This window comes from Cryptomeria japonica, chromosome 9, assembly GCF_030272615.1.
Source record: "Cryptomeria japonica chromosome 9, Sugi_1.0, whole genome shotgun sequence".
Classification (NCBI taxonomy): Eukaryota; Viridiplantae; Streptophyta; class Pinopsida; order Cupressales; family Cupressaceae; genus Cryptomeria; species Cryptomeria japonica.
This window is the reverse complement of record NC_081413.1, coordinates 243,365,344-243,437,432: the sequence shown is the minus strand read 5'-3', so window position 1 is coordinate 243,437,432 and position 72,089 is coordinate 243,365,344. Positions and strand designations below refer to the sequence as shown.

The window sequence follows — 72,089 nt, the reverse complement described above, 5'->3', positions numbered from 1 at the left end:
AATTTTAATGATAATGAAAAAGAGGAAGTTGAATAGGAAGTCATCCAATATCTATGTATTAATGACTGGTCACCATTAGAAATTAGATTGGTGACACTGGATTCTTTATAAAATTCTTTAGATAACAAATGGTGCATTGCCATTGAAATAGAACAGGAAATAAGAGAGGAAATCTTTGCACAATATTTTCGTGATGTGTCAAATTCTGAGCTCTATGAAATCATGGATAAGTACAAAGGCCTTTTCTTCATGAGAAGAAGAATACTCTTGTTACTGGAAGGCAAAGTCTCTAAAGTGGTGAAAGATACACACTCCCATGCCAAAGCTGCTCTGAGATTGTACCAAGTGTCTGAGGCCAACAAGAAGGCCAAACAAGAACCAAAAACTAGAAAACTGGATGAGGAATTTGATGATAAAGGAGAAAGAGTAATAGAACAGGTAGACATGATTGATGTTGATGCGTTAGATGTTGAAGATGTCACTCTAGATGCTGAAAAAGAAAAAGCAAACAAGGAGAGACAGGACAAAGAAAATTCTGACAAAGAGGAAGCAAAATAGAAAGAAGAGAAGAGGAAATGGGAAGAGAAGAAGAGGAAATAGGAAGAAGAGAAGAGAAAAGAAGAGGAAAAGAGGAAAGAAGAAGAAAAGAAGAAAGAGGAGGAGAAGAAGAAAGAGGAAGAGAAAAGGAGAGAAGAAGAGAAAAGGAAAGAAGAAGAGAAAAGGAAGGAAGAGGAAAAGAAGAAAGAGGAAGAGAAAAAGAAAGAGGAAGAGAAAAAGAAAGAAGAGGAGAAACAAAAGGAAGAAGAAAGGAAGAAGGGAGAAGAGAAGAAAAAGAAAGAAGAAGAGGAGCAAAAGAAGGAAGAAGAGGAAAAGCAAAGAGCCGAAGAGAAGAAGGAAGCAGCAAAGAGCACACAAGTGGAGACCCTAAAGGCAATTGGTGGTCAAGCCAAACTACCTGACATCACCAGTCCTATTGACCTCCAATCTGCAAATGAATTAGAGCTGCTCCAAAGAATTAAGCTTGCACAAGAGAGACTAGAAGCATTAAGGAGGAAAAAGGAGCAAAATGTTATTCAAACAGTAGTGGACACTCTTACCAATTTGATTCCCGATACTAACCTCCCTAGTACCGATTCCTCTTTGGCCCAGCTAAAACTTCTATGTACAGTTGTAGAGGACCAGGTACAATGTCTAGAAGAGGTTTCTTAAGTAATGCTCAGAAGAAGCATCAAAAGGCACTAAACACTGCCTTGGTGAAAAAACTTAACGAGCTTCGGTCTGGACTTCTGAAACAACAAAAGAACATAAGAGATGCTATGGATGAGGGCAAGCTACTGTTAAGAAAAATCGGCCAACCCCATCTATTTTGTGATGATGTGCTTGCACAGAAGGAAAAATTGCAATCTGATTTGTAGGCATATATAAGCACCTTTAAGATGCCCTATGATTCCTTCACTACATATGGGCAAACTGTTCACTAGTTTTAGCTCCAGTCTGCAAGAATTGAAGTAGAGATTAGCAACTAGACCAGAGATTTGTAGGAACTTCAACTAGTTTTACTACCTAGACTGCAAATTCTTCAGAAGTGATTTCTTAATCTGGATGCCTTAACGGTCACTCAAGAAATGAGCACAACTGATGCCATGGAAGAACAAGTATCCCAGATGCAGATGGAAAGTGAGGTTGCTACCTCATTAATTGAGTCATGGTCTTTAGCCATGAAGACTTTTATGTAGGATTTTAAATCAGTTTTTGATAAGTTTTACTCATTATTGTCATAAACATTTATTATTTTAATGATCATGAGAAACATGGGTTATTCTGCAGTACTTTGTCATTGTTGGCAAAGGGGGAGTACTATTTTTTAATTAAAATTTTGATGAATGTTATGTATACTTTCATGTTATCTCTTTACGGGAGTAGTATACATTGTATTTTCTGCAAAAAGGGATAGTGTATATATGCTTAGGGGGAGTAATTTTGATTATGGCATATTTTTGTTGTAAAACACTTAGATGTCAAATTTTTCCTAAGTGTTGCCATCAATGCCAAAGGGGGAGATTGTTGGCACTTTGATGATGTTGTGATTTTCATTGATGGTCACACACTTGCTTTGAGATCACTTTTTGTATGTATGACTTATGCTCAACTGATATTTGTTCCAACCGGTATTATGTATTATAGTCTTTAGACTATCGGTGTTTTGTAGAAAGTGTTTACTGATCTCAAGCGGAATGAAGACCCAAATGGTATGAAGACCCAAAGTGGTATGAAGACCTCAAGTGGTTCGAGGATCCCAAAGTGATACGAGGGAACAAAGTGGTTGTTATCATTTTTCCCAGTCTTCATTTTGACAACCGGTAATCAATTAAATTTTAATGAACTAGTATTACTTTGCGATGAGTTATCATCCACCGACACTTTGGTGGTGATTTTGTGTCGTATTACCAAATGTGTCTAGATGCACTGAACCTAGGAACTTGCAATGTAATCCTATTGGACTGACATGAAATCAGATTCCTTTATAAGGACATCATGTCTAGGATTTTAGGAGTGGTTAGGGTTTTAGAAGTGTATGAGGTTTTTGTATGTGCGATTACAGAAGAGAAGATTAGGTATGTGTGAAGAAATATAGTGTGGAGATACTAAAGACTAAAGTAATGCTAAATGTGCATTAACAATGAGCTATCAAGGATCTAATCAAGCATACTGTGCTAGTATCTAGATCACTCACTTGTTGATTACTCACATCTTCGACAAGTCTGAAACCCTTAATCGGGTAGGCCTGGCAAAGCCTTTGTAAATCCTTGAACAAGGTGGTTCACAACTATGGATCTGAAATCCTCTCACAAGGTAGTCTTTAATCAGAATTATCTCCTAACAACGATCGAGATTCCTAATAGGATCTGTTCTGGTGATGAACATTGTATGACTTTAATCAGTGTGACCTTACCTGGTCTAGTTTCTATTCTGCAGATAGTTACTTGTGAGTTTCAGCTCACCATGGTTTTTCCCATTTGGGTTTCCACATCAAAACCTCTTGTGTTATGGTGATCATGCTCTTGTTGGTGAATTCTTTATTTGCTATTTGGTTTGCATTTTTCTTAACTGGTTTGTTAGCAAATCTGTTATACTAGTTGACTGCTAAACTAATTAATTGTTTAAGTTCAGTATTTTTTGGTATACTAATTCACCCCCCCCCCCACTTAGTATTCATTAGAGTTAAGTTGTGACTTAACCGACAAGCATTAAAAGTGGTATTTGGAGAAAATAACATTCTAAAGTAAGTGTTTTGGCTCTCTTTTCATTCACCGAGCATTCAAATATTTGAGAGGGCAAAAATTCCCAAGCGAAGGCATCCTTAGCGAAAAAGTGAAGTAGTTCATCAAAGCACTCATCCTTAAGGAAAATTGAGGTATTTATAACTATGGCTTCCTCATCCACACCTAAATTTATTGCAAACCCTATTGTGATTGAAGTAATCAAGTGCCCTAGACCCATATTCAAACTTGTTCCTAAAATTGCGAAGAAAGATGATACCATAGGTGCATTTTCTCAAATTCCTAAGGGACTAGTATATGCTGAAGACCCTAGGATATACATAGATTGTCATATAGAGGAATTAGGAGATGATGAAATCAAGAACATGTATAAGACTGTGATTTGTGATGAATCTAAAAATATTAAACCGGAACATAAGATAGTGGAAACCCTAGGTTTTACTGAAATCCTTAGTGTCCCGGATTTTTCCAAGGATGTTATAAGGATTGTGCTAAGAAGAGTTCATGGCAAATTCTTTTGGTTGGATTCCATTCACAAGATCACCAAAGAAGCAGTTAAGGTAGTAATAGGGTTACCTTCCACTAGTAGTAGGCCTGACAGAACTAAAAAGGTCTCCAATGACATAGTAATGGACCTAACTAGTGCAACATTTCACAAGAGATCACTTAGAGTCAATGATGTGAAGGACATAAATGTCATATTTGTTAGTATGATTTTAGGCTACAAGGCTACACATGCAAATAGGTTAAACTCAGTATCTAGTCTATGTATTAAAAGTGAATATGACATGGTTAATGATAATGCTAGAATAGATGTATGTGAATGGCTTAAAGATGAATTGATAGACAATCTGAAAAAGATCAAAGGAGATAAGAAAGGAACTTTTAGATTTGGAAATTTGCTTGTATGTTTAATGCTATACATTACTAACCAAGTACTTGGTATTGGTAGGAGAGATTTTGGTTTTGATATATCGATAGGAAAGCAACTTTTGGATACATTAAACAAAATAGGAGAAAATAGAGAGAAAAACATAAATGAATATTTTCAAGCACTAAAGGATCGAATGAAGACAAGAATTAGGCTGTCTCAAGCAATTGTGGACAAATATAAAAAGGAAATATGTTTTGTAATTAAGAAAGATGAAATCTAGATGGAGGTAGTTGTTCCTAGGACAATGTGGGTAACTGAAATGAGATTTGTGACCCAATGCATTGTGAAACAATAAAGAAGTACGTGAGACACATTGGTACCCTTTTACCAGCACTAAACAAAACAATAATGGAGTTTAAGAAACTCTATAGAGATACATGCAAGACAAACATTCTGACAACATATATAGACAAGGAAATTAGTAAGGTACAAAAACAGATTGATAATATAGCTGATAACCTCATTGGCTCATCTGAACCATTATTAGTTACAGAGCAGGAGATATACAGTCTTGAAGAAAAACTTGAGAAATTTGAAAAAGAGAAAGATAAAATAAAGGGAAGGCAAAAAACCTTAAATGCAAACTTAGTCCCAAATTGGATTACCTCATCTCTTTGAGAAAAGAGATCTCAAAGGCACTTGTTCAAGGACTAAAGACACTAGAAAAGAAAATGCACATACTCACTGGTACAGTTCAGAGAACACAAGAGGCACTAACATATAGCAAAAGATTTAGCGACAATTTAAATCTGGTTTTGGCAGACCTTTTTCATATTGTAACCCACTGGTTACAAGGATCTAGGCAGGAACCACACTCCACTAATAGCAAATGACAACCTTTGTCATTGATGTCAACGAGGGAGTAGTGAGATGAGAAAAATAATCAGAACAAAGACATCATCAGCTCAGGGGGAGCATATGGAAAATACATTTTTGACAACATAGTTTTGGTAAGATATTCTGGCAGATTCTTTTTGGACATCATTTTGGACACTTTTTGATTTTTTTCATGAGTGTTGCCATCAATGCTAAAGGGGGAGATTGTTGGCAAATACACACTCCAATGAGAAATTGAAGGTGATTTAAGGTATTGTCATTGATGGAAACCTTACAATCATGTGATGTTGGCAGACAGACATAGGCACTGGCACCGATAGACTCTACAATGGCATACAAATCACCGACACCAAAAGGAAGATTACCGACACCCTGGCCGACAATAATTTTGTTTAAATATATTTTGTATTTAATTGTAAAATATTTTGTAAGCCGACTTGGCGGATTGTAATTTGACTCATATAAGTATGAGATCATTGTAGAACATTTTATATATATGGCATATAGAAGATGGAAGGATTAATGCAGACCTAGTATGCAAATTGTAAGGCAGATATTGGATAAGGGTTTATGTATATTGCAGAGCTTAAATTGACACTGAATCTAGCATAGTAGATGTTGACTTGAAGCAATACAAGACATTGGATTTGTATAATCCATTTTGTAAGTCAGTGTGACTTCTTTCTATAATTGAGGAGTGAGCTCTAGGAACTTGGCCTTCTTGCATGTGCAGGCCCCTATTGTAAGCAGTAATATTCTCTTATTGGCTAGTAAGTGAATATTGTGGGTCACAAATCCCACCAAGGTTTTTCCCACACTGGGTTTCCTTGTTAAAAACACTGTGTTATGGTGTGTCTCTTATGTTGTGGTTATTGCTCTTACTTACTACATTATTTTTGGTTTACCGGTACATAGTTTTGATATGCTTTTCATGCTATAAGTTAAGAAAATTATTATACCAGTCAGATACTGATTCACCCCCCCCATCTCAGTATCTTTGGGAATCCTAACATGTTCGTCTCTAGTTGTATTCTTTTTCGGCAGGGTTTTCTTTTTCTATGGCTCTTTTGTTTTTCCCTTTGGTTTTGTTGGTTAGAGGTAGGATGGGGGTTTCCCTCCTCTTCCCTCCATGCTTTTCCTATTGAGGTGGACGACTATTTTTCTATGGGTGAGAGCCACTTTGAGGGTTTGGGTGCTTGTGGCCCTTCGGGGTTCTTTATGGCCCTGCTTCTTTTAGTTACTTTCCTTACTATCTTATACATCATTTCTCCCCTATGGACATGGGGTCTCTGGTGGAGGTTTCTCTCTTGGTGTTTGACAGGATGGTTGTTCTCCTCTTTGGTAAGGTTTTGGGAGCCTTATCAAAACCCAAGGCTCTGGCTTTCTTGTATTTTTTTAGAATCTGTGGTCTTCTTTGGCCGGGTCTATTGAGGTGGCCCTTTCTTTTATAGAGGTGGAGATGACTTGTTTCAAAGATGATCTTTCTTCATTTGAGGTGAAGGTTGATGCTGTGAGTGATGTCAGGAGTTGTTAGGGGTTTTTTGATGGTCAGTTGTTTTTTGGTTGTAAGGCAAAGGAGACTGGTTTGTGTGTTGATCTTCATCCCTCTTCTCCTATTGAGGTAGAGTTCTTGAAAGATTTGGTGATCTTTTTCTTTCTCTTTCTTTTGGTTAAGGTTTTGGGAGCCTTGTTTAAACCCATCTTTTTCATTGAGGGATCTTGGAAAAACCCTTTGTTACTGGTTTGGGAGCCAATTTAAAACCCAAGTTGAAGGCTAGGGAAGCCTTTCAAAACCCTCTGTTTCCAAATTGTGATTGTATGGCTATCAGCTATTATCTGGTGTTTGTGAAGGTTATGGGTGCCTAGCAAAACCCTTGGTATATGATGAAGGTTAAGGGAGCCTTATAAAAACCCTTGTTCTTATATTTGGCTTTGGCCTTCTGTAGTTTCAATTAGTTTCTTTGGTGTTTATCTGTTGCTAGGTTGAGCTGGGGATGCTATTCTTCATTGTTGTATCCTTTGGTAGTTGATTGTTCTATAGTTTGGATCCATGTTGATTCTGAGGGTTTCAGGTCCCTTCAAAACCTGTAGTATGGGGATTTTGGTCCCCTCAAAACCTATTTTCCCCTCAATCAAAACTCTAACCAGTGACAAGGAATATATTAAAAATAAATACATGTAATCATTCTAGAATATCAATAAATGAATTATCAATAAATCAAAGTTAAATCTAACCATTAATAAATATCAGCAACTTAAGCCTATGCATAATGAATAATATCAACTCCTTAATATATCAAATGTGGAGCCCATCTAAAATATTTTCCTACAATAGTCATACGACAACTAAAATTTATGAATGCTTAAGAGTATGGAAATTAAATAATAATCATAATGGATATATGTATCTCAGTATTAAACAAGAAAAGTACTATAAAAACTAATGAGAACATTTCATTTATTATTGCAAGATGCATATCCCAAAGACCCTTTATATAAATATTACAACCTAGATTAAAATAATTTATAAATCCTAATGTATAATCATTAACATTCATATTATTCCATGCACATAAATAACCATTCCTTAATCCAAAATCTTTCTTACCAACTAATAAAATTAATCACTTTACCACTTCCTACTACATGCCTAATTTGATAACATCACCCAACTTTAAAATTAAGAATCATAGTATTCTAACAACAAATTTCCCTCACAACAACAATAACAAAACTACATCATGATAGTGTTCTTGTGAATGTAAACAAATATAAATTTTTGTAACCAAATATAAATTACTATCTAAAGAATCAGTTCTAAATTCGATAAGGTACAAATCATATGTGGAAAGAAGGTAGCTACATAATCTTATTCTAATTAGTGAAAAATAGAAATTTGTGGGATTAGCAAAAATAGAAGGTAGTTACATAGAACTCGATACGTTGAAAAGGCTTCTTTTTAGAACTGTCTAGCCTCTACTCAGAGGAAAAACTTATGATAAACTTATCTAAATTACTTATGATAAACTTATTTTCTAAACCTATCTTATGTCATATATTTGAATAAAATTGTGATATTATATCTTACCATTTCATTCAATTCATTAAATTATATTATATAACTGGAGTCCCTGCCTATTTGCTAAAAGCTAATGAGTTATTATTTTTTGTGAAAAAAATAAAAGGATTGCTTGTTTATTAGATTTCATAAGCAGATTAGTGATTGAGGTTATATGGTTTCTGGCTTGTCTAGTACCTCATTCCAATTGTCTTTTTGTTTGCCACCATTTTTATTTTGATGTTGAAACAAACATAAAGATGTTTCAATAGTGAAAGTGAAAAACAACAATTGATGGAGTAATCTAACATTAGTCTAAAACTAGCAATTGCACCTTGGTGTGCAATATGTATGCCAAAGAGGTGTGGAAGGTTAATTAGGGATTTTTTGGGTCTATTAGTTACATAATCTTGTATATTAAATGAGGCCAATTGGTAGGCCATTTAGCAAGTGATTTTATTTGTTCAACAAAGGTCTTAATGAAGAAATGATATCTTCAAATCAACCTTGGACCCACTTACAAAGATCCAAAAATAGATACAAAAATATATAGAGAGGTAGGAAGATAGAGAAGGAGATATAAAACAAAAGAGATATCAAGATGTAGAGGAAGAGGGAGAAGGAAAGATAGATCTACATGGTGATGTAGAGTGATAAAGAGTATTAAGGTTCCATTTCCAATACACACATGTTATTTTTGTGATACAAAGAGAGAGGGAGAGGAAGACATAAATATATAGGAACATGTATATAATATAACATATAATAATTTATAATATTAAAATATTGCATATAATAGTAAGTATAAATTATATTATATATTTTAAAAATGAAATAAACATAATTGAATAATAATTTTATATATAAATTAAATATGTAGCATTTAACTATATAATATTATATCAATTTTTATTTATTTTTAAATGGAACATGTTTATATCATATTATTCTATTTTATAATATTATATTATGTAAATAAATTATATTTCTTAATCTAAATTTAAATATTAAAAATTAGAAGAATATAAAATATTGATATTACAAACAATAATAACATAAATTGAAAGATAAATTCAATATTAAAAGAGCTTAAAAAAAATATTCAAAATTTTACAAAATTAATTTTGTTTATGCAATTTTTTTTATTATTTTTGATATCATAAATAATTTTACAAATTATTTATTTTTTGAAAAAATTTATAATCAATGTTTTATAAATTTTTTAAATATATAAATTAATAATATTTTTAAAAAACAATATAATAAAACCACCAAGAAAAGTAGCTTAGCTTCAATCCTATCATGAGATATTTGAAAACTATTTTTTTTTTCCATATTTGATTGGGTATTTTTAAAACTATTTAATTTTTTTTTTCATATTTAACTCAACTAAAAAATATAGGGCCAATTAAAAAAATGATATTAATAAATCAATTATGATAAGCTATAAAGTAAACTATAGAACAATAAAGATAAGAATGAAACTCTAGATAAGGATAATGATAAGAATGAATATTAAATGAATATCAATATCATAATTTAGAAGCCATTAGAAAACTATCCCAATATTTTCCTTACATTTGATTAGCCATTTGATTTTTTTTTAAATGATAAAATCAAAACCCATGATCAATAAAAAAAATACAAAATGAAGGAAAAAATGATTTTAATAAAAAATAAAGATAAAACATAGAATAAAATTTTTGATATAATTTTGAAAGCAAATTTATTTAGTGAAATGAAAACATTAGTCTCAACTAATAAACTATTATTGTAAATATAACAATATCCTCTACTTTACTTCCAAATTTTAAAAGTAGCTTATATATATTTAATAATATATATAGAATAAGCCTAGAGATATCCTTCTAGAGGCGCCTATTTTTTATTAATTTATCAACATTAAATGGCAATAGGCGCCTCTAGAAGAATATCTCTCAGCTTATTCTATATATATTATTAAATATATATAAGTTAGTAGCAGTCCCAACATGAATTGAAAGACACGACATAAATTAATTTCAAATTATATATTGTTGTATAGTTGTATATTTTGGATTGGTACAATGTTAGATTTAGGATTCCATTTGGTTCAATTCTAGATTTATAGTTATAGTTAGGATTGGAATCAAAATAGTAGGCCTAATTCAATAAGGATTAAGGTTCATTATGGTTTACTATTAGGGTTAGGATTTGATTTGGTTTAAAATAGTAGGCTTAATTCAATAAGGAATAGGGTTCATTTTGTCTTGCTATTAGGGTTAGGGTTATGGTTGTAGTTAGGGTTTACATCATTCTTGTGATTAGGCTAGGATTTAGGGTTATGGCTAGATTATGTGTAGGATTATGGTTTATATCATAGGGCTATGATTAGGGTTAGGATTATAGTAAGGGTTTACATCATTGTTAGGGTTAGGTTAATGATTAGGGTTTGGATTTACTTCATGATTAGGATTAGGGATAGAGTTAAGATTGTGGTTAGGCTTTGGATTTATCATTGTGGTGAGGATTATGTCTAGGGTTAAGGCTAAAGTTAGGATTATATTTATAGTTAGGGTTTACATCATTGTTATGGTTACGTTAATGGTTAGGGTTTAGATTTACATCATTGTAAGGGTTAAGGTTCTAGTTAGGCTTAATTTTTAGGTATATGGTTAGTATTATCTGTATGATTAGAGTTTATATCATAAGGTTAGGGTTATGATTGTGGTTAGGGTTAGGGTTAAGGATTAGGTTTAGGATTATAGTTAGGGTTTACATCATTTTTATGGTTAGGTTAATGGTTAGGGTTTGGATTTACATCATGTTTAGTGTTACAATTAATGTTAAAATTGTGGTTAGGCTTAGGATTTAGGGTTATGGTTAAGATTATATGTAGGGTTAGGGCCTTTATATTATAGGGCTAGGGTGGTTATGGTTATGGGTTAGGGTTAGGATTATAGGTAGGGTTTACATCATTGTTAGGGTGAGTTTATTGGTTAGGGTTTGGATTTACATCATGATTAAGATTAGGGTTAAGATTGTGGTTAGGATTAGGATTTACATTTATGGTTAGTTTTATGTTTAGGGTTGCAGTTTATACATAACTGTATTAGGGTGAGGGTTAGCACAATGGTTAGGGTTATGATTAAGTTTAAGATTGTGGTTAGGCTTAAGATTGTGGTTAGGCTTAACATTTATAATTATGGTTAGGGTTATGTCTAGGGTTAGGATTTATATCATAGGATTAGGGTTAGGGTTAGGATTATAGATAGATTTTACATCATTGTTAGAGTTAGGTTAATGGTTAGAGTCAGGGTTAGGGTTAGGGTTAAGACTATGTTTAGGCTTAAGATTTATGGTTATGGTTAGGATTATGTGTAGGGTTAGGATGTATATCATTGGGTTATACTCAAGGTTAAGGGTTAGGGTTAGGGTTATAGTTATGGTTTGTATCACTTTTAGGGTTAGGTTAACGGTTAGGGTTATGGTTGCAGTAAGGCTTTATATCATTGTTAGAGTTAGGTTAATGGTTAGGCTTAGGATTTAGTATTATTGTTATGATTATTTCTAGGTTTAGGGTTTATATCATGGGATTAGGATTAGGGTTAGGATTAGGATTTATGATTAGGGTTAGTTTTACATTTAGGGTTAGGGTTTATATCACAACGTTAGGGTTAGGATTAACATTACGGTTAGGGTTATGGTTAAGTTTATGATTATGGTTCTAAGGATTAATATTTAGAATTATGGTTAGGGTTGTGTCTATGGTTAGGGTGTATATCATAGGGTTAAGGGTTAGGGTTAGGACTATAGATAGATATTACATCATTCTTAGGTTTACGATAATGGCTAGAGTTAGGGTTAAAATTGTGGTTATGCTTAGGATTTAGGGTTATGTTTAGCATAATGTCTGAGGTTAGGGTTTATATCATAGGGTTAGGATTAGGATTATGTTTATGGTTTATATCATTGTTAGGGTTAAGTTAATGGGTGCAGTTTGGATTTACAACATGGTTAGGGTAAGGGTTAGGGTTTGACTAATGGTTATGGTTTGCATCACTTTTAGGGTTAGGATTGTAGTAAGGGTTTACATCATTGTTAGGTTTAGGTTTTGGATTTAGGTTTAAGGTTAGAGTTAGGGTTACAGTTACGATTATTGTTAGGGTCAGGATTTAATGTTATTGTTATGATTTTTTCTAGGGTTAGGGTTTATATCATGGGCTTAGGATCAAGGTTGGGATTAGGATTTACAATTATGGCTAATTTTATGTTTAGGGGTATGATTTATATCACAATGCTAGGGTTAGGGTTTATATTAGAGGGTTAGAGTTAGGGTTAAGGGTTAGGGTTAGGATTATAGTTAGGGTTTACATCATTGTTAAGGTTAGGCTAATGGTTAGGGTTTAGATTTATATCACAGTTAGGATTAAGGTTATGAAAAGGATTAAGATTATGGTTAGGCTTAGGATTTAGGGTTACATTTAGGATTCTATCTAGGGTTATGGTTTATATTTATTGTTATGGTTATGGTTTGGATTTATATTTATGGTTTGCATCACTTGTAGGGTTAAGTTAATGGTTAGGATTAGGATTGCAGTATGGGTTCACATCATCATTAGGGTTAGGTTAATGGTTAGGTTTTGGATTTAGGGTTAAGATTAGGGTTAGGTTTACAATTGTTGTTAGGATTAGTATTTAGTGTTATTGTTATGATTATTTCTAGGGTTAGGCTTTATATCATGGGATTCTGACTAGGGTTAGGATTAGGATTTACGATTATGGTTAATTCTGTTTAGGGTTAGGGTTTATATCACAACATTAGGATTGGGGTTAAGGGTTTAAGGTTTATATTAGAGGCTTAGAGTCATGGTTTTAAGGGTTAGGGTTAGGACTGTAGTTAGGGTTTACATCATTGTTAGGGTTAGGTTAATGATTAGGGTTTATATCATAGGGTTAGGGTTAGGATTAGGATTGTGTTTATGATTTATATCATTGTTAGGGTTATGTTAATGGGTACAGTTTGGATTTACAACATGGTTAGGGTTAGGGTTTGGCTAATGGTTATGGTTTGCATTCCTTTTAGGGTTAGGTTAATGGTTAGGGCTAGGATTGTAATAAGGGTTTACATCATTTTTAGGGTCAGGTTAATGGTTAGGTTTTGGATTTATGGTTTAAGGTTAGAGTTAGAGTTAGGGTTAGGGTTACAATTATTGTTAGGGTCAGGATTTAATGTTATTATTATGATTAATTCTAGGGTTAGGGTTCATATCATGGGCTTAGGATTAGGGTTGGGATTAGGATTTATGATTATGGTTTATTTTATGTTTAGGGGTATGGTTTATATCACAATGTTAGGGTTAGGGTTTATATTAGAGGGTTAGAGTTAGGGTTAAGGGTTAGGGTTAGGATTATAGTTATGGTTTACATCATTGTTAAGGTTAGGCTAATGGTTAGGGTTTAGATTTATATCATGGTTAGGATTAAGGTTAGGGAAAGGGTTAAGATTATGGTTAGGCTTAGGATTTAGGGTTACATTTAGTATTGTGTCTATGTTTAGAGTTTATATTTATTGTTATGGTTATGGTTTGGATTTATATTTATGGTTTGCATCACTTTTAGGGTTAGGTTAATGGTTAGGATTAGGATTGCAGTACGAGTTTACATCATCATTAGGGTTAGGTTAATGGTAAGGTTTTGGATTTATGGTTAAGCTTAGGGTTAGGTTTACAATTGTTGTTAGGATTAGTATTTAGTTTTATTGTTATGATATTTCTAGGGTTAGGCTTTATATCATGGGATTATGAATAGGTTTAGGATTAGGATTTACGATTATGGTTAGTTGTCTGTTTAGGGTTAGGGTTTATATAACATAACATTAGGATTGGGGTTAAGGGTTTAAGGTTTATATTAGAGGGTTAGGGTTAGGATTGTAGTTAGGGTTTACATCATTGTTAGGGTTAGGCTAATGGTTAGGATTTGGATTTATATCATGGTTAGGGTTAAGGCTAGGGATAGGGTTAAGATTATGGTTAGGCTTAGGATTTAGGGTTACATTTAGGATTGTGTCCAGGTTTAGGGTTTATATTTATTGTTATGGTTATAGTTTGGATTTATATTTATGGTTTGTATCACTTTTAGGGTTAGGTTAATGGTTAGGATTGGGATTGCAGTATGAGTTTACATCATCATTAGGGTTAGGTTAATGGTTAGGTTTTGGATTTATGGTTAAGGTTAGGGTTAGGTTTACAATTGTTGTTAGGATTACTATTTAGTGTTATTGTTATGATTATTTCTAGGGTTAGGATTTATATCATGGGATTATGAATAGGTTTAGGATTATGGTTAGTTTTGTGTTTAGGGTTAGGGTTTATATCACAACATTAGGATTGGGGTTAAGGGTTTAAGGTTTATATTAGAGGGTTAGGGTTAGGATTGTAGTTAGGGTTTACATCATTGTTAGGGTTAGGCTAATGGTTAGGGTTTGGATTTATATCATTGTTAGGGCTAAGGTTAGGGATAGGGTTAAGATTATGCTTAGGCTTAGGATTAGGGTTATGTTTAGGATTATCTAAAGGGTTAGGGTTAGGGTTAGGATTGTAGTAAGGGTGAAGTTAGGGTTATATTTAAGTTTAGGGTCAAGTTATGGTTTAGAGTTCAATCAGGTCTAGATTAGAGATATTGTCAAGGTTTTCATTATAGTTAGGGTTTGTATTTTTTTAATGTTGTTAAAAGAATCAATAATTAGTTTTAAAATAAATTTAAAACTAAAACTTAGATAACTTTCAATGACTAGAGTATGCTTTTAATGTTTATCAAAGCCTAATGGTAATCAAACCAAAATATTAATTAAGGGTTTAACCTTTATGATATAATTTTAAAAATTTAAGAATTATATGTTAGAGTTAACTTTAAGGTTAGGTTAGAGTTAGCATTCAATTAGAGAGATTAGGTTTAGGGGTTAAGGTTATAGTTAATTAGAGTTTAGTTTGAAGGTAAGGCTAGTAGGTAACTATTGTAGGATAATGCATTCATAACACTTATAATCATTTTTTATAAAATATTTAAAGAATCTTTATTATTATGTACTTTTCTTATGAATATTTTGTTTTGTTATTTATATATTTTAAAATAAAAGTTAAACTTATACTCTATAGGCATTAGTAAAAGTTAATTGATATTAAATTATTAGAGTATGCTTTTAGTTGTGAAATTGAAAAAAGAAAAGAAATTAATCTAAATATATTAACAAAATTTCTATTCTACCCTTTTTGTTTTTGCATGAAAATCAATTCAAATTTAAAAATTAAAATAAATTTATTTTTAATTGTTGTTAAATGAATCAACAATTAGTTTTAGAATAAATTTAAAACTAAAACTTATATAACTTTAAATGATTAGAGTATGATTTTTGAATGTTTATCAAACCCTAATGGTAATCAAACCAAAAAATTAATTAAGGGTTTAAACTTTTATGATATAATTTAAAAAATTTAAAAACTATATGATTAGAGTTAACTTTAAGATCGGGTTAGAGTTTGCATTTATTTAGAGAGATTAGGTTTAGGGGTTAAGGTTATAGTTAATTAGAATTTAGTGTTAAGGTAAGTCTATAAATATGTAACTATTGTAGGATAATGCATTCATAACACTTATTGTCATTTTCTTTGTTCTAATGAAATAAATACATTTAAAAATAGTTCAAAGTTTCTTATAATTAAAATTATCTTACTCATAACCTTTACTTAATTTAGACATATAAGAAACATTTTGAAACATTTTTATTCTACCTTTTCTTTTTGCATGCAAATCATTTCAGATTTTAAAATTGAAATAAATTCATTATTTTTAATTGTTAAATGATGAATCAATAATTAGTTGTAAAATAGATTTACAACTCTCACTGGAATCTTGCATTCCGTCTACAATGCATTGATCTCCTCATTTATGCAATTCAAATGGGTTTATTAAAATTGAAAAGAAGCTATTCATAAAGATAATGAAAACATACCATTCAACCACATATGTTTGTAGTGCAATAAATGAAATATTAACATCTCAACACTCACTTCAATCTAGATCAACCCTTAAAAATCTGCTTTCATATCATTGCAAAAAATTATTAGTTAAAATGACGTATTGAAAATAGGATATCTATTTTTCAATTTTTAATTTCTTACTTTTTCTTTTTATCATTCTTAAGTAGATTAAACTTATTTAAAACTACTCATTATTTTCATTCAATCTTTTTGATCAATTTGGATTCACCATGCATTGCAATATTTTCCAAATCGGCTGACGGAAGGATGGTGATTCCGCAAAATGTCACATCATAGGGTGTTGCCAGTTGGATGCAAGTTCCCACAAAAAAATTGACCTCCTTCAGATCCGAGAGATAACGTACTGAAAGAGGTACCGTCATTACTAAAATACAATTTCCTACCACTTCAAGTTCAGAACACAATCAAATAAGCTCTCGTGGAAGATAAGATTTAATTGTGGAGTCAAATGGCAAATGCAAGATATTCTCCATTTATAGATGATTGGCGGGATCATCAGGCTTGGAACAATGTCTCAGGAAAATGTGCAGCATTACTTGCATATTTGATTGTATGGTTCTATTTAAACAACTTTGACTTCCAGGGAAGATGAAAAAGTGAAACTAATCCGATCTCAACGCAAGCAAGTATAGGGGATTGCACTGATAATTCAAACAAACCCGACATCAAAAGAATTCAAACAAATCCGACATCAAAAGAATTCAAACAAACCCGACATCAAACAATTATAACATGTGGGGAAGCGAAGGATAAAGTTTCAATGAAATCCAATGAAGAATTAATTGAAGTAGCTTTCAAAAGTTGAATATTAATATGTTGATGATTCTGCAAATAAAATAGACTCATTAATTCATATTCAACAAACCTACAATATCAATACAGTATGAAATCTGTAAAACAATATCACATACTTCTATCTCATGTTGAAACTGCACAATTGATCCCTTCTCTTCCTCACATTTGATTGACCATTTGAATTTTTTTAAATGATAAAATCAAAACCATGATCAATAAAAAAAACACAAAATGAAAAAAAAACTGATTTTAATAAAAAAATAAAGATAAAACATAGAATAAAATTTTTGATATAATTTTGAAAGCAAATTTATTTACTGAGATGAAAACATTCATCTCAACTAATAAACTATTATTGTAAATATAACAATATCATCTACTTTACTTCCAAATTTTGAAAAGATGGAATATAAACATAATTAAATACTTAAAAAGTTAATTCATATAAATTCAGCAAAGTCTAGAGTACATATATATATTGAACTTATTTTGAGAAGCCCTCCTGTGCATTTCATGGCATAGATGTGTTGTGGGATCCGTCTATTTTTGCTTTGTATTTATACCAACGAGCGCATATTGTGAAGTAGCAAAAATTCAGCACACCCATTACACATAGAATGCCGTAAAAGCAATCAAGACGGCTATGGTTCAGACCATCATTGAGCCAATCGGTATTTTGATGAATGATACTCACCAACAAACTGCTCAAATAAAACCCAGCCGCCCTACTCGCAGCGACTAAACCAGTGGCCGTGCTGCGTACTGTTTCTGGAAATTCAGAGTAAAAGAAATCAATCTTCCCTGCGCTCAGAAGCCCCTCTCCCACCCCAATTAATACATTCTGAGGAAGAAGCCAAAATGCCGATTCCTCTGCAGATCTATTCAGACGCTTTCTTTCCACTATGGCTGCCACTGCCATCCCCACTATGTTGATAACCATGCCTGTTTCTATTCTCCTCAGCTGTGTTATTTTTATTCCCTTCGCAGCAGCCCACGGGACCACCATATTTTCATACATACCTAACGTTATTGCACAGGTGAGGAAATTGAAGACAATGTAAGAAGGCGCGGGTATTTTGAAATGGGAACCCAGATGCCTGCCCATTGCCAATGCCTGCAACACTGAGAATGTGTTCTGTTGGGAAGACAGAATGGTGGGGATGATTACACCACTCCAAATTGTCAATGTTTTTATAATGGATTTTAGCTCTTCCACTTGTTGAACTGTGCATAACCTCCATGGATTCGGATTTGAATGCCCATCTGCTGAAATGTCTTGTGATGTTTTTATGGCGGCCTTGTTCAGAAAACTGTAAACAGTTTTCAAAGGGTTCCAGTTTTCAATTAGCCAATTTTTCAGTATAACATGAATATGGAATAAATGACATGGTAATTGAAATTGAGGCCTTGGAATAAAATAATAGAATATTTTAGATCAGGATAGGAATGCGGGTTTATTTGTCACTTGTCTGTAACGGTTAGATTATCATTGTAAGATTGGTATGGACTAGACAAATGGAATACTATAAGAGCCTTCTTAATCATTTTGATGTAAAGTTAATAGGATTGAATTCTGCAGTGACAACTGGGAGAACCTGTATTGATAGAGCAAAGGTCGCGTTTCTACATATTTACAAATAACTGTAAATTGCAAGTGAAGTTGAAAATCAAAATAAAAAAGTTTGCATCTGAATATAATTTTAATGTAGGTGGGTGTGTTGGAGTATGTAATCCCAATAACTGTTTACTATTTATGTTCTAATTTTCTTGTGTTTTCTGCAGCACATAATATCTCAGCATGGTATCAACGCTCTATTTAATAATATAAAACAAAGACTTTCAAAAATCTGATTAAGTCTATGCGATAGAGAAGCTGAGTCATCGTGAAGGAGAGGGACCCTACAACATATTGAAGGAAAATGCAGATGGAGTCGAGTGAATGAAGTTTATCTATTAAATGTAAAAATATCACAATAGAGACAATTTGACAAAAATTATACAATGGTGTTTAGGTTATATATTCCAACATTCTTCCGAGATCACAATTATCACTATCTAAGATGCCAAAACAATTGTCTAGAATTTACTTTTTCCAAAAATGTCTACCTTTCTATCTTCAGACCTCCAGAATATTTCATTTGTTGGTTAATTTTTTTTGATAAAATAGTATCTAGCATCGAGAGGCTTACTTCGTTTTTGAAACACTAGATTTTTGAATAGTACAGTTGTTTAGTTGTTGTCATATACAATCAGTAATGCTTCTCGGTTGTGCATCAAATTTGTTAATACGTTTCTCATCCAAATTGCTTGACCTGTTGCTCTTATATATTATGTTTTAGTTGATGAAAGAGTAACTACGAGTTGTTTCTTAAATGCTCATGATGTTGTGTTTGTTCTAAAATACAAAAATATAACTAGATGTACTCTTCTTGTTTGTTCTAAAATACAAAAATATAACTAGATGTACTCTTCTTGTCATCAATGCTTCCAACTCAGTGATTGCCCTTGTATCTTATGAGTTTGGACTCATGCAAGCTTGAATGTACAAATTTATATTATTTTTTGTTCCACTCACATATCTCAAAATTCTTTTTCTTTCTTTCCAATGAGAGACCTTTGGAGAATTTGTCAACCTTGAAATAAAGCTCACAATATACATTTTGTTTGTCCTTATGAGTATATTAGACTACAAGTGATTTCTTATGTAATGTTAGATCTTTTGGTGTAAATAGTCTCATTATACATCTAGTAAGGATATCTTCCTTCGAGGATTGACCTATTCATGCCTAGCTCAAGTTTAATTAGGCTATTTCACAATTTTATCTAGTTTCTTGTGGTTGAGACATGTGCCCCACCTTAAGAGACATCTACTACATTCATGTATGACACTTGGTCATCCTTGTCTATATATTCAAGGTTAATCATTGTATATCTTTTAGTCTTATTTATATTTTTTTTGATGAATAGACATTTCCATTAATAAATTTAAAGGTACACTATTCACAAAAAAGGTAGGAGGATAAAAGATCACTTCTCAAGAGTCACTTGGGCAAAGCCCAAAAAACTAGCAAAAGACAAAACCATGAGTAGTGCCCGAAAACAGAAATATCAAGAGATAGCCACTAAGTGGCTAATGGAGGTGGAGGGTCATTATCATCTTTTTGACCCCATACATCAATGAGGTCAAGAGTGTCATTTGGAAGGGACCATCGCTCCTCAACAATTGTGTCATCTTCTTTTTCAGTCTCCTTTTTGGCTAGAGAAATGGTCAATAACATCCATGGAAGCCATTCAAAAGAGCTCAACCAACTAGAATCAACGCTAGTATCCAGCCAACTTGTACCACCACTAGTCAAGGGGTTTTCTCCTCCTGTGTTCCACCCAGAAGAAAAGCCACCATGTGGTAGAGAGGCGAAGTGTCTACGCTAAAAGTCTCTTCCACCACCAGACTGACAGTAGGGGGCCTAGGAAGGAAAAGTGTGCAAGCGACATGTGAAGGAGCTATAGCCATGCTGCCTATCATGAGTTAGGGACTAGGTACCAAAAATTGAAAGGTTTGGTGGTAGTGTAGCAACCATAAATGGAGCATTTTTGTAATGATGCAAAAGTTCCTGTAAATGGCCCCACCTCTAGCACAAACTTGTTAGCTTGCACTTCAATGTGGAGAAACACATCATTACAAATACATGATTTACTAAACATAGAAATATGAATATCAAGAGAATTGTGAGAAAAAAATAATAGTATTTCTATCTTTCCATAGTGTGAAAAATATCCCAATCCTGAAAGTATGACATATTTGCGTGAACTAAAAGAGAAACTAGGGAGAATTTCTCAAAAAATTCATATTCCAAGAAAAAGGCTTAGGTTGAAAGGGCTAGAAAAAATCATGAATTCATATCTATAGTGGTTGGGCTCTTTTGCATTACCAAAAACATGAATGAAAGTCTCAGGATGCCTACATAAAAGCAGTGAGGGTCTGACACACCTAGATGTTGTAGGCAAGATCCCAACAACAAACCTTGGAAAAGAATATACAAGATAAAGTGGGTGAGCTTTGGCTCAACAATAGCCAACCAAATAGTATAAATCTATTACGGTGAGGGAGCACCACAATGTGGTGTCTCTTCCCACCACACTGGATTGAGAGGCACCAGGTTGTGGTGCCCTCTCCCCACAACCATGGGGTTTGGGGATGCACAACGCCTCCCCTCCTCAAGTTAAAAATATATATATTTTATTTATTTATTTATTTTAATTTTCTCCCCGCTAAAATCAACAATGGGGTATAACAAATAATATTTAAAAAAAATAAAAATCATTCTCTTTAATTTTCTCCTCTAAGAAATACAGGGGTATTTTTTTTTGTAAAATACAGAGAAGAAAACAAGAGCTGTATTAAAACAAAAAATTCATCAAAGAGAAATATCTTCCTGGGGTTCCATGGCAATTTTTTTTAAAACAAACTCACTACCAAGTTGAATAAAACAACAAACCCCCATTTTAAAATTTTTTACATAAAACAATCCAAACAAACAGGAAGGAATAGCAATAACAATTAGTTTCCCCCATTTCTTCTTTCTTCCCAGACAAAGAGAAAACCAGAAAACATATAACTAACTGACAAACAGACACAAATTAACAATAGAGGTTTTCAAAAACCCAACCTTCCATAGCTTTCCTAGCAAGAAATCTGAGAAGAGCTCTAGATACTAGAGCTTCCACCAAACCCCCACAACCAACAAAGAGAAGAAATTTTCTCCAGCTAGAGAAGAATCCTCTTTACCAAAAATTTTTACAATATAAAACAATTTTCTCCAAAAATCTTATTTAGGACAAAATTCAACTTTTTAATTAAAAAAAGTAAAAAATCTTATTTAATTCAAAACATTCACATGCCACAAATAAACAAATTTCTATTATTCTTTTATTTTTATTTTTCTTTTCAACACAAAAGTCAATAAATGATTTAATAACTAATAAATAAAAATCAATTTCCTTTCTCTTTTATTATTTTTAACAACAATTACTTAAAACATAATTTAATGTTCATTAAAAATCCAACATTCACTCTAACTAGACAATTAAAATAATCGATTAACTAATTAACCACAAAAATGATTCTAATGTAATTTATTCTTAATTCCCTTTATTCAACATGACAGACATTAATTACTCATTAACTATTCAATAAGAGAATAATTAAATACACAAAATGCATAACACACAACACTCAACTGAAATCAAAATAGAACATGACCCACATACCAATGTTAGAAAAGTGGCCTACTTGGCAAATCGATAGGGTAGACAAAAGTCTGACGACACTCACAACGAGAAAGGCTAGGGATGATATTAGGGCTTTAGAACTACCTCCTCCACTTCCATTAGGTTAATTAGGCATGCTCATATCTGTGGAGCTAGGTGGAGACAATACCTTGTACTTACAATTCCCTACATCATTGAACCATGAATACATATATATACACAAACACGGTAAACACACCAGTGAAGGAGAATTATGATGCTCCATGTCTCACCAAAATGAGTGACAAAAAATATTCTCCTCGCACCCCATACACTTTAACACAACATGACAACATATACATAAAGCAACTCACACATGAGTCAAATGTGTTAGTCCATCGTTAGTACAACATAAATAAACTTAATATTTCATCATTTATAAAGTACAATGCAAAAGTAGAGTTTACAACTACTCATCAATAAGAAATAAGTCTTAATCAATATCTATTCCTCAATGAGCTATAATGCATAATCATATTCACCAAAGACACTCTAAAGCATCATACCAGAATACACATCACAATCACAATAAATCAACCATCCACATAAGCCACTAAAAAGTCAACCTTGGTCAACGAGGTCAAAAACGGTTTGAACATGGTAGGGGTACTACATTCTCCCCCACTAGGATCCGACTTACTCTTGGAAGTCGTAAAGCTAAGATGGAACAACAACGACACCAAGTCATCACACTCACAAATCATAACCCAAAATCATAACTTAACTTAAGGAGAATGCAATCCACAAAATCAATATACTAATGTATAGAAATCAACATCCAAGTCCTCTAACTTAACAAAAAGGTTTACTGCCTTTACTATATCAGTTAATTAACATTGAACAATCTTCTTTTTTATGTTCCTTAATTACGGAAATTGATGTGTTAAAAGAGTTACAACAAGATGCATCAACTTTAATTAGCTAGGTTAAACATACTAACACCCTATTTAGCTTCTAGGAACTACCATTCCAACATACATTTATACAAGAAAAGATCTTCTATAGAAATCCTTATTCAAAAAAATATACCTATTATTTTGAACAAAACATCATAACTTAGTTTATCCAAACTTGAAAACATTTATTTTATATCAATAAGCACCATAAAGATGGTATTTACATGTCCACTACAATATCCTAATTATACACACTTCCCGCATTACCAGGTTAAGCACAAGATAGTCTCCAATTAAACTTTAAAATTTAGTCATAACTAATATTTCATACTACCCCTAAGGTACATAATGCATACACATTAAATGAATAAATGTTCATGGTGTAATATCACGTGAATAACAACACCAAAGCATCACTCCTAAAGAAATATACAACCTCAAACGAAAGAAGGAACAAATATGATTACCTACATCCAACCATCTAAGTTCTACTTAACTCAATTTAGGACCCATGTAGGCTTTTCAAACACTCAATGAGACAATAAGTCTATAGATCATTAATATTTATCTAAAGCTCATCACACAATTAACTAGATCCAATTCACACTTCTTTCTACTACATCTTATACTTCAGACTATTTCAAACCAATTTCATCAAAGAAATTACACTTATTTCCTTAACTAATCTCATTATTTAATTAGTTACCTCATTATGCCTAGAATCACTCTTTGTAGTGTTCTCCCTTAACACACTATCAGAGGTTCAAGTGAACATGATAGATATAGCACTTAATACATAGCTTGGGGCAGCTAATACAAACATTCAAAATGACCGCCAAAGATCTCAAAAGAACGTCATCCAAATGATGATCACCAAATATGATAATAAATAAGAAAAATGTCGGCAATTTCAACAATTAACAAAATCGAAAACATGACAAGTCTCAAATTTAAATAAAAAGGAATGAGATTTTAGTGGCCATTTCGTCATATGAAATTTAAAAAGAAAATGCTAGCCCCTTAGCCACAAAACACAAGTTAAAAGACAATCAAAACACTCTCGCATTAAAAATATGAAACAAAGTGATCATTTTTGAGCCACATCATAGGGAGTAAACACTACACTACATCCAAGAACACACATCCTGAGTGCATTAAAGAATGAACCAAAGGCACTAAGGCTATTAGACTAACTACTTTACTTTAATACCATGCAATCTTAATTCACAAGTGTCACCTTCCCAACATCATCATTTATTCATATTACTTGAATTCCCAAATCGAATAAGGTAAGGAAGTAACATCATTTCTATATTTTCACTAACCAAACTCAACATTCTTATAGTTCTTAAAACATTACACAAAAATTTTCTGAAGCTAACAATTCTATTTTTTTTTTCAAAACAAAATGGAATCACAAAAGATTAATTTCCTAATCTCCACACACATTGTACATGCTTGGATAATATTTATCTTAATCAATACTTTTTCCCCTTCATGATCTATCAATAATCTAAATTACATGGACTACCTAGAGATTATATGCAAAAATATATTTCATTTACTTACTTACTTGACATGATGCACTAATAGGAAAAACAACACACTTTGGTTTTCAGTGCATAATGAAACAAACACTCTATAGTACATGCGTCATAATATTTGTTGCAATCAATCAATTATTTCTATTTAATTTTTTTTTAATTACATCATTTAATAACATTTCTTTAAATCTTCATAACTAGATAGAGAGAAAAAGGAGAGAATTTTTTATATTCAATCACTTCACACATATGCACGTAAACTAACAAGTTCACACAAGTAAAACTATATTTCTCCCTGTATGCCTATCATCTTTATTGTACTATTTTTTCATTTCACCACCGATATAATAGAATGCAAATTGGATTATCATGATATTTCCTTATATAAATATGCCACTAATGTCTTAGTTTCCAAATGAGAATAATAAAATACAATCTTTCCTTACATGCTAACTTTATAGTGAAACCACTCACTACTCTTATATGATTAAAATAATGCATCACTAATTATAACCATTCATTAAATGTCAAAACATGAGGAGAAGAAGGAAAATGAAACTATCAATTATCTAATATGTGGTTATGTAGGAACATCAAACACATTCTACATTTACACATTCTATTTATACAAAGTTGATTTAATATGCCCATTGCAATTGCATTATTATACTATTCTTACAAGTCATTATTCAAGGTGATCAAATAAACCACACAATGAAATTCTTAATGAAAACACATCTAGTTCCCTCCTATACCACTATAACATAATCCTTATACCCATCCAATATATCTTCTAATATTCAAGTACACACTAATCTCTCCAAGATTCACATAAGGGTTTTAGGAAATCACAACATTCATTCACAGCAAGAGGACATACTCAACCGTAAGCATGCAAGATATAGATATTTTAATTTCTAGAGAAAAGGAGAAAGGAAGAAATACATCTAATTCACAATGAATACGCACGCAACATTTTCTCTACAAGATCTCATAATTATGACACTAAGTACAATTACAAGTATAACACAAGCTTAAATTCATTCTTTCAGACTTAAGACAATGCATTATTCAACCTATTAAGCTATTCTAAATACTGTAATATCAGTTAAGAACGTACATTAAAACCTAAACATCTTAAAAGAATATGACGCACATATAATCACACAACAACCACTAATCATCAATGAGGGAGAGCAAGAACTGAATACATATGTTACACTCATTTAGGGCTTTCAGAAAGAGCGAGTTACAAAATAGAGCATGAAACATCTAAGATCTTCAAGATCCCAAGTGTTAATCACAAGCATACATTAGAGAGACAAGCACACAAATAAAATACTACATATTGCACACCAAGCTAAGGGTATAAGTTACACCAAAGATCCCAATGTTTGCCAACCTTGGCTTTGATACCAAGTGTAATGCCCCACCAAGAAACCCTTTAGGAGTTTGTGTTAAGTCTTCCGCATGTGAAACTTCTTTGTAATGTTTATCTTTCACGTTTATGTGTTCTAATTATTTTGAAAATAAATATTTTGCACTCTTTTCGAGTGTTTGTAGTTGTTTCCTTTAGGGTTTCTTGGCAGGGCATTACACAACTTGTTTAGAAGTGGCATAGAGAGTTTATAGCTATAATGAATATATATTTTTAGACAATTTATAAAAAGTAAATTAATAGATAAATTGTAAATAACGAACAAAAAAATGTTTCATTTTAGGTTGAAGCCAATCTTTAGGATGTAATTTAATCAATCTCATGCCTTAGTGAGACCTCAAGTGGGTCAATAAAAAGCATAAAAAAATAGCTGTTTCACATTTAGCTTTTATTGTTTAATCAAATTTTAGTGAATAGTAAAATGTAAAAATTAGATTTGACATTTGTGATTTGGACATTTGAAATTTAGATGTTTAAATTTGTTACATATGGAAATACGATAAAAGGATTTCTATTGATAGAAAAATAATACAAATTATGTGAAGGGTGCATTTCAAGAATGTATCATGAAGAGTCGTTCCCAACTAGTAAGTTAGTTACAAAAAATGTAACATTGAAATTTTTTTACTATGATTTACATGGAATAATGTAAACACCTTCATTTGGTGGATGTTTTCATTTCCTATATTTATTGATTACATATTATGAATACATGGGTATATTTCCTAAAGTATATTAATTGTGTGGAGCAACCTAAACACCTTCAATTCTTGGATGCTTTTAATTTTTTTGAGAATTTTTTCCAATACAAAGTCCTAGTTGAAAAGAAAAGTGAGAATATAGAGGTGAAAAATGTATCTCAAATAAATTTCTAATATTTTATAAGACTAATAGAATACACAAGTATTATATTACTAGGTATACACCTTAGGATAATACTATATTAGGGAGAAATAAGACAACAATAATGGACATGGGTAGGAGTATGTTGAGACCCAAATATTTTCTAAGTAAATATATGATAGAGGTTGTAGCATTTGTATTTTACACCATGAATGGATGCAAAACAAAGAGATTCAAGAAGATGATTTCACATGAATTATGGAGATGAAGAAAAAATGGTGTTAATCAAATGAAAGTTATTAGATGTGTGCAATATGTTCATGTTACAAATAAATTTTTAAGTAAAGTGGATTAAGTGAGATAAAAAATGTATCACTGTGGGAAACATTAGGGCACAAACTTATAAATTATAAAATCTAATAAATAGAAAGGTAATAATCAACAAAGATTGAAAATATAAAGAAGAGGAATCAAAGGATAGAATTTTGGAGAAAATAGTGATTATTGTTGCAAGTTTACATCAAGATGATGACAAAGTATTAAGTCTAGTAGCTATTCCCTCTATTATACCTCTTTCCATGCCCACTGAAGCTCAACAAGGTGGCCTACAAGTCACACCTCTAAAATGTACAAGGATATCCTCACACATTTATGTGCAAGAAATCCATCAAATAAACCAAAAATTACCATAAGGTACACCAAATTTGGCTTAAAAAATAAATTATGTGTATGACCATCAAGTCCAAATCCTCCATGACATACTTAAATGAAATCTCAAACTCAACTTTTTCAAGTCTAAGGTGATAGGAAACATAAAGTTTGAGGGATACATATGATCGAAATGAAGGTGACCATAATGTCGATTTCCTTTCACTTTTTTTCATCATAAGAATCATTAAGAAGACCTTATAAATTGATATAAAATTAAAAAAGTTGGTTGAAATAGGTACTCCATGCAAAAAAAAAATAAATTTAAAAACGAAACATTGTTAGAAAATTTATCTTGTTGATTATTTTTAATATTTTATGATTAGGTTCCCTAATATAAGGAGTGATAAGAATACATATGAATAATATGCATTAAGTAAAGCAACTTCCACACTAGTTCTAGTAATGAAATAATAAAGAGGCTACAATAACGTCTTTGGTTATTGACATACTCCATGAATCATAGAATTATAATCTAGTTCAAGTAATACATTATCATATATACTATAATAAGTTATAAATAAATCAAACATGTTGGTATGAGAGAATATTTTTAGGAAAAATATAAAATCATCAAGTTCACCAAAATAAACTAAATTCTAGAGTTGATTCCTTTAAAACTTTCATGCTATAAATAAACTAATTTTTATAAATAGATCTATTATACAAAATAATGTAATTAGAACTTAGTTTCTTGGAGACCTATTTGATCTTATCAAAGCATATTTTGTCTTAATAAATTGTGTTTATTTTTCTTCGACAATAATATAATTGTTTATTTTTAAAACAAGGAACATATGAAAAATCAAGAAAACATCAAGAGAACATGATAAGTGAGTTGATACACAATAATGCAATAAATACTAGATCTAGAACTAGAACAAAAAAAATTATAATTGAAATGATAGTAAACACCTTGGATGATATTTCATTTCTAAAACAAAAGTAGACTTGAAATATCATCTATATACCAAATAGAATAAATTTATAAAATAACAATTAAATATGAAAATAAAAAGTACTATGAAACAATAATAGAAACAACCAAAATATAATGTAATAATTTAGATATCATAAGATAAAATAGGATGAAATACAATTAGCCTAAGTTAAATGAAAAAATATATTTAGAGAGAAGGAATACAAAGCTAGACTTATGCGAGAAAAATATTAAGAGAACCTATAGCTAAAATACAAGAAAAAGAAATGATAAATTTAAGAAATCACCCCTAAAAAGTTATATAAAATCGTAATGAATATTGGACTAGTAATTAACTTTTTTGGCCACTATATGTCATATTTGAGAACATAATAAGTTTATATTATGAAAAAATAATATTTTATCATGAAAAATCTATGTACTTTGTGTGATATAAAAAATAGCATATCCTTGTATAGAGAAAAAAAATAATATCCTTGTAGTTTTTTGTATTTCATTTTGTGTCCACTTTAGTATAGTTCCCTTGGTTAATTCTCATGCTCATGTGTCCACTTTAGTATCATTCCCTTACTCATGCTCAATATTGTTAATTCTTAAGACCTCGACATCCACTTCTATTTCTATCACCCAATTTGCAAGGTGATCTACTATATGATTTCCCTATCGAAATGCATGGTACATTTGGTTGTTATAAAAATCCTCCATCAAGATCCATATTGGTTACAAAATTTTGTTTGGTTTTTAGTTGGGAGTACTTGTTTATCAAATTGTATTCATTATTAAAAATGAGTCTCCCTCCACATAGAATTTCCTCATATTTAGACTTTGACATGTACTAAGGGAAAGCTAGGATGCTTAAAAATAAATCTCATTATTCAATATATCCTTCAATTAGTTTTCTTCCAGCACCATCATATTACATTCCTAGATTATCAAGACAAACTATGCCCATGAATCTCCAAGGTTACCCCAAGTTGGTACATCAGAAAAAATTCTCATTCATTCTTCCTCTAGAAGAACCCACCTTATATCTTCTCTATGATTATATGATGGATCAACCTAACCAACCCCATGAATGGATTAAAAGTGATATTGCTATTTTTATTGTCCTTGTTGGGTATATGCATGAAGTTGTGGTACCAAAAAGGTGCCACACTTCAAAAAAAATAAAAAATTCTCATAAAGCGCATGCCTTATAAGGCACACACACTATAAGGCATGCACCCTATAGTGTGGATGCCTTATGTGCATTTAAAACTTAAAAAAAACCCTACTCCACATTTTGGATGCATTCTGCATTCCCAAACCTGCGTTTTGGCAATTTCGGGTGCCATTTTATTGTACTCACCCTTTGTAAAAGCTTGATAATTGGCACTAAGTTGTCCATCTCTCATCAAAATGCCACCACGCTATTGAAGAGCTTGAAGATGTATGTATTTTTATTTTATTATTGTCTTTTTTTTATTAATTTGAAGATTAAACTAGGTTTATTGATTTAAATTTATTTTCATTATCAGGAAATGAGATTAGACAAGAAAATATTGAAAACACTCAATCACCTCCTCATGAAGACCATATTGAAGAAGAAGAACATCAATCACCTCCTGATGAAGACCATATTGAAGAAGAAGCACATCAAGAACCTCCTACAATCCCTAGACATCCCATAGGTACACAAGAAAACCTATTAGGTCAAATAGAAAATAGCCAAAAAGAGCTTGAAGGTTTCATCACAAGGCTAAAAGATCCCACTGGAACAAACTCCCATAGGACAAACCTTGCCATTTATTTGCAATCTATTGTATCTCACATACAATCTGTGAGTGGGCAAATAAATTTTTGGTCCAGTTAGAAGGAAGAACAAAATCAATTTTATGCTAACAAATTATCATATGCGGCAGTGAAGAAAAATAAAATTAATAAATTTGACTTGTGTGCTCTTTTTACTGACCCCCGGACGAATCAACCATTACACCCTGGATGTAGGAGATTCCCTATTCATTGGTGTCATCATGAAGGGATTAGAACAATTTTTGGGATAGGTGGTGGATGGTATTTGATCAACCCCCATGCAATAATCATGAGGTACCCCAATACTTTTTGAGAAAACTGTACTATGAGTTTGTCCTTAATGAGATCCCAAACTATTTTGATTTTCTAGATTTCCAAGGTAGTGGTGGGGGTTCCTCGCATGATAGAGAGGTTGCACATCATGATCCAAATCTCCCACCAAGACCCTTGGGAAGACCTATGCTAGAGGATGTTATTATTCCTTCCATTATGAAGAAGAATATTGAGGTTGAAACTCTAGATTCGATTAGCTCACTCACTCAGACCCTTATACAGTATGTTAGGCATCTAGTAGAGGGTGATGCGAGTGATGATGTTGATTCTTATAGGCATCGCGTTCCATCTCATTTTTGTCAATCTTGTGGTTCTTTTTGCACTTATGATCCTAATAGTTATGAGAATGCACGTGCATGAGCGGAGTTTGCTACAGAGAACATTGTCATGACATAATCCTTGTTGAATGAAACATTTGGCATTGATACCCAGGTGAATTTCATTACAAGTTCATTTCATTCTTTTTATTAAATATTATATGTAAATTTGAGAATATATCTAAATTAGTAAATTATTATGATAAAAAAATCAAGGTCAAAGTGTTCACAATACTAGCAACATTCCTGTAGCACCCTTTTTCATGACTTCGTCGACTCCATAGATATACAATGAGTGAAGAAATATAATTATTATATGTAGATTGTTGAACCTTATGTGAATGATTTTCTAATTACTCATTTTGGATGTCAAATATTTTGATGCTAGAGCTTCAACATCAACACCTCACAGTGTATTTCATCGACAATCTTTCACCCAGGTAAACAATTTATCTTTAATGTTGTTATTAAATAATATAGATAGTTTTGGCGATTAATAAATATACTTTATTTAATTTTAAAATGTTGACATCAAAGACTCCTCCTATTGTCCGTGCATCAATGGAGCACAGTGCTGCTACAACAGTACCAAGCTCAACTACTTTAACAAAAGTATGAGACATATTTGTAAATTTATTAAATTTAGCATTACATTTGTTATCTTAATAATATGTTATTGAAAATTTTAACAACACTTGTATTTAGTTTAATTTATATTGTGATGCTTACAGGAGGAGCTTGTCACTCCAGATCATGAACGTGCCCCTGTTGTGGATGAACATCATGATTATTTGTATGCGGTAAGTGACAATTCTATTATATGTCCTTCTAAAATTCAATTTTTGTATATGCTAAAATCATTCTTTTCATTGTATCAGGTGGAGTTACAAAATTTTTTGGAGAGGAGGTTGAGTGGATGTACTCGAAAAACACTTGCATCATATACATATCCATCCCCTTGACAGGAAAAAATATCTCATGATTTGTTTCCTTGCCCTAGAGGGAAATGAATAGAATAGGGTCCTATGTTGTATGCCTATATGGAAATTTTGAACATGTGTTTTGTACTATTAATATGTGACATTCTATCTCCATATGGCTTTTGGCAAGCTCCTATTTGACTTTATTGGACACCATGTTGTATGCCTATATGGCAAATTTGAACATATGTTTTGTATTACGAATATCTGACATTCTATGTCCATATGGCTTTTGGCAAGTCCCTATTTGACTTTATTGGATATCATGTTGTATGCCTTTATAGCAATTTTGAACATATGTTTTATTTTATGAATATGTGAAATTATAAGTCCATATGGCTTTTGGCAAGCCTATTTGTTTGTATTGGATATATTTGATGGTTTTAACGATATACAATGTTGTCTGGGTTTGTAGCTTTTTGGTTAATGCAAATTATTTATCATGATTATCCATAATTGTAGTACAAATGATTAAATGAATAATTGCACAAAGTTTATTATTACTTAAGCTTTGAACCTAGATATGTGTTTGTAATCCAAGACACAAGCTTATGGACATCCACACAAATTCAATAGTTATAGTCAAAATAAGACTATATAAAGGAAACATAGAAAGAACCAAAATTAGACAATGTAAGACACCATTGTACCAATACCCATTCTAAAAAAATTGCATAGCCCATAAACTTATATTCATCTAATGCATGCACTTAAGTGATTTCGCTACTAGGGTGTGGCCTGCAATGATTGGGTGAGTTGGAGACAAAAAAGAAGACATTCCTAGTGTAAACCTGACAACCCCAATGCATACGAGCTGACGGTTAGGTGTCACGATGAGTAGATTGAAAGATGGGGCATTGTGCAACTTTTCATTGAACTCATCTGACACTTTTTGTCACAACCAAGAAAGTGTCACCACGAGAAACTAGATCCAAGTCTACCAAAATTGAGAAAGGATTTTTTAGAGTGCCATAACACAACCTCGTAGGATCAGACAACTCATTCTTATGATTAATAGGCATTGAGAAATGCAATGCCAAATATTGACAACTTTGAGCAACTTGAGCACTTAGGTGATTTTGTTGCTTGTGTGTGGCCTGCAATGATCAGGCAAGTTGGAGAGCAAAAATAAGGCATTCCTAACGTAAAACAAGCCACCCCAACATGTACAAACTGATGGTTCAGTGCCGCGATGAGCAAATTGAAAGATGGGGCATTGTGCAACTTTTCATTGAACTCATCTAACGCTTTTTATTGCATCTGAGAAAGTGTCGCCACAAGCAACTCGAACCGAGTCTACCGAAACTGAGAGAGGATTTTTTAGAGTGCCATAACATGACCCCACATGATCAGACAACTCATTCTTATGATTAATAGGTGCTAAGAAATGTGATGCCAAATATTGACAACTTTGAGCAACTTGAGCACTTAGGCGATTTTGCTGCTAGGGTGTGGCCTGCAACGATCGGGCAAGCTGGATAGGAAAAAAGAAGAAATTCCTAGCATAAACCCAACCACCCCAATGCGTACAAGATGATGGTTTGGTGCCGCAACAAGTGGATTGAAAGATGGGGCATTGTGCAACTTTTCATTGAACTCATCTGACATTGTTTGTTGCAACCGAGAAAGTGTCACCACGAGCAGCTGGATCCGAGTCCACCGAAACCGAGAGAGGAATTTTTAGAGTGCCACAACATGACCCCTCAGGATTAGATGACTCATTCTTATGATTAACGGGTGCTGAGAAATGTGATCCCAAATATTGACAACTTTGAGCAACTTGAGCACTTAGGCGATTTCACTGCTAGGGTGTGGCCCACAACGATCAGGCAAGTTGGAGAGAAAAAAGAAGGCATTCCTAGAATAAAAATAGCCACCCCAATGTGTACGAGCTAATGGTTTGGTGCCACGACGAGCATATTGAAATATGGGGCATTGTGCAACTTTTCATGGAACTCATTTGACGCTTTTTGTCGCAACCAAGAAAGTGTCACCACGAACAACTGGATCCAAGTCTACTGAAATCGAGAGAGGTTTTTTTAGAGTGCCATAACATGACCTCATAGGATTAGATGACTCATTGTTATGATTAACGGGCACTGAGAAACGCAATGCCGAATATTGACAACTTTGAGCAACTTGAGCACTTAGGTGATTTCGCTGCTAGGGTGTCGCTCGCAACGATCGGGTGAGTTGGAGAGAAAAAATAAGGCATTCCTAGCATAAACCCAAACACCCTGATGCATATGAGCTAATGGTTCGGTGCTGTGACAAGCGGATTGAAAGATGGGGCATTGTGCAACTTTTCATTGAACTCAACTGACGCTTTTTGTCGCAACCGAGAAAGTGTCGCCACGAGCAACTGAATCCTAGTCTACAGAAACCGAGAGAGGATTTTTAAGAGTGCCATAACATGACCCCGTAGGATCAGAAGGATCGTTCTTATGATTAACAGGCACCGAGAAACATGATGCCGAATATTGACAACTTTGAGCAACTTGAGCACTTAGGCGATTTCACTGCTAGGGTGTGGCCCACAACAATTGGGCGAGTTGGAGAGCAAAAAGAAGGCATTCCTAGCGTAAACCCAGCCACCTCGATGTGTACAAGCTGATGGTAAGACTCATGAACCTTCAATAGGTTCTTTTTTAGTGGTCTACCCCCATATCTGATCAAATGAACATTTAAAGCTACAAAAAGGTGTACAAGATGGAAAATAAAATGATGACATACCTTCAACTAGAGATGAAAATGATGACATACCTTGAAATTGAGGTGTACAAGATGGTGTAGCTCCAACACTTGATGTCAGTCATGAAGTACTTGCAACATCAAATGTCATAGAGGGAGTGCATTCAATATGAGATGTTGTAGACACTAACAGTGTGCCAATAAGAGATGGTGTGCCTTCAAATTGAGATGTAAGAGATGGGGTGCCTTCAACTTGAATTGTGGTAGACATGCTCTCAACCTTGGGATTCAATTGTCTCATTGCACAAAGGTTTTGCATCTGTTGCTTTTGTGTGGCCAATTTTGTCTCTCTCTTAGATTGGATGGATATTTCATGTTCCTCTTCAATTGACACCTCTTCAATTGGCACCTCTTCTTCTATGGTATTCAATTTCCTTTGTTCACGAAGTTGCTTCATTACTTCTCTTTTTTTTGCATTCTTAGCTTCACGCTCTTTCGGTGTTACATTTTTTGGTCATTTCCTCGGCATGATGATGATTTCTACATGTACATGCACATAGAAGAGAATAAAGTGAAATTATGCATCTATGACTGTCCTAATTATGCATATGTTAAAATGGATATATGAAATTGAAATTATTTCATGTATTCCTTTTTTAAATTATTTCATAAGATCTTAAAAAGGATGTATGAAATTGCAAATTTTGTTTTAAACCACTAAACAAATAATTTTCTTATGCAACTTCCTTCAAATGCATTGTTAAATCTAATGTAAATCTAATAGGATTATAATCAATTTTGACTCACACTTTTATTCTAACATTTAAACAAAATAATACTTAATAAGTATTTGAATTCTAAAAATAAGAAAATATTACCTCAATTATTCAAATTTGATAAAAAAACTATGTTCTTCCTCTTTGATGTTGCCAAATGAAAAAAAAGGTGGTGGAGAGCTATGGAATGTATAAAATAGCCTTGCATAAAATTTCAACACCATGCAAAAAGCATTTTTTTGTCTGATCATGCTCAGAAAGAAGACAAAATGAGAGAATGTGGGCTTGGATCATGGGTCAAGGGTCCCATATAGATGTTTTTTAGTGTAGCTCATTTGGTTAGTGCCAAATAACTTCCATTGAAATTTTTTAACCTTTGGTAAATTTCTACTCTATACCCTATAACCGTTTTTTAGTGCAACTCATTTGGCTAGCACCAAATATGGCGCTAGCCAAATGACTTCCTTTGAAATTTTTTAACCTTTGATAATTTTATACTCTATACCCTATAATCTATACTCTATACCCTATAGTTTGATAGACACAACCATAAAAATTAAACCATATGACCCTTTAGGACACAATATGGTGTCGTTATGGGTCGTATGGTGTCGTAAGGGGTAATAAGGTGTCCTATGACCCCTTAGGACAAAATACGGTTTTGTTATGGGTCGTATGGTGTCCTAAGGGGTCATATGGTGTCCTATGACCCCTTAGGACACGATATGACCCCTTAGGACACAATATGGTGTCGTTATGGGTTGTATGGTGTCGTAAGGGGTCATATGGTGTCCTATGACCCCTTAGGACATGATATGACCCCTTAGGACACAATATGGTGTCGTTATGGGTTGTATGGTGTCGTAAGGGGTCATATGGTGTCCTATGACCCCTTAGGACACAATATGGTGTTGTTATGGGTCGTATGGACACCTAAGGGGTCATATGGTGTCCAATGGGGCCATAGGACACCATATGACCCCTTAGGTATCGTTAGGGATCATATTGTTTTAACGGGTCATCTAGTTTTTTATGACCCCTTAAGACACCATATGACCCCTTAGGACACAATATGGTGTTGTTATGGGTCGTATGGTGTTGTAAGGGGTCATATGGTATCCTATGACCTCTTAAGACACCATATGACCCCTTAGGACACAATATGGTGTTGTTATGGGTCATATGGTGTCGTAAGGGGTCATATGGTATCCTATGACCCCTTAGGACACCATATGACACCTTAGGACATAATATGGTGTTGTTATGGGTTGTATGGTGTCCTAAGGGGTCATATGGTGTTCTATGACCCCTTAGGACATAATATGGTATCGTTATGGGTTATATGGTGTCGTAAGGGGTCATATGGTGTCCTATGACCCCTTAGGACACCATATGACCCCTTAAGACACAATACAGTGTCGTTATGGGTCGTATGGTGTCCTAATGTGTCATATGTTGTCTTATGACCCCTTAGGACACCATATGACCTCTTAGAACATAATATGGTGTTTTTTATGGGTTGTATGTTGTCGTAAGGGGTCATATGGTGTCCTATGACCCCTTAGGACACCATATGACCCCTCACGACACAATATGGTGTCGTTATGGGTCATATGGACACCTAAGAGGTCATATGGTGTCCTATGGGCCCATAGAACACCATATGACCCCTTAGGTGTTGTTAGGGATCATATTATGTCTTAGTGGGTTATATGGTGTGTTATGACCCCTTAAGACACCATATGACCCCTTAGGACACAATATGGTGTCGTTATGGGTCGTATGGTGTCATAAGGGGCCATATGGTATCCTATGACCCCTGAGGACACCATATGACCCCTTAGGACACAATATGGTGTTATTATGGGTCGTATGGTGTCCTAAGGGGTCATATGGTGTCCTATCACCCCTTTGGACACCATATAGCCCCTTAGGACATGATATGGTGTCATTATGGGTTGTATGGTGTCATAAGGGGTCATATGGTGTCCTATGACCCCTTAGGATACAATATGGTGTCGTTATGGGTCGTACGGTGTCCTAAGGGGTCATATGGTGTCCTATGACCCCTTAGGACACAATATGGCATTGTTATGGTTGTATGGATACCTAAGGGGTCATATGGTGTCCTATGAGGCCATAGGACACCATATGACCCCTTAGGTGACATTAGGGATCATATTGTGTCTTAACAAATCATATGGTGTGTTATGACCCCTTAAGACACCATATGACCCCTTAGGACATTTGATGTTGTCATTATGGGTTGTATGGTGTCCTAAGGGGTCATACGGTGTTGTAAGAGATCATCGCACACAATAAGACCATACTGACCTCATATGGTGTACTAGGGGCTCATATGGTGTCCTAAGGGGTCATAGGACACCATAAGAACCATACTAACACCATATGGTGTACTAAGGGGTCATATGGTGTCCTAAGGGGTCACAAGACACCATATAACCCCCTAGGATGCAATATGACCCCTAACGACACCTAAGACACCATATGGTGTCCTATGACCCATTAAGACACCATATGGTGTTGTTATGAGTTGTATGGTGTCCTAAGGGGTAATATGGTGTCCTACGACCACTTAGGACAAAATATGGTGTTGTTATGGGTCCTATGGTAACCTAAGAGGTCATATGGTGTCCTATGACCCCTTAGGACACCATATGACCCCTTAGGTGTCGTTAGGGGTCATATTGTGTCCTAAGGGGTCATATGGTGTCCTATGACCCCTTAGGAACTAGAGAGAGGAGGGAGTGAGTTAAAAACTGAGGGAAAGAGGTGAGAGAAGGAATTAGATGGGTGTAAGGATGTAGAGGGAGATAGCTTGAGGGATAGGAGTATAAGAAAATTGTGAGAGCTAGAGAGGGTAGGAACAAAGAAGAAAATGTATCTATAAGAATGAAGAGCCTGAGAAGAGGTAAGGGGAGAGAGAGAATATGAGATCTAGTTCATAGAGAGAGATGGAACTACGAGGGAAGGGTGATAAAGAAGGGAGAGGTGAGATGGGGGTTTCTATGTACATGTTTGGCGCTCTCCTTATTTGGCGCACCGAGCGCCAAACGTGTACATAGAAACCCCCATCTCACTTCTCCCTTCTTTATCTCCCTTCCCTCATAGTTCCATCTCTCTCTATGAACTAGATCTCATATTCTCTCTCTCCCCTTACCTCTTCGAGGGCTCTTCATTCTTATAGATACATACTCTTCTTTGTTCCTACCCTCTCTGGCTCTCACAATTCCCTTATTCTCCTATCCCTCGAGCTATCTCCCTCTTCATCCATATTTGGCACGCACCAAATATGGAATATGGACCACATTTGGCACGCACCAAATGGAATATCCATTCATCACATTTGGCGTATGCCAAATAGGGCAAGCACCATATTTGGCACGCGCTAAATGGCCCACTTTGGGAAAAACCAAACCTATGGTTTGGATTTACCTTGGGCATCCAACCCAAAGGTTTGGACGACCATTTTAGGCTAGAGACGTGTTTTTATCAGAACATTGAAAAATTTTGACATATTTTTGGTCGTGCTCTCCATCAGGTTTGCACATGTTTCAATGAAGTTAAAAAAAATACCGTGGTAAAATTGAACTCCCTCTAAGCTATCCAACAATGTAATTTATTTCAAATTTTGATTTCATTAAGTCTTTCATCTATAATTTCTTTTGTTAGTGTGTCCATTTTTTGTCAAAAACCAACATGCACTATTTTGAGTATAGGTTTTTACACGTTCATCAAATTTTGAAAAAACTTACATTTTAGAAACTAGACTCCATTCTACACTATTTAAAAAAAAAGTTTTTATTTTTTATTTTTTTTCAATGAGTTTAGGGAGGAGCACGCTCAAATTTTTGTTTTTCAGGATGTGTCCACTTCGAAAATTAGTAAAAAATCATATACTCATTAAAAAATTAGCTGAAAATTCTAACATAAACTACAAGGTTCTAGCTAATTTCTCACTGAAGCGATTTTAAAAATTCAAAAAAAAAGTTAACATTTTAGGGGGGCCACAACAAATGCTATGTTATGTTTTTTGCATAAAAACATGACAACTTTTTGTGGCCCCCCTTTTTGAAGCCCTTAATCTCCACCATTTTCAAAAAAAAATAATAGTTTAGAAAGTAGACTTGAAGCACTCTAACTCTTTTTCTTATTGCATCTTCAAATTTGTAGTGTAACTATCTTCAATTTGTCGTTGAAGTTTAGACTTTGTTGATTTCAGAAAAAAAGAGTGGCATCTTAAGACCCCCTTTCGGTACCACAACTTGGTGCATATACCCTGTTACTATCCTTTTATTATTATTGCGATTTCCTTACAATTATGTCCATGAACACCTTGACATTTTCACATCATCTTTCTTTTATTTTATCTTGCATTACTGCACATTTAAAACTCTTATAATTTCCACACTTGGGATCTGATTCACACATATTTTTCTATTTGTCTATGTTAGATGTTGTAGAAATAAAAATACCAAAGTAAGGATTTGACATAAAGGAAAATCTCCAAACAATCACAACAACATTTCTTGTTCCTTACAATAATCTAGGTATCTCTTCAAGAGAATATATAAAATCATATGAGAGCTTGGTGATATATTCAAGTTGCATTATTATTTTATTAATTTTTCATTTCATTATTGATTTATTTCTTTTTTGTAATTTTTTATTTTTTTTTTATTTTTTTATTATGTGTATGTGGTTTTTGTGGGTAGATGATGCAGAGCATCATGGACCCTCCCATAATCACATTACAACTCATCATTCTTTCTTCTTGAAAACTCAACTCTTCTTGTTTCACCTTCCTTCACTAGGCTTCACCAAGATGCCCAAATAGAACTCTCAACCTTACAAACTTGTTCCAACACTTCCTAGGGTCTCTACACACCCTATTCCAATTTACCCAATAGGCTTCACTCACCCTATCAACTAGGGTTTTCACAAACTCTTACCCGGGTCCCTAAATAGGCCAATCCCTAGTAGCCCTATTTAGCAGGTAATCTAACCTTTACTCAAAAGAGTCTCAAAAAACTTGCAAAAAAATTTATATATCTGGATACCATTTTTGAAGTTACACAACATATGTGAAAATCAACTATGGGTCTTTTGGATGAAATACTCAGACCAGGACCATGCTACTCACCAACTAGGCCCAATTAGCATTCTTTTCCAAAGAAAGTACCAAAAAATGGTACGACCACAACTCCAAACCAAAAAAAATTCTTGATGAATATTCCAAAACTATATATTTTTCAAGTTTCAAGACAATACACAATCATTTGATAGGTTAGATACTAAACCCCCCTTTTTAGGCCTAAAAAACTAGGGCCTCCTTGTTCAAACCCCAATACTCACTACCAGATATTGAAACTTGGTATTTACCATGAATTTACCATCCCTTGATATGTTTTCACATTGAAACACTACCTCTTTAAGGTAGATCATCTTCTGCTATACTCATGCCTCCATTTTCATGCTTTTCCTCACTCAATCTCTTGCAATCCCAAGGAAATTTGACCCTCTACCTCCCCATTTTGGATCATTACAAACATATTTAAAACTCTTCCCTTCATGGAAACCAAAACCCAACTCTTAACCACCCATACAACCACTTTTGGGTGTTTACAATTTTAATTTATTGTCAAATTGACACTTTTAGTTGTCAATTGACAAGTTTTTAACCTTTTTGCATCTGGACACTTTCTAATCAACTTTATTACATTAATATGGTCACACAAGACTTTATGAAACTTAAAATGCTCATTAAAAACCTATTCTACCCATTGAACCCCATTACACTACTCATTTTGACATTATTTGCCCAACATGGCAATTTTGACAACTTATTACAAAATGACTCATTACATGAGTTTGATGACTCCAAATGACATTATTATCCATTTTTAAAATATTAAATGGTCATTTTAACCTTATAGACTTAATTATCTAATAAATCTTCATTATGGCCTCATGGTAGCCAATCTTGTCCTGGGTGCTCCTGCACCATACTCCCCTCCTTAAAAAGTTTCCAAGTCTCTTGGAAATGTTGTACCTGCAAAACAAACATAAAAAAAAATGTACCATCTTGTCCTTGAAGTGATCTCATCTTCACCTTTAGTTTGTACTTGTCATTCTATTTAATTCTTATCCATTCTTTATCTCTTGTACCCCTCATTGCTGCTTTCTCCACTTGAGTCTTCTCCTCCATGCTTTGATTAGGTTGCTCCCATCTGCTCTCTATCTGACCTCCATCTTTACACATGCCAAAACATCTGATACTCTGACTCTTTCCTTTCATCTTCACTTTTGGTTTTCTATTCAATGTATTCACTATCAATATGAACAAAATCAAGAAGCAATAGCATGCCCCTTCCACCATCTGATTTCTACCAATATCCATCATCTTCACCATGTTTGGAATCTCTATCACAATAGCATACATTTGCAAAAAAATCAGACTTACCACCCAAAGACAACTCATAGTCTTATCATCAGCATATTTCATCTCCATGCTAAGAAAACTCACACTTTCACTAGCCTTGTCATGGCCCATCATCATCTTATCAACCAGCTCAAATTCCTTTACCAACCCATTCCTCATATCATGCCATTCCTCTTGGCATACCAACACTCTATCCAACTTCAAGGCTATATCATTAGCCTCATAATTCACTATCATAGGGATTCTTTGTTGTACTATACCCTTTACTCCATCGAAAGTACATTCCATTGTCCCAATCATTATCACTTTTGCATACTCAAGCCCTTCAAGACTAGAACCCTTGTTGTTATTACCAACATCTTTGTCTTCCATCTCTTTCTCAACTCTTAGAACCTCTTTGTCCTCGGTTTCATCATCTTCCTCACAAGCTAATTGCTGCTCTTTTCTCTCTTTCCCTTCCAAGGGAAAAATTACCTTTCCTCTAACATCTTTATCCTCTCCTAGGATCCTTGTCTCAACTTCATACACATCTGCCCTATCAACATCACCCTTTATCATACTATCCTCCACTTTCTTTGTCAGGAAATCAATTTTATCTTCTACTATGACCTCTCTAAGCCATCCTTGCCTCATCATTGGCAATACACCAACACTCTCACTCACATTTTCTCCTCTTCTCATATATACCTCTGACTTATCTGAGCTACAATCTTTCAAATCATCTGACTGACATGATGCACATCTTATCAATGGACTCTTCATTGGCACAATCTCACTTTTCTCCTTCTCAAGGATTGCTTCCTTGTTCTCCTTCACCTCATACCTTCTCTTTAAATATTCTTCTGGAAAATTAGACTCTACCTTGTCTTCTTCAAGCCTAGAAGTGGCTTCTATCTCTGTCTTTTCTCCATCCTTCTATTCCTCATACCTTAGGAACTCTCTTCTTGTAATCAACCTTATCCTTGACACTCCCCACACTGCCTTGTCATCCTGCAATGATTTCATTACAAACTTTTTCCCATCCTTGTTAATAACATATGCATTTTCTCTACCATCATGTAGGGCTTTAACATCAACTTTTCATACTCTACCCAAGATCATATGACAATAAATCAAAGGCATAATATCACATAGAATAGTATCATAATATGAACCAATATTGAAAGAAACATATGCTTTCTCTTTAACATCAACCCATTGATCATTGCTTACCCCAAATGCTTTGTAAGGTGACTCAAGAGGTTTCCTTGGTAGGTTCAACTTCTCAACCATCTCTACTGAAACTAGATTTTCAAAAGAACCATTGCCAACAACAACCTTGCATACCTTACCCCTACATCTGCATTGTGTCAGGAATATAGATTGCCCCTGAGCATACCCTGCCCACATTTCTTCATCTTCTTCCATGATGGTTTCCTCTTTTATCTCTCAGTCTTCAATCTACAATCTGCAAGGACCTATTGCCTTGCTTTGATACCACTATGATGCAGAGCATCATGGACCCTCCCACAATCACATTGCAACTCATCATTCTTTCTTCTTGAAAACTCATCTCTTATTGTTTCACATTCCTTCACTAGGCTTCATGAAGATGCCCAAATAGAAATGTCAACCTTACCAACTTGTTCCAACACTTCCTAGGGTCTCTACATACCCTATTCCAATTTACCCAATAGGATTCACTCACCCTATCAACTGGGTTTTTCACAAACCCTTACCCGGGTCCCTAAATAGGCCAATCCCTAGTAGCCCTATTCAGTGGGTAATCTAACCTTTACTCAAAATAATCTCCAAAAACATGTAAAAAAAATTATATATCTAGATACCCTTTTAGAAGCTACACGAAATATGTGAAAATAAACTATGGGTCTTTTGGACGAAATACTCAGACTACCACCCTACTACACACTAACTAGGCCCAATTAGCACTCTTATCCAAAGCAAGTACCAAAAAATGGTACAACCACAACTCCAAACAAAAAAAAGTCTTGAAAAATGTTCCAAAACCATATATTTTCCAAGTTTCAAGACAATACACAATCATTTGATAGGTTAGATACTAAACCCCCCCTTTTAGGCCTAAAAAACTAGGGCCTCCTTGTTCAAACCCCAAAACTCACTACCAGATATTGAAACTTGGTATTTACAATGAATTTACCATGCCTTGACACTTTTTCACATAAAAACACTACCTCCTTAAGGTAGATCATCTTCTGCTATACTCATGCCTTCATTTTCATGCTTTTCCTCACTCAATCTCTTACAATCCCAAGAAAATTTGACCCTCTACCTCCCCATTTTGGATCATTATAAACATATTTAAACCTCTTCCCTTCATGGAAACTGAAACCCAACTCTTAACCACCCATACAACCACTTTTGGGTGTTTACAATTTTAATTTATTGTCAAATTGACACTTTTAGTTGTCAATTGACAAGTTTTTAACCTTTTTGCATCTTGACACTTTCTAATCAACTTTATTACATTAATATGGTCACATAGGACCTTATGAAACTTAAAATTCTCATTGAAAACCTATTCTACCCATTGAACCCCATTACATTACTCATTTTGACATTATTTGCCCAACATGGCAATTTTGACAACTTATTACAAAATGACTCATTACATGAGTTTGATGACTCCAAATGGCATTATTATCCATGTTTAAAATATCAAATGGTCATTTTAACCTCATAGACTTAATCATCTCATAAATCTTCATTATGGCCTCGTGGTGGCCAATCTTGTCTTGGGTGCTCCTACACCAGTAGAGTAGCACATTTATTGCTTTAGCCCCATAGGGTGATAATGCACCAAAAAAATGTCCCATGAGGTTCCTTCCTTCCCCCCATTTCAGATTTGTAGTAAATAATCTAAAAATTACTAATTTATTTTTGAAAGTCACTAATTTCTCATTTCCTTCTATGCTCTAGTTTTAAGATTAGATAAAGAAGGAGAGGACCCAAACCCTTGCATAACTGCTAGGAGATAGAAGAAAGGGGCCTCATGAAGAGGGATATAACACAACATTAAGTCCAGCAAACATAGAAAAAACCCAAAACCAGCTCAAGAACAAAAAGTAAATCTAGACGCAAAAGAAAACAAAATCGAATGTGATGAGCACGAAAAACTACCGAAGACATGAACTGATGGTCTATAGAACGAGTGTTTTAATATATTTCCAATCTTGGCTAATCTTCTTAAATTTATCTCAAGAAGAGTCTTTTTATTATACCCTTGGTTGAAGTAGTAGCGAGATACTTTTCTTTAGTGTTTCCAATTGTACTAGTTGGGTCCATGGTAGTACCAATTGCAATCTCCATTGATCTCTTACTCTTAGCATGTCTTTGCTTGAACTCTTCTTGGAGAGATTACATAAAAATAATTGTTTTCTTGACATTACCCTACTATAAATCTCAATCTCTTCCATTTATTTATCAAAGTTTTTTTGTTATCATTAGTTTTAGAGGTAGCCCTTGTCATTTCCTTTCTTTCTTCCTATAAGGCCACCTTGGTGCTTAGTGATTTGACCTCCTCATCCAAATTGTCCCATCACATGAGATTCTCCACTAGGTCATTAGAAACCATCCAACCTTTGTCATATTTATCCTCTGTTGACGAGTTGATATCCCTCACCTTTGCCTCACCCAAGGCCTCCAATCTATTAATTTTATTTTTTTACATTTTTGAGGTGTAATAAGAACTAATGAATAATTTCATTTTGCTTGTTATAAGTGATGAAAAACTCATGAACTTTGTCCACAACCGCCATTAACTCCTGAGAACAAGGGGATGAAATAGGAGAGAGTGGGGGGAAACCTAGGGTCAGTGTAGAAGGATTAGAGGTCATCTTAATAACATTAGGGGTTAAATTATTATGGATCTATTTTGATCCTATAATCTAGGAGGAAGAGGACTCCTTTGAGATAATCTCCACAATGATAGGTTCTTTTATAACATTCTCTTTCTAGGGTTGGGTTTGAGGTTAAATAGTTTTCATCTTGGTAGTGTATATGGTGAAAATGGATAGCAATAATAACAATATTGAAAGGCTAAATGAATTCAACCACAAAACCCTAGCCTAACAACAACAAAGATCCACCATAACATATGAAGATTACCTAAGACAATGCAAATCAAATGAAATCACAAAGATTATACCATCACATGTCCAATAGGGTTTGGATCTCCATTCTTCCTATCTCCATTGATCTTGCTTGACATATTTGCTCTTAGATTTTATGTGCACAAGAGCTCAACAAAGAACGGAATGTGGTTGCAAGTAGGATCATAGTGTAGTCAAGTGCATAAGATTCATTCGAATGTCTCATTAGGGTTTGATAATGAAGGAAGCATCTCCTTATATAGAAGACACAATATGAAATGGAGGGATAAGATTGAGAGGTGTAAAAGGAGGTCGGCTATGATTAGAGGGTAGGTAAAAGAAATAATAAAATAATGAAAGGGGTAGGTAGTGTATGAATTAAGAGATGAATGACATGTGTCATAGGTAGAAAAGGCTAATGAATTAATCAAATAAATAAAGATTTATTTAATTAATAGAAGAAGTAGGATAATTAATTAAATAAGAATATTTATTTAATTTAGGAAAAGGATAATTTAAATAAATAAATGTATTTATTTAAATGAGAAATAAGGCTAGAAGAGGATAAATGAATTAATTAAATAAATAAGGATTTATTTAATTAATAGAAGAATTAGGCTTCGATAATTAAATAAATAAAATATTTATTTAATTAGACATGACAATTTTAGGTGTCTACAGGCAGTATGCTAGGTTTTGACCTCAGTAGCTAGCTATTTAGAATGGGGGGTGACCATACAAGACCTAGAGGTACCTTTACAATTAGTCTGTAGGGAATTAGAAAATTTTACAACAAAGATAGGGTTCAATATGAGTCCAATAGGGTTTATACTAGGGATACTTGTAGGGGACACATCCAAATGGAAATTGCAAAGCTTGAGGATTAACCCCTGGTGAAGGGGAAGCACTTCCTTTGATTTAGCTCATAGATTGAGATGTATGAACAAATCCAAAAGAGAAAATTCATTTTAATGATATGTCTAAAATGATATAGCATTGCAAATAGTTTTGAGTGGAATTTTTTGTCCATGTCATGCCATCTAGCGTGATGTATTTCATTATGACTAGTGCAACCTCCTTGCATTCCCCTAAGAGGTCCTCCCTTTTGAAGTCATTCTGCAACCAAGAGATTCTCTCACTCGCCTCTAAGAATCTCTTCAAGGCATCTTTATAATTTCCTTTGGGTTTTTCTAGGTAAAATCATGCATTCCACCATAATCCTAGTACCAACTGCTCTAAGCTCCATAGATATAATAAAGGAAACCCCCTATGCAGACCTTCTCCTCATCCTAGGAGCATGAAACTTATTTTGAGAGAGAGAGATTAAAGCCTTTTATACCCTTAAAGCAGGAGGAAAGGTTGCCCCTTTCAATCATTGACAAAAGCACTTCTGTATTTTTATAATTATCATAATTATCTAGTTCGATTTGGATAAGATATCCTCTCATGGTAGGCCAGTTCTAAAAAAACCAATGATAATGGTCAAGGAAGGGTAAGAAAAATATTAAATTAGAAAATGACAAGAAATAGTGGCTTAAGGAAAGACAGTCCTCTTCACGAATATAAAAGGAAATTTCCCCATTGTGTAATTATTATAGGAAATGAAGAAAAAAGGTATAATTAAAATGATTGTCCTAAAAAATTTATACCAAATTTGTGCTTATGTCATCCTAAATTGCAACACAAACATCCCCTAGGAGATCATGCAAAGTAGTTCATATTTGGAAGGAATTGGTGTAGCGACCTAGATTGGCCATCCTATCAACAACTCTATTTCCCTCCCAAAGGGTGTGGGTGAGTTTAACGTGTCCAATAGTTGAAAGAATGTAACTAAATTTAACAATGAGATCTTTCATGGTCCAACCTAGGGATACTTTGCCACAAAGCATCATGATTATATTTTTGGAGTCTCCTTCAATAGTGATCTTTTGCAATCCTTTGTTCAGAGCAATAGATGTGTCATAGAAGACCACATCAACAAGCAAACCTTGAGGTCTAGATTTGAATATTTGCCACACACACTAGCGCCAACTTATCCTTTATGTCTCTAATGCTGGCATCCCCACTCACTCAACCCAGGTTATCCTTAGAGAGCCATCAATGTTAGATTTCATCCAAGAGGTATTGGGGGAGGGTAGGGAGACTCTTTCTATTGTCTATTTAATTACAAATATCCTATTTAACAGTATTTTTGAGATTGAAGATCTAATTTATTCAATAGTAGCAAACTGATCTGAATCATAATGAAAAAGTAGTGAAAATTATTTTAACTAATATACCTTCGCTAAATCACAAATATTTATTTTTTACACTTTATTGAACAAAATTATTTTTTAATGATAAATTTAAACTAATACATAAAAATTAAATAATTTATTTAACAAATTATCAATTAACTTGAAGATAATAAATAATTTATTATATGAATTACCAACAATTAAGGAGACAGACAATAATAATAAAAGATTAAATTTCTACCAGTTTACAAATAATTATAAATTATAAATGAACTTTATAAACAAAAATACCATCTAAATATAATTTTAATGTAGCTTATAAATCAAAATGGAAAAATCACGATTTCAATATAATTTTAATGTAAATTGTTTTTAAAGGCTTCTAAATTGTTTTGTTGTAAACCAGTTTAATTTTTCAATTATATCAACTAAGGTTAGAGGAAATACCTGAACTGCTGTGTAAGGGGAAGCCCAGATTGAACTCTTACTCCATAGTAGAAATCCTCTCCATTGGAAGGCAATGACAGATGCCTTTTTCTAAGGGAAGCCACTACCACTTGTGCGAGCCCTGTGAAGGGGCTACCTTTTGGACTTATACAATTGTAAAACCTCGTCCCGGACAAGAATAATACTAAAGATATCCCCTTCAGAGCAACACAAATCCCAAATCCCCATGCCCAGCTCACATTAGATTGAATATACACAATCACAGTGGACGCTATCATGATTGAGACAAAGAACACACAATAATACCAGTTGAAGAAACTCTGATGCTGGTTTCCACCACCCTTTACAAACTGATCTGCTCCAAAAGCTGCTGAATTGTACTTTGCTCCTGCAGCTCCTGCAGTTAGCAATGCAAAATAAAGATACAGGACACCATACTGTCCTGTGGTAGGGCGAACACAACTTCCTGGAGCTCTTAAATTGGGACTACATGGAGATGGTCTTAAGGGATCTATAATGGCCGTCAGCATTAACAAAATCATTGCCTGAAACAAACATGCAACAGAAGAAAATGAAATTGACCACTCAAACCCATTATACAATTTTATGCAAAATATAATGTAAGGACTTGGGAAGAACGTACAATTGTTGATAGAACTGAACCAATGGAAATTGCCCAAAAGCGACCCAGATATGCATCTGTAAGAAATGCTCCTATTAATGGAGCCAGCTCGATTCCTCCACTGGATATGTTGATGATATGGGTGGCTTCAATGTTGTTTATGTTGAACTCTGTGGTTAAGTAAACAATCATGTTTGCTGCCAAACCAGTGACTGCTATTACAGCGCAGAGTTCACTTCCTGCTTACAAAACGTTTGAATGAGAACAAAATAGCAAAACTTTCAAAATTCTAAGTAACAAACCCATGAAAATAAAACGATTGAACTACCTATAATAAAAGGAAAAGTTCTCCATCCTCCACGGTCCTTATCTACATTCTTCTCTAAATCCTTCGGTAACTGTTCAACTGCTAATTCAGGTGTTGCAGGTTGAAAGCAGTGAACTTCAGTCTGCATCTCAACCATATTATCCATCGCCATGCTAAACAAAATGGGAATTCTGTTGAATCATTTGTTGGAGGGATTCTTGCTTATTTTTGAGTTTCATCAATAAAGATAATTTCTAAAACAAACAAAAGTTGATTATGTGTTGAATTTAAGTCGTAAGAATGATGATATATTTGGTTGATTATACCATTCACTAAAACATAAAATCTCACAGAAGTACGATGAATAAAATCCCATTTCTAGATGATTTTGACAAACAAACAAAATTCTTTAGTTGATAAGGCCAACTTAATGGTGAAAATGTTTGTGGACACAATAGTGCTCAACCATTGGGTGTTTGAATTTACGAACAAGACCATCATTAGATTTTCAGTGTTGTATATCATCAATGCTGACGTGCAATTCGTATCATCTTGGCGTCGCTAGAAACAATGAAATGAAGTAAAGGCGCCCAACCAGCAAAACCATTAGGTAAGGTTATAGTGCTACTGTTAATGCATAGGCTTGTAAATCATAAGATAATTAAAACAATTAAGAAAGAAAGAAAACAGCACGAAGTAAATCGCTCATCGACAGCGAAGAAGCACCAAGGTGGTTAATTCTTAATCAGTAACTACTAATCTTAGCAATTTTAAACAATTAATTGATCCTTTTTCTCTCTCTCTCTCTCTATATATATTTATTTGTTAAGGTGTTAATTTCTTGAGATTTAAATTTTGAAATGTTTTTAAAAGTTTAGGTGACTTGGAATTATGAATCTCTGAGGTCATAAACTCAGCCGTATTAACAAAGCACATTTGAATTTGAACCTTAGTTGTTACAATAACAACACCACCACTTAACCAACACACTATGAGAAGAACCCAAAATTTTAAAATGTGATTATAATGGCAAAATGTTTATATTCATGTTATTTTTTACTAGTTTTGTGTCTAAATTTTTAAATGTTTAAAATATAATATTCATAAGATGAATGATTTTTTGTTGGGTTCAATTCATTGTCCCATTTTCATTTAAGAGAGTTGTTTATTGCAATTTATAATTTTTTAATCATTTGTTTATCATTGGTAGACCTTTATTTACACTTCTACATAGTTATTTCTTGTCTCAAAAATACCATCTTTGTTCCAAGGTTATTTTTCTACAGCTCGAGATTGTTTTACTTTAGTCCCAAACCACATAAGATTGGACTTGAAATTTAAATTATTAAAAAAAATTAAATTATATATTTCCTACCAGTTTCTACTAGTCATTATCAACGAAATGAATAAACATTTTTACTATATGTTATTTTGTCATGGTATATGAAGACATTCAATCTGCAGCTAATTTTAGTTGATTACAAAATAAAATAAAATTCTGAAACACATAAATTTGTAAAGGAATCAAAGAATTAAATTTTCATTGATTGTTATCTTAACTATTTGTATGTCTATTTTTGTTGTCTTTCTTTCATCACCATTAATATAGCCCATGGAAAGAGTTTTCTCCAGGAGAACCGACTCATTTATTAAGTTTGTAAACTTATTATAGAGACCTAAAGTTACCTCTCAACATTTTTTCTATCATGAATCCCCTTCACATCACTATATTCTAAATTATTATATGTACTAATTTCAAGAAGAACCTTAAATGTGAAGTTATGTTACATTTTTGAGCACATACATCATTGCTAGAACAAGTGACTTATAAGTGAGCTAATTGTTATTGTCTTTCACATTTTTAACGTGTATTTTTAGCTCAATATAGAGGTTGTATTTAAATATGAAATACGTCTTTAATTTATTAAATATTGAATCTTTGTTTGCAATTTAAATTTATATGCATATATTTGGGGATATCTATTCAACCCACACCCGTTGGACCCACACCTCTTCTAGTATCATTTTTTTTTTTGGTATATGTTGATAGTTAAATTAATTTGTATATGATTTCAGAATGCTTATTCATATTTTAATGCATGCTTTTTCCCGACAACATGTTCTTTAGAGTTTTGAACATTCTTTGACCCATTGGTTTTAACATTATTTCTTGATCATTTTGTAATATTTTTAATCTTTCCTAATCCGTTTTTCTAGTCTCAAATTTATAATTTGTTTTCACACTATCATTGTAATTTGTTTATAAAACTAATCCTTGTACAATATTTCTGCTAAATTTTTTTTTGTGTATTTCCATGTACAAGATTTCTATTAAATTTTCTTGTTCTATTATGTATGTTTTGCTTTTAAATGTTTTTATTTAATTTTAGTGTCTATGTTTAAAGATCAATGCTTCAACTTAACCAATAAGAACACATGAAATAATAATTTATTAAACATAGAATTCACCTTTTAAAATCTGTTTTCTAAGATTGACATGTATATTTCTCTCTTAGTGTGCACGTTTTATTTCACAATTTATATTTTTTCCTGAGTTTTGTGCTTTTAAATAAATATTATTTACAACTTGTTTGTGGTAACCCCATTTTTTTAGTATTTAACAAGCCTAAGACACTTGTTAAAAAATATTAACTTATGTTTATATATATTTCACTTGTCTAAGGATGTATCTTTTCATCACTAGAGTAGCTGTACACATGTATGCTTATGAAATTAACTCTTGTATACCTTTTTGTGAGCACTTGTTAAATGCGTATGTTCTCTCGTCACAATGAAAGATGATCTTGAAGATAAAAATATCAAATCTTGTTCTATTTTGTTTTATTTTAGTCGAGAGCAAATAATTTGTGTATGCTTTTTTTTCATACCATAAGGTGATCTTGGAAAATATAAGAAATTATTCTAATTTCCTTTTATTGGTACTTTTTTTATATTTTATCATCACGATATATAATCTGAACCCATTTATTCTAGTGGTATTTTTATCAATAAAGTCTTGAATTTTACTCCTTAAGGAATAACACTTTTCAATGTCATGACCAGACTAACAATGATATTGGAAAAAGCTTTGGGATCATGATGGGGTGTGAAAGGTTTGGAAGTGTCAATTAGTTTGATGGGAGGAAGTTTCAACAAATTATTATTCAACAATTGTGTCATAATGATATGCAAAGACTCAGAAAGAGGAGTATTTTTTTTTTCAAACGTACTTGGATAAAGGAGGCACACCTGTGGTTGCAGCTGCTACTTGGGTATTGTTGTTCTCATTGAACTTGATGAATCCCTTGTTAAGTTTAAACTTGGTAAAATAATTTTGGGCACCTCCATTCTTATCAATCATATCTATTAAAGGAGATGATTCAAATTGACTCACTTGAATTTTATAATTACAAAGCACTATGCACAACTGTGTAGAGGAAGTAAAACTAGAAAATAGAATCTTATCCCTTTAATGTATTTTTGTAAATTAGAAATAAAAATTCTTTGAACATCTTTATCAAGCATAGGATAAGCAATTTGAGAATACAAATGTTTATAGCTACCAATAAAATTAGTAAATCTTTTTTAACATCTTGCTTACAATGAATCAAATTAGTCAAAGTAATCTTAGGACCAATATTATTGTGAAATTGTTGAATGAAAGAATTATCCAATTGTTGAAATGGTCTAGTAGAATAAGGAGGCAAAGGACAATACCATTGCAATGCTTTCTCCCTAAAATTTATAGTAAACAATTTAGCCAGAAGTCTTTATTCATGTGAAAAATCACTACATAAAGTTTGTAATATTTTCACATGAGTCAAGGGGTCACCTTTTCTATTATCAAGCTTTAATTGAGGGACTTCAATATGTTTAGGAGGGATAACATAAACAATATCATTAGATAATGATCTCCCTATATCAAATATGGGCACATTAAAATTGGATTGGTTCATAGAAGCTATTTGTTGTTGTAAGGATGAAATGATTTGTGCTAGGTTGTTGTATGTTGCTTTGTTGGATGGATTGAAATTGGACATGTTTGATTGGGTTGGAGTAACATTGTTTAATGAAGGTAGAGGTAGAGTGTAAGGAGGTGGAACACTATGGTATGTAGGTATGGGAGATGATTGGGTCACAAATGGAAGACTCGCAAAAGGAGGTATGAAAGAATTTTGATCAACAAAGTTTCCTAGTTGACTGATATGTGTAGGATTAACATTTTGTGTGGAAGTAGCCATGATAGTGGATGTGAAAGTAGGCACAATAGGCATAGATGTAGCCATAATAATAGAATGATTAATGTGACTAGGTGCTTGACTGTAACCAAGGACTTTAGAACAACTTTTCTTAGGCACAATATTAGTGTCAACAATATGAGCAAGGAAAAACAACAAATCAATGCCAATTTTATCACTTTGAACCATTCGTTTTAATCCTTCAATCAATGAGATTGCCTAAGTTTATGGGGATTGTTGACTCATCCATTTTTGAAGATTTTCAAATTCATTGTCAATCTTCTCTAATTGATCAACACAAATCCTAGTTACCGATTCACCCACATCATGAGAATTATATAAAGAATAAAAATAAATGACTGTATTTATTGGAATAGAAGATCCACCAATATTCTCATCAAACAAGTTATCCAAATTAGGCTCCATATCCTTAGTAATTAAACCTTGGGAATCCTTAATTCTACATTTTCTTATCAGAAAAACATTATAGTTAGGACTAATGGTAGTAAAACTCATGCACAAAGGAGCAAAATTTTAATTTGAAATAAAAAAAACAATTGTGATTAAGCAATCTAAAATTTTGTAAAAGTGATTGGTTAGCCAATTAATTAACTAATTTGATTTGTGAATTTGAAAAGACAAATGCATTTAGGTCATAGCATAGCATTTCATAACTATCAAATTTGAAATTTGATTTGAAAAATTATGTAACCCACATGTAAATTTAGAATTATAAGTTGGGTTTTTTGTATATTCAAGTAGTACTAAATTTATGTAGTTCAATTTAAAAGTTAGATCTAGGAGGGAAAATTTGAATTTTAAACTAAATGAATAATCAGATTTGAAATAATAAATCCAAATTAGACAACCCACAAGGTCAATTTTAGAATGAAAAATTAGGGTTTTTGTGAATTTAACCTCTAAAATTTTGAAATTCAATTGAAAATTAAACTTGTAATTATTAATTTAAATTTAAATGTATAAACACTCAGACTTGAGAACATAAATAAAAAAAATTAAAGTGTAAGACATCGGGTTCACCAAAATGTAATGGTGAAAGTATTAGGGTTTCCCCCATAAAATGCATGAAAATTGCTAATATTTAGTCTTAGGGACCATTACATTAGAAAAGGCATGAGCCTAATATACCTAGCCACAAATTAGAAAGGATACAACTAGTAATTCTTACTAGATTCACTTTGGGGGGCCTCTTCTTTTAAGTTGAAATGTGAAAAATGTTGAAATTAGGGTAAATGTGTCAAAATTGAAGTGAAAATGCATAAACAATGAGCTACAATCATCGGACTGAGGCATGAACCTAGATTTGAGCAATATAAAATTGTTCAAATCTTTTCCTAGAAGGAGCTACTAAAATGTGGGGACAAGGATGCTCGTTGCTCTGGTCCTCAACGCTTTTTGTTGTCTAAAGAGGAATCTATTCATCTATGTAAGTAAAGCCAATTCTGAATATCACAACTTTGTACCTCTTGCTACACACACTAGAGAAGGGAAATATGTTGGATTAGGGGTTTTCCTTAGGTCAAACCCCAATTTTGGAATTAACCATGAAATAGAAATGAAATGTAATTGAATTGTAGTAATGGAAATGATTTCCTTTTGAGGGAAATGATGAATAATGTTTGAAACACTAATGCCATACATTTTAATGGAGTTTTGTTTATCTCCACAAGGTATTAAAGTTTCATAAAGTCTTCATAAAGATAGAACATGAATGTCAAATCCAATGCTTGAATCTTGACCTTAATTCTACTCTAATGCTTGAAAGAGGACTGATTCCTTGCTCACTTAAACTTAAATGTTTGATTGCTTGAATTTATTATGTGGTTAACAAAATGAGAGGGGTGGACCTCCTTTTATACATGCTTGTCAATTTTTTTTAGTTTTCCAACATGAGCCAACACGAGATCAAGATTCCCACTCAAATGATGTTACCATTGAGGGGGCCCAAAATAGGTCCTGATTGGGAGGAACAAAGTATTGGTGCCTTAGTCCTGACCAATTAGGGACACAAGAAATAGGGTAAAAAATGATGAATTTAAAAATGAATGAATTATTTGCACATTGTCAGAAGAACCAGAGCTCCAATCAGGCCTCAAAATAGGAATGCCAAAGTCCCAAATGAGGAAAAAATTGTAAGGAAGTACAATTCAGGGTGGTAGTCTTACATGAGATGTTCTTGAAACTAAACATATATTTGTCTTAAACGGGGTGTTTGGACTTGAAACCATACAAAAGTAAGTGTTATACAAAATATTTCATTCCTAAAACTAGACACACATTTACATTTTCATTTCATGTCTTATACAGGTTGTGGCATGGTTAAAGCCAACAAAAAAAAAAGTCTTATACAAGGTCCCTAACTCTTGAAACCAGACAGTTGCATATGTAGGATGAGTAGAACTAGCAAAACCCAAGTAGACTATTCTAACTCTCCTCTTCAAGATGGATCACCGAGGAAAACACAACTAGCCTATGGTAGCCATGTCCTCTCTTCCTCTTCCTCTTATGGATCACCTAGAAAAACACAACTAGCTCGTGATATCCATGTCTCCCATTTCTTCTCGTCATGAGCTCATAGATTGGCTATTTATGGTTCATGGTTTGATGCACGTGCTTTCTCTTTTTATGTGATCGCTTGTGTTCTTGTGATGACATTTCAAGAATGATATTAGTGGTTGAAACATTGCGATTAACAAGGGCTTTTTGACTAGTTGACATGAGGTCTTATTTTGTATTTTAGATTTTGTGTTGTGTCTTTGGTATTTTGCCTTTGTTTTCCTTTTTGTCTTTGTCTTATTTTATGTGTCCTTGCATGAGATTGTGTGGGTCAAGATCCTAAGAGTAGGGGCTTGGTTCCTTGCAATTACTGATGTATTATAGTCCTTGTGGTCTCGCTCATAATTGCTCTCCTCTCTCATCTTTGATCTACTTTACTGAGACTATTTCCCTAGGCTCATACTACCATTAAAGTAGGGCTAAATGTAGTGTCATAAATGTCATAGTTCAATTTACACCTCATGTTTCAGCACCCACTTTAGCTTGTCTTACCCTCATCTCGTCTCTAGGTCTGGTTTGACTCCATCCTCCAACTTTGAGGCCATGAACACTCATTGGTGGGTCCCATGGTGAGGTACCCGTCCTCCTATTACCTTATGTTTGTCCTATTTGCAGATGGACCAAAGCATGGAATGTCTTGGTCCTGACCATGGTTCCCCAGAAATCCATGGTCCCTCTTAATGGGGCCCAAATTTTAATTGGGGTAGGTATTATATCTCCTGATCAGAAATTGATCCTTGTGGCTACACATGGAATCTAAGAATCCATATATATTATTTGTGCATCAGTGAAGCATTTATCATCAAACATTTTTAGGGATCTTCAAGGTTGCATATTTATCTTTCAAGCATTATGGATCAATGCAACATCAATCTTGTGCAAACATGTGTGCATGATTAGAGTTTTTTCTATTCGTATGTTTGTCATGCCCTTACATTCAACATTTATGATTACATTCAAAGAGAATTCCATCATCATCTATAATTGTAGATCTGAAGTATACTAATTCAACATTTTATTTGATTTTTTACATAATTTTATTCAAGGTTAACTCCAAAACTATGGTTTGACTTAGGCAAATACCTATCCCCAACATCATTCTCTTTCTTTCTGTGTACAAGAAACAAGTGCGAAGCTCTACTCAAGGGGATCAATAGAGTTCACAAAGATGATCAGATTCAACTTTTAATGATGCAAAATTTAGAGGACAATGGTGAATTGATACTACTTGGTCATATAAAATTAGGCCGAACCTTTGAGAGCATATTCGAGACATCTTATTTTGCCTAAATCCAAGTCAGTGGCTATATGGGACATTTGTAACTTACCATTGCTATCAAGATACTTCAACTATCACCTATTTAACCCCAATTTTAATCAATTCAATTCAAAGAGAATTGTTTCTGTATGAAGCAAACAAGTGTGGAGTTTCACTCGACAGGATCAACAGAGTTCACAAAGGAAAACATGTTCAACTTTAAATGATGGTAAATTCAAAGGAACATAATGAATTGATACTAATTGAACCTAAAAGAACAGCCCTAACTTTCAAGAGAAGATTCTAGACATCTTATTTTGCCAAGATCCAAGTCAGTGGCTCTATGTGACATTTGTAGCTTATTGTTGCTGTCAAAATACATCAAAATTCTCAACCCTTTCTAAGTGAGATTGAGGCTAGATCTATTAGGTTCAGCCATCTTTCCCCTTGTAATGGTCAATTTGGGATTGATTGTGGTTCTATAATTGAAGCCCTAATTTCCAAATTTACACTATTTTAATTTCTTAATAATTATTTAATAGTTTCAAATGTACTTTAGGAACAATATTAGTTTGAAACTTATCACATACTAATTGATCATATTATATTCATGTTGTTTATAGTCCAGTAGTTTGTCAAGCACAATTTACTATACAATCAATGTTATAGTTGAATGTTCAATTAAATTACTCGTTAAATATCCACAAGAACAAATATAATTATGAGGTATAAAATACAATAAAAATTTTAATAGATCAAGCTTCATGAAAAATAGCCAATCAAGTGAGTTTCCCTTATGAAAGTAACTTGAGCATGTAATTTTCATACATTTTATATTAATTAATTGGTAAAATCCATCATTATACATCATAAAAATAAGTTCAAAAAATCAAATTAGTATAGGCTAAGTCAACATGTCACATGTCAATTGATTATGTATTATCACATTAGTGTAATTCTTGATATATTTTATAAATCATAGCATAGTTCTCCACGTTTTCTAACTTTGTCATTAGTTTGGTAAATTATTGTGCAATATTTTTTATTGTATAAATTGCATGTTTAATGATGGATTAATATGAGATACATTAAGTGCATATTTTTTTACCATCATCCTTTATTATGCAGAGACATTATAGAAATAATGTACAATAAAATTTATTAAAAAAACATCATTATAGGACATAAAATGATCCATACGAGAGTTGGCATATATGTATTCGAAGATTGGGTATGAACATGATGCATAAATCAAGCTATATTATTTTCTAAGGTATGACCACTAGAAGGTAAATGATAAAAAATTATGATATACAAAACTTTTGTAGGATCAAGAGTACAATAATAAATGAAGGCATGTCTTAGTTAAATGAATAAAGTGTAAGGAGAATATAATAAATACCAAATCATTTTAATATTTCATTTATTGATCTTTTCTAAAAATATATCAATAAGGAGCATATCTTCATGCATATGCCTTATATATTATCATAATACAATATTATACATATTTTCACATGTGATGATGTATCTTTATTCCTAATAAAATGATTCAACATGAAGTCTTTACTAATACCACTTATAGTATGATCCAAATTATTGTAGAATATGGATCCATCAATGAGATCATGTGAAGGAAGAAAATATAATTTTCATCAACTAAGTGAGTTTCATAATTCTCCTTACTAAATAAATAATCAATAGACCCTGAGATAGGGGATATAAAAGAATTATTAGCACAAGTCACTTGAATTCATCATTATTATAAATAAAATAGGCTTCACTATCATATATTATGCAAGAATCATAATCTAACTCTAAGCTTATGTGAAGGAGACACAAATGAAAGTTCACCCCTTAATCAAGTGTCACATTGCTCCTCACAAAATAAATAATTGATAGACCATTTCTCCTGGTAGTCTCAATGACAGTTAGTCACAATGACACTTCAAAGAGGGATGGATTATAGACACCTAAAGTCTATCCCTCCTAATATTAGTCAAGTTAAACTATATAGATATAGTCACATTCTCATCTTTAATTATGTTTAAATAGTTATCTTATTTAATTAGTCTAAGTTACAAGATGTGCCTAATCTATCTCGAAAACCATGCTATCATACAACTGATAATTTGTGTGTTATGCAAACACAAAAACTACAAAATAGGCACATAATGGTTGCGGGCTCGATAGAAGCACTGCAACCATTGTCCCCCACTATAGTATAACATGAAAGTTATTGGTGTTACTGCAGGACATTTTTGGAGCCAAAATAACTACAGTCTAAGTTACATATTGCACCTAAATAAATTTGTATTATCTATTTAATTTTTTTTCCTTCTATCATTTGAAAAACAATTAATTTAACTAAATGCTTTTTCCTTTTTTTTTTTGTTACAACAAATTATTTATGACTATTTCTTTTTTTAACTAACATAATCTCATCTCTTCATCCTAAACAAACTAAATTTAAGCTAGAAAAATTATTTTTTTGAGATAGAATAATAATAACAATTTCATTTAGTGGTTTAATCATGTCTAAAACGAGATTTGAATTATAATTCTTCAACATTTATATACATACTAATATCTAAAATAAAGAAAATAATGATAATATTAAGAAGTATGGTTAAACTTCTTATCTAACAATTAATGTTAAAAATTTCTTACATCTTAATCTCAACTTACATTTGAATTAACAATTAAAAAACATATCTAGAGAACTAAATATTGATTATAAAAATTATTTTAGACATCCAAATAAACTATTATAGGTAGAGTCTAATTTTTGTTTTTTTGGAGATTTAGATTAAATGTGAGACACTCACTCTAATGAGATTCCTGGAATAATGAATATGCGCTATGTTAATTTCTAGATTTCTGGAAGCCATATCCAGTGCTAAAATTTAATTTCAGAGTGAACATGGTATTCAAAATAGAGAAAATATTTACCTATTATTGAAGAAGGGAAAGGAAATATCTTATGACAGAGGATGTATAACACATCTGTAGAGGTTGTGAATGCGACATCCTTTTTACCAATCTCTCTCTTACAAAGAAGAAGATTTGTTGGCCATGAACAAGATGCTATCCTCCCCTCAATATAACACTTCAACATGAGTGTGTCTATCATGAGAGAAGGTACGTTTTTCTTTTATGTTATTCTCTGTCTTTCTGCCAATAAATGGATTCTTTACACACACATACAAGGAGAGCAAAGTTAAGGCATAGACATGTTGTGGGAGTTGACTGCTTGTGCTTTGTATTTATACCAACGAGCGCATGGGAAGAAATAGGCCATATTCAGCACTCCAATTACACAAAGAAAGGTGTAAAAGTAATCAAGACGACTCTGGTTCAGATCATTAGTAAGCCAATCAGTGTTTTTATGAATGATAGCCACTAACAAACTGCTCAAATAAAAGCCCACTGCACCACTTGCACCCACTAAACCAGCGGCAGTGCTGCGTGCTGTTTCTGGAAATTCAGAGTAAAAGAAATCAATAATCCCAACGCTAAACGCACCTGCCACCCCGAAAATTACTTGCTGAGGAAGGAGCCAAAATATCGACAATGGAACTACTGATCTGTTCTCTCTACGTTTTCTCTCCACTATGGCGGCCACTCCAATTCCCACAATATTGATTGCCATGCCTAATCCTATTCTCATCAGCTTTGTTATTTTTATTTCCCTCGCAGTAGCCCAGGGAACCACCACATTTTCATAGACACATAACGTTATTGAGGATGCCAGGAGACCGAAGACAAAGAAAGAGGCAGCAGGTATGTTGAAATGAGGGCCCAGATGCCTGTCCATTGCCAGGGCTTGCAACACTGAGAATGTGCCCACCTGGGTGTTTATAATGGCCGGAGCTACTATACAGCTCCATATTGGCAACGTTTTTATAATACATTTCAGGTCTTCCACTTGTTGAACTGTGCATAATTTCCATGGGCTGAGATTTGTATGACCTTCTGGAGATATGTCTGATGATGTTTTTATGGCAGCCTTGTTTAGAAACCTGTTAATAGTAATTAGATCATGTGATTGAAAATGTTGACCTAAAATAATTCTATACAATTGAATCCAGAAATTCTATGTACCAAATATTATGAATTGTTATTCTACACCATTGAATCCAGAGATTATATGTACTATTATGAATTGTAAACATTTCATAACATTAATTTTTATTTATTTTCCATCGTCAACAAACCAAAAATTTTCATACTTAATTTTTTTTAAAGAAGGGTCTGCTTCTAAGAGTTAAAACAATTATCAAATCAGTAAAATATATCAAATAAACAAATCATTTAAAAAAAATTAAAATTTTTCTAAAAATAATATATTTGTACACACTCAATATAAACATCCAATTAACTCAATCTATATCAATTTAATATCAATTATTATTATTTATCTATATATGTTAAAGTTTGTAAAAATTAAAGATTATTTATTATTAGGTTGAATTTTTTTGGTTAGGGGTTAACAATTTAATTAGTCATTATAATAAAATTGTTCAATTTTGGTGGTGTGGTTTTTATGGGAGGTTTGATCAGTTTAAGGGGATCATGAGTTTCTGCCCCATTTTGACTTTACCTGATTTCACCAAACCTTTTGAATTGCAGTGCGATGCATCTGGAGAAGGTGTTGGTGCAGTCCTCATTTCTTGTGGTATTAAGATCTTGTTGTCACAATTGTCTATAGCATGATTTCCATCTGATCACTTATTGTATTGAGCCTTACTCAATCCTTTGAAGCTTTCACTCCAAGCCATTAAACTTCATTAAACTTCCTAATAAATTTTTAATTTCAAAAGAGAATGAAAAATTACTTCATGTAGAAAATATTATTTAATAGTTAGAATTATCTCACATTCAAATATATCATTCTTTTTACTACAACAAATACTTTTAATTAATATGCAATATTAATCTTTTTATTTTATTTTTATGATTTTATTTCTTTAAATAGTCCTTACCTATATAACCCTTCTATTGAAAAGAGTTCAAAGAATTCCTATTTGTAAACAGAAATACCAGAGGTTAATCTAAGATTCGCATCTCCTGCTTTAACACTGGTTATAAAGGAAATATTTACCTGAGCTGCTGTGTAAGGGGAAGCCCGGATTCAACCTTTACTCCATAGTAAAAATCCTCTGCAATGGCAGGCAATTTCAAATGCCTTTTTCTAAGGCACGCCACTATCACTTGTGCAAGCCTTGTGTATGGGCTGCCCTGTGGACGCACACGATTGTACAACCTCGTCCCAGAGAAAAATAATATCAAAGCTATTACATTCAGGGCAAGACAAATCCCAAATCCCCATGCCCAGCTTACACTGGATTCAATATACACAATTACAGTGGAGGCTATCATTATTGAGATATAGAGCACACAATAATACCAGTTGAAGAAACTCTGAAGCTGTTTTCCACCACCCTTTGCAAATTGATCTGCTCCAAAAGCTCCTGAATTACTTGATCCTGCAGATCCTGCAATTAATAATGCGAAGTAAACATACAGAACAGCATGCTGTCCTGTGGTGGGGCCAACACAACTTCCTGTAGCTCTTACACTGGGGCTACATGGAGGTGGTCTTAAGGGATCTATAATAGCTGTCAGCAGTAGAAGAATCATTGCCTGAAACAACCATAAACAGAAAAAATCAAATTAAATTGGCCACTAATACCCATGGTGTAACTTTAAGAGAAATTACAGTAAGGAAGCACGTACAATGAACGTTATAACTGAAGATATGGAAATTGCGCAAAAGCGACCCAGAAAAGCATCTGCAAGAAATGCTCCTATTAAAGGAGACAGCTCACTTCCTCCACCGGATATGTTGAGGATATGAGTGGCTTCAATGTTGTTTATGTTGAACTCTGTAGTCAAGTAAACAATCATGTTTGCCAACAAACCAGTGATTGCTATTCCAGTGCAGAGCTCACTTCCTGCTTACAAAACGTTTCAAATCAAAACAACAAACACAAGCGTGTAAGAAAAGATCTTAAAATTCCAAGCAATAAACATTTTTTGTAATTTCAGCTGTTGTAAGAGGTTCCATCATTTGATAAATTTTATAAAACGGTTGAACAACCTATGATGAAAGGAAATGTCTTCCATCCTCCACTCTCCTCCTCAGCTATGTAATTAACAGTTGAGTTCTCCCCCAAATTCTCCTCTGGTTTTTCAACTGCTAACTGAGTAGTTTGAGTTTCAGATGAGCAAAGCTGAATATCCATCTCAACCGTACGATCTGCTACCATCTTAAACGAAATATGAATGCGGGTGAATCATGTGTTGCGGGGATTCTTGGTATTTAATTTTGGGCTGCATCAGTAAAGACAAATTATAAAAGAAAACAAAGGACTAACGTGGCTGTCTCTCTTGGTTTTTGACAACGTGGAAATCATTTTGTATTTCGAAAACAAAGTACCTCCGTATAGATATTTGTGGACACCTCACATGTCCACCAGTGGGTCTTCTACTTCAGATCAAGGCCACTAATAATTTTCAATTAATAGCCCTTTGAATAATCAGTGCTGACGTGCAATTCCTATCATCTTAACGTCTAGAAACATTCAGAAGTGGATTTTATGTGTCTAACCATCAAAAGCGTAATGGAAAACCGTTACCTAACGGTGTGCATGCATACCAAACTCTTAGGAGTGAATCTGCACCTTCAACGTTTGGGATTTCACCTAGTTTAGTAGATATATTAAATTTACATATATTATTGTTAAAATTTCTATAAACTTAGGTAAATTAAAAGAGTTGGGAAATGATAAATTATGAAGGTTGTTTATTTCAATTGAATGTAAGTGAAAGATGTATTTAGTTTTTAATCTGATGGTGTATATGGAGACATGGTTGTTATTAAGTTAATTTGTCAAATTATAGAAAAATGATTCTCTTGAAGTCTTGATTGTCTCAAAATTTGTATAAACTTAAAGTCTTTTGAAGATTGATCACGTTGTAGTATTGATATGATCTTTGTGGACAGTTTTTATCTAGTCAAATGTAGAATCTTGTAATTTGATTCATTGTGATTCTTTCATTTTGATGATATGAAAGATCTATAGAAGTATTAAGTCATAACTTGCTTGTTTTTAGCTAATTAATGTGCAACTTAGATGTATAGTTTACACACATGTATTTTTTTATAGAATATGTAGATAAAACCTTTATTAATAAACCTCAAACCTCCCAATTCTTATCTCATACATACATATTATAGATAATTTAGTAACTAAAACCCGCTCATATAATAAAAATTAATATTTAATAATTACTAACTAAAGTTCAATAAATATTTTATAATTACTAATAATTAGTGAATAAAGCTCAATAACAAATAAATCTGTTCATATAAAAAGGGATAACATTTTATAATTACCAATAGTAATATTCTATGGAATTATTATCAATTTGATTGGGCCTACTTCAAACATCTTATTTAAGGAAGGTAAGTCATAATTTTAAATTCTTTCCTTGGCTGGAAATGATAGTATTACCTTAGTTACAAATTAGAGAGTAAAAATTTTCCCTTTGAAATAGATTTTCTTACGTGTGCAAGGGCACAGCTTCTACCTTTTTATTTTTAATATATACGAAATGTAAAAGGGATTCATTTAAGAGAGAATGTGAATCTAGTGCCGCGTTTCTTCTTCTGATGTTTCTTCTTCTGATTTAATAATTTTAGACCTTCCACGTGAAGTATTTGGCACAATGAAATTTTATTAAGACATTCTGGTGCTGTTATTAGTTAGGAGGACCTTAAAGAGATCAATCGGACTGGTCAACAAGAGTAAACACAATGGAAACAAGAGGATATAATGGAGGCAATGCAGAACTAAATGAATTAGATCATGAAAACTGATTACAGATAATTGGTAACATCCGGAAAACTGATTACTAACATCCAGATTACAAGATTCAGCTCACTGGCGTGTTACAGAATAAATCAATTCTTGTTACGAAAACCTTTCTACCAACTTTTCCAAACAAACTTCTTCTTTGAGTAACCATACATAAACTATAAATCTATACTAGACTAAGCATGAGAAGGATATAATGACTTATCTCTATACAAGCTCTATCTTGACCTTCCCTCTCCTTATGCAAAATCTCCCTTTCCTTTTCCTCTAACTATTTCATCTTCTTCCACAAGGAAAAGTTCTCTAAGCGGAGAAGTGGGTAATGGCTTAACCTCTAACCATCATAAAATATATAGGGATCTCAACCTAAATACTATCTCTCAAACCTAACTCGTCACTTTCAAACAAGTGGGCTTTTGAAGGGTCCCATCAAGACCAAAGGAAAATATCACATGTCCTAGAGGTCTCCAACCCTAAGGTATTGACCCTAGGGACCTGTTTTGACACAAGAACCCATAAAATTGACCAAACAACACCTTTTTGAAATTCACACAAAAAGCCGTATGAGTTGGACTTAACTAGGGTTCTCCATACCCTAACCTAAGTTAAGAATCAACAATTCAACTATCCTCAAAAACATATTTAAAGTAGACACACATTATTAAGGCCAAAACACAACCCTCTTAACAAGAGTACTCTCATTTCCTTAGTAGAGCTACACTTGGGACTTCCCAAGTGGTATTTAGTATGGTCTTAATGTCTCTCAAATTTTCGTTTTTCTGCACAATACAACTACTGACATAATTAGATCATAATAATAATTCATTCTAATTGTTAGGTAAATTTTCACAATTGTATGAACCATTAGTGTGATACCCAAAATTACATCTTGTAATCGTGATCATATAAAGAATTCTAATGTGCATACATCTTGTAATAATCTAATAATATCTCAAATAAATTAATGCAAGAGCTATCAATCCTCTTATGCTAATCCTCATAAGAATTGTTCAATTATCATCCTAGATTAAATTGGATTTTCTTTAAGGCACCTCAAGGAAGAAAGAACACACTTAATAATTTAACCAATAAATAGTCACATAACCACATATTTAAACCTAAATAGTTTTGATATATTTAGAATTTAACATTACATTAATCTTTATTAAGGCGAGGTCTTACATTATTCCATTACACTATTCAAAACCACTTAAATATCTTTAATGAGATACATTGACTAAAATTAATAAAATAAACTCCTAATCATTAATCATTTAACTCATCATATAAAATCCTATGCTAAATTCATTTTAAATCACCAAATGAAATATTCATATGATAACCTTCATCAAGAATAAGAACATATAATATAATCCACATGACTACATATACTTACACGTTGTCCATTAATAGAAATGCATCTATCATAATAGTCCTATTACAATCCTTTCCACTTAGAGTATCTAATTACAAATATCATTTCAATTACAAGTACAAATATATAGTTACATATTCTTTTACATCACTTCTGGATGATACATAATAAATACATTACAATGGTAGAAAGATTTGCATCTGAATGTGAAAACAATAGAATACAAGGTAAGATCCATCCAGCTGCACATGAACAAGAACTCCAAAACCGCAATGGATGGTAAACACTACCACCCCTCCATGTGGAGCCTGGAAGTCCACCCCCCTTGCTGGAGATAGACACAAGGCCCTAAGAAACTAAAAAGAAGGCTAGGGATAAAAGAACTGAACAGACACCAAAACCAAGATACACAAGACACCACTGCACAATATAATAAAGTAAATATAACATCCAAACAAAACTACCAAATAACATCAAACTTCCAAAGTAATAATAACAACCAAAATCTTTAAAATAACATTCAAAGAACTTCCAAATAAATTCAAAAAAACATCAAAATTTGGGAGGCTTGCATATAAAAGTTGGCACAATAGGATAATAGGATACATGAAGGAGAGAGTGTCATAACATAGCCTCAACATGGGTTATCCTGGAAAGCTCTCCAAACCCCAACCCCCATTCGACGACTCATGTAAAACCGTACAATCCTTCTATGAAGACAAGGTACTGCACAATCATGCTAGTTCCAAACATCTCTCCAGATGGATAGGCATTCCTAATCTCATCCTCTATCTATACAAGCACACAAGGTCATGACTAGGGCACAAATGATTATCTAACTATATATGTAAACCCAACCCAAAGTTTTATTAATGTTATGACTTATTAAAGAACTATTCTATGGGTATTTTAGTTGCCACTTTGGGCCCCAACCCCCATAGAGAGTCACTCCCCCTTTATGCACCTAGATAACCTATTCTCAATGGCTCAAAATAAGCATCATAAAATATATGATATACAAATAAGAACATCAAAATTTCATATACATGAATAGATTGCACAATCTATAAATAATAACTCCAAACAAAGACCAATCAAAAGGTGAAATCCTAAAATTGAATCACAACCTCAAAATCATTGTTCATTTTCACAAGCCAAATCAAGAAAGGGAATATGAACACTAATCCAACCAAATTAAGTCCAATAAGACATGAAAATTAAAAATTGATAAGATAGATAGTCACATTGAGCCTCTGGAACTAACTTGGAAACAAAATTGACCAAAATTGCAAACCAAATCAAAACCTAGAAGAGTTGTGTTGTTGGGGCCAAGAGTTGTGCAAGTGAGTCCAATTTGTTGTGAAATTGAAGATGCAAGTGAGTACATTTATGCCCTAAATGAGTTTAATTGATACCCTAAATGAGTACAATTGATTCCCTAAATGAGTATAATTGTGCTCTATAGTTACTTGAAAATGCAGAAAACAAAGGAAAAAGGTGACATAAAAACTTGAAACTGAATTCTAACAAAAACCTATTTGAAATAGGCCTGATAACAACCAAAAAGAAAAAGATGGTGGCTAAGGACCATGGTCCGAATATTTCAAATCAAGGAATTAAATTGGACATCCCTATCAATTTCCTGAAAGAAAATAGGGGACCATGGCCAAAGAAGAGAACAGTGTGATACACATAACTGGTAACCTAATGAATCTGGTTATGGAAGCTACCATAAGCTAGGAGAGCTACTGGAAGTGGGTGGAGTGCGAAATTGATACCCTTAACTGGGGGTTAAAGAGATTATTGATATCTTCACTACTTCCCTTGAGTCCAGCAAATCTAAGAAATTCATGATTAGGACCCAAAAGCTCTCCCAAGACGTCGAGATGATGAAATACAATCATGAACAAAGGATTGAAAAGTGGAGCAGTGTATGGCGGAGATTAAGAAAAATATCAAGTACCTAGTTGACATAACCAAAGAAGCCATGAACAACAGTATAGAGGGGCTTGAAAAGATCAATGTCATGGTTGCTGATTATAGATCCTACCACAATGAACCAGTGAAAGATATTGGAGGAGAAGATATGGCTGTTGGAGACAACAAAACCACTAGTCCTAGTTCCAGAGCCAGAAGTAGGAGCAATAACAAGGGTACCTCCAGATTCATTATGGAGCAACTAGAGTAAGTCAACAAGATTTCCATCTAGAAGGATAAGGATCTGGTGCTCTCTCTTAAATGAGAGTTTTTTTTTTTGTTTTTCTATGTCTCTTTTGTTTCCGTGACTGCTCGGGGGTGCTCCCTTGTTTTGATGTTGGTTCATGTATGTTTGGTTGATGGCCGGTTGTTGTAAAACTTTTGGTTTTGGGTCCATGTAAAACCTGTTTATCTTTATCAAAAACAACTAAAAATCATATAAAAACCAAACCTAGAGACTCTTATAGGGTTTTAAATCAAGAATAAAGTAAAACTAGTCAGCTAAAACAATCAATTCCCATATCCGATTTAATCATAATGCAATCCTTTCAAAATATCTAAACAATGAAGTTTCTTCAAATCAGCAACAAATTTCAAAAAAACAAGCCTAAATGAAATCCAATCCAAGATCCAACTAAACTTAGAAAACAATCCTTGTATTAATACAAAAAAACTGCATACCCTTCTCCAAAAGTTGCAATCTAAAATTCTTCAAAAGCTCTCCACAATTTGCGACAATATTTGTTCTCCCCAAACCTCATGAAAGTAATCCTTAAAGGTAAAACTCTAAAAAATAATTATATATAAAACTCAATTAAAACCCTAAATAAAGCTTCACAAAATCATTCATAAAATAAACACAAAATCTTAATAAAAAATCACCCAGGCAACATTAAATCAATAATATTAAATTAATTTCTAACTAAAAATCCCAATAAAAATATTAAACAACAATTAAAATTTCCCTAAAATTACGTAACTTTCACTTAAAAAGCAAGGAAAGAATAGGTAGTACCCCTATTAGTTTGAACTCTTTAGACACATATTTTATTATTGGTTGTTTTCAATGGATACATTACCATGATATATTATTCAGTTTTTTTATGACATTATGCTTTATTTGGATTTGAGATGTATAATTTATTTGTAGTATTTCAGTACTTGTGATTTATGGCATTTTATGGATTATTGCTATATACTAACATTTTACTTTACCTATGCAATGTGAAATTATATGTTGTGTGTTTGCGAGTGTATTGGATGCAAGGGGATGATTTTCCTTCACTCATTTCGGTGAGATAGGGAACGTCATGATTCTCCTTCATCTGTGTGTATGCCATGTTTTCTATAATGTATATATATGCATGTGTGGTTCGGTGATGCAGGATATTGCAGGTACAAGTACCGGGTAGGTACGGGGTATCGTCTCCACTTGGCTGCATAGGTCTGAGCGTGCCTTATATTTTCTCATGGAAGTGGAGGAGATAGTAGTTGACCCTATTTTACTCAGTTACATTCGTATGAGTGTCATCCGTTGGTCGTCTTGTCAATTAGTTCGGTCTTCGTATTTTTGTCATTTTATCTTTTATGGGTAATTGCTTGAGATTTGTTTAATTTGAGTGTTTTAGTGAATTTAATTAATTAATTAAGTTTATGAAATTATCTCAGTATTGTATTGTTTATGCATTGAAATTATAAATTTAGTTAATTAAAGAAATTATTAAATTAAGCTGCATGGTATTAGAAATATATTTTTATTTTTAAAATAAATTAGATTAATTGTATTTATTATTCTCTAAAGTTATAATTAAATAAATGAATAAAAGGATTAATTAGAATTAAAATATTGTTTTAATTCTTTATTTAGAAAATTAATTAATGTGCATGAGAAAAGAAAAGAAAGAATAATGTTTTTTTTAATTATTGCATATGATAAATTTAGAAAATAAAATAAAAATTACTATTATTCTAAATTTAGGTTTTTTGTGAAAAAGCTATTGAACCTAGAATTTTAGTTTAAATAGGGGTTAGGTTTTTATTTTAGTTACACACAGGGACACACAGGAACAGGTCAAGAATTTAGGTGAAGAAATTTTATTGGAAGTTATTGAAGGGATTAGGGCTCTTCTACAGATTTCTTCCAGGAAAGCTATACTAGGTTGGATGATTTCTTAGTTGTGTGTTTTATTAAAAATATTTCTATTTGTCTCTGCTTGATGTGTGTGTAAAATAATTGTCAAATCCAAAACCCTCTTGTGGTGAATTCAAGTTTTGTTTTGAAATCCATGCCTGATGTGTATTTCTAATTTATGGGAAGTATGTAATTTTTGAGAAAATTAAGAGAAATTATTATAGAAAATTTGTCAGATTTTAGGATGCATGGAAATTTGCAAGATTTGTGAGAGAGCGTATTTACTTGAGAAATGGTTTAAATTACCTTAAGAAAATAAATTTAATTACACATTAAATTTATTTGGGTTAATTAAATTTAGAAAAAAATATATGAAGAAGGATTGAAATTTTATGAAAATGGAATTATGGGAAAAATATTGGTTTTTGTTATTAGTGCTGTAAAAATTTTATTAAAATGAAATTATTGAAAAAGTATTGTTTTTTATTGTTCTGTTTAAAAAAATATATAAAAATAAATAAATAAATAATAAAAAAAAAAAAATTAAATAGAATACATAAATAAATAAACATGACCTATGGTAGCAGCCGCTACCGGCGGTAGTACACAGTACTACCGACAATAGCAGTGCTACCAGCGGTAGCAGCTACCTACGGTAGTAGTGCTACCAGACAGTAGCAGTGCTACCGAACGGTAGTACTAGCTACCGACGGTAGCAGTGCTACTGAACAGTAGTACTAGCTACCGGCGGTAGCTTAGGCTACTTTGATAGGGGCTATTTTCTAGTTTTAAAAGTGGTTTTAATTATTATTTTTAATGAATTTCTAAACCCTGTGCATTGTTTCAGGTTTCGTACCGAGGGGCTAGATAAATTAAATTTTATTATGTGTTATATTATATATGTATATAAATAAATATATGTATATTCATATTTGTATATATATATATATATATATT

At 33.0% G+C, this 72,089-nt stretch overlaps 2 protein-coding genes across 2 annotated transcripts; both read right to left on the bottom strand.

The window, feature by feature from the left end:
• Nucleotides 1-17,368: 17,368 nt before the first annotated feature.
• On the bottom strand, nucleotides 17,369-49,918 carry LOC131037188 (protein NRT1/ PTR FAMILY 2.3). The gene is made up of 4 exons (XM_057969259.2): nucleotides 49,715-49,918; nucleotides 49,408-49,625; nucleotides 48,765-49,309; nucleotides 17,369-18,254 (listed from the first exon to the last, which is right to left on the bottom strand). The coding sequence occupies exons 1-4, from the start codon at nucleotides 49,863-49,865 to the stop codon at nucleotides 17,456-17,458; spliced, it is 1,713 nt and encodes a 570-aa protein (XP_057825242.2). The 5' UTR covers nucleotides 49,866-49,918; the 3' UTR covers nucleotides 17,369-17,455.
• Nucleotides 49,919-60,702: 10,784 nt separating this feature from the next.
• On the bottom strand, nucleotides 60,703-64,072 carry LOC131037187 (protein NRT1/ PTR FAMILY 2.13). The gene is made up of 4 exons (XM_057969257.2): nucleotides 63,870-64,072; nucleotides 63,506-63,723; nucleotides 62,871-63,412; nucleotides 60,703-61,788 (listed from the first exon to the last, which is right to left on the bottom strand). Exons 1-4 carry the CDS (start codon nucleotides 64,036-64,038, stop codon nucleotides 60,987-60,989), a joined length of 1,731 nt encoding a protein of 576 aa, XP_057825240.2. The 5' UTR covers nucleotides 64,039-64,072; the 3' UTR covers nucleotides 60,703-60,986.
• Between the last annotated feature and the right edge of the window lie 8,017 nt (nucleotides 64,073-72,089).

What these genes read in the sequence shown, in the direction of transcription:
- LOC131037188 (XM_057969259.2), bottom strand. Translation starts at nt 49,865, where the DNA reads ATGGCGATGGATAATATGGTTGAGATGCAGACTGAAGTTCACTGCTTT. An exon ending in GTTCAGTTCTATCAACAATT is followed by an intron (nt 49,310 to 49,407) that starts GTACGTTCTTCC and finishes TGTTTGTTTCAG; the next exon opens with GCAATGATTTTGTTAATGCT. An exon ending in CCCCTTACACAGCAGTTCAG is followed by an intron (nt 18,255 to 48,764) that starts GTATTTCCTCTA and finishes AACTGTTTACAG; the next exon opens with TTTTCTGAACAAGGCCGCCA.
- LOC131037187 (XM_057969257.2), bottom strand. Translation starts at nt 64,038, where the DNA reads ATGGTAGCAGATCGTACGGTTGAGATGGATATTCAGCTTTGCTCATCT. An exon ending in GACATTTCCTTTCATCATAG is followed by an intron (nt 63,724 to 63,869) that starts GTTGTTCAACCG and finishes TTTTGTAAGCAG; the next exon opens with GAAGTGAGCTCTGCACTGGA. An exon ending in CTTCAGTTATAACGTTCATT is followed by an intron (nt 63,413 to 63,505) that starts GTACGTGCTTCC and finishes TGGTTGTTTCAG; the next exon opens with GCAATGATTCTTCTACTGCT.